We start from the raw sequence: 72089 nt of genomic DNA on the forward strand, positions 1-72089 counted from the left end.
TAGCGATTCTCCGACCTTTCATGGAAATGTGTGGTGGTGATTTATTTATTGAAAGTTGGTTTTGTTTCTTATTTTCTTTCAGAGTGACGGCATGTTATTAGGATTGTTTACATATTACCCAGAATTCAAAATGGACGCAACGATGGTCGCCATTGTAGTTTTGCTACATATGCAAAGCAGAAGCCTGTATTTGTACTGACAAAAAAAGCCAAACAATTCATTCAATGCCAAATGTTTAATATAGCATAGGAATAGAACTAAATGTCAGTGATCTGGTCAGTGAAAGCTTCACACTCCTAAAATATTTGATGAAATAAAATTATCCAAATGTGTTAGAAAACTATGCTTCATCTGAGTCTGGATAGATATTCTGACGCCTGACGTAATTTCCATAGACTTGCATGTTAATTTAGGGGTGCAGGCTAAAACGTCACCACAGCAAAACGGCACCTTTAGCATAGCATAAATAATTTTCATGACATTAATTTTCAAAAGATCGATGTCTAATTTTGCATATTTGTAAGGAAGTATCTTATACCTACAATCACATATAATTTCTGTTTAATTTTCCTTTGCATATTTATCGAATGGCAAGAAGTTAATCAATTTAACCAGGGAGACTATACAGAGATTAGAAATAGAGATAAAGTAGATTTTCAAAATAGGACAGCTGATGTTAACACGTGTTCTTGCGATGCTTCGATCTGCATTCATGTTTTGGAAGGGAAAGCGGCGCGGTGTATCATTCATTCATTCATTCATTCACATATTTACTTCTTTCTTTTCTGTCACTCCTCCTGGAGTGTGTTACTGGTTACGTAACGACCCGAGACGTACGTTCAGCGGCTTTTCAAGGAGTTTCTTCTCCCCCTCTAGATAGGCTCCCTGATTACTCGCAAGATTTCCACATAAGTTTCCGTATCTGTGGATTCCTAGCTTAACATGGCATTGTTGAACCATGCATAATTACGTTGCTAAAAGTGGACCGAGCCTGTATGTCTTGTTACTCTGTCACGGAAAACATGCTGCTCTGCGAACACTGACAGCGTAAAGGGAAACAGCCTATAAATAGAACGGGTTTTTCCAACTTTCACTTTGTTGCGAGGCTGTAAAATGGCAGGTGAGTGGAACGCTCCGTTGATCTTTGGTATGATGATAAAATTGCCATGCTCCTTTGTGGAGTGAGAATGTTATCTCTGATTATGATTCATTTTAGGAACTGAGATATTTCCACACTGTCCATATAATTGTCCAATCTCGAATATTACATACTTATTTCACTCAGATCTATATATATACTTGGAGGTATACTGTTACTGGTGTCACAGGGGCTTGTAACGCTTGTACAAGCCCCTGTCACTAGTGTTAGTTCGTAATGTCTGCACAAGCACTCGTGACGCAGTCTACGACCTGAAGGGAGAATGGAATATTCCGTAAATAGAACATGAGTCGCGTCTCTTAGAATTTTGTTTGTCTTTTTGACAATTTGTAACTCATAATAATAGCCGTTTGTCATAGGTAGACCAATTATTTTTGATGAAGCATTAACAATTTTGAGCAATTTGTTTTGTTATGAACAGACAGGTTCCCATACCAGCAGATACCATATGGTCACTGGTTAGAACAGACTGGATAGAACTTCTATAGAAGAGCACCATAATGGTTTGGTCTAACTTGAACTGTTTTAATCTCCACAGAAAATGTAACTGCTGCTTACAGGGGCGGATCCAGGATTTGGGATGCCCCACTCCCTCTGTTGATCCCCCCCATGCTACATGTTGTATCAGAACATATTGTATTCCAACCAGGGAGTATGTTTAACATATTTCAAGGCTGTATACTGTCGAAGCAGTAATGTAAAACTAAACATCCCTGCTGATATATCAACGATATAGTTCAAATCCCATCAGAACATGTGTCACTGGTAGAAATTAGAAAAGCAAGTCTGATGAACATATGGAACATACCTGTTCCTCTGTGGACTCTACTCTGTGTGTGGCTAGTTCCCATACTGCCTACAGTTCTGGGCCCCGTTTCACAAAACTCTTGTAAGCCTAAGATCTCGTAAGTTTTCTCGTAGCCATTGTGCCTCCTATACTGAAACACAGGAGCTACGGATGCTACGAGAAAACTTACGAGATCTTAGGCTACGAGCGTTTTGTGAAACGGGCCCCTGGACTGCCAACAAAAGTATTGCATTTAGGTAGCGTGGGAAATGACTTTTGCCCAGTAGAAGATGGAACAGCCCAGTTATCAGTGAAGAAGGGTTGCGTGGTGTGGAGTAATGGGAGTAAATGGAGTAAAAGATTACAAGACAAAGATATTGTTCTATTTGTCCTTTGAAGCAGTTAACATGTTTACATTGGAATCACCAAAGCAGGATTAGCTTAATAATATTTAATCAAACTGGGTTGGCTTGCTTTTACTATGTCATTACCTGAGCAACAGGGAGAGTTCTAAATGTCATGAAAAGAAGTCATGTTTTTACATGCTTATGTCTTAAAACATGGTGAGAACTAAAGATTGTCATCTTCTCTAATAATTTCGAAGGGGCATCCATCACACAGTGAAAGAACGATAGTGTAATACCAAATATAACATATGTTACATTTTACCACCTTTTAAATGGCATTGTGTAATTACAGCATGTTGAATTCTCATTGGGAGGATGGCAAGTTTTCTTTGCTGCCCGATACCGACATCACAACACACTGTATTAGTGTGTACATTCTTCATGCATAGGCCGCTGCTATACAACTGGAGACTTTGTGAAATCAACATCACACATACATGTCCCAGTGGAATCTAAAGATGAGGTTTGACTCCTTAGCAGACAGGAGGACATTACATCCATTCAGCAGCTGTACAAAGAACAGTTGTCTGTGGCTGCCGACCCAGAGTCAGTACAATCGTTTTTGAGAATACAGACCTCCCTCTACCTCCACAGAGGCAAAGTCCTACCAAACCTACCCAAGTCTCTAGCTAACGTTCAACTCGAAGGAGCCTGGACACGGACAAATGATGGACAGCAATTCCTGTGCATTGATGATAGTGACGACAACATACTAGCTGAGGATAAAGACTTTTATGGATGGAGTCACCACATGTGCATTGAATGTGGCAGACAATGTCAATGAAAGTTCTTCTTCGTTACTTGTGGCTGGTGGCCAGTATTAGTTAACAACCAGACAAAGACATGACATATGGATGGTTCTATTCCAGAACTCACAAGGCACCCAAGGTAATTTAGTATTTGAAAAATTATATTGTTTTTGTGGCTGGTTTACCGTTGGCTTGTAGGATATGCAGGACTGATGTGCCTCTCTAGAAAACAACATCTTTGTTGGCTTCCTTCTGAATTAGTCTGTAGATGTGGTGGCTGCCAGTACTGACATATGGTATGCTGGTGATGAATCGGGCTGATTGTTGACAAGGTAATTTTTCCTTTGGGTTCGGGGTGCTTGATTGTTCTGTTGACAAGTTAGTTGGGTACTGACTAAGATTCATGAAGACATGACAAAGGTGTTTTAACTCGATTTCAAAGGCTGGGGTTGTGGAGCTGATGTTCTTTAATGGCTAGGGTGGCGATTATGCCTCTCTTCACCTGTACATTGAATATGAAAGAATAACTATTGCAAAATAACTAAACAGAACCTTAACAATGCAGAAAAGAGAACATTGAAAAATCTACAATCCGATCCAGTAATCACCATAGCCCCAGCAGATGGAGGCAGAGCTACCGTCACCATAGACACCACTTATTTCACCACCCTCACTGACATCATCACCAGCATACCATATGTCATGTCTTTGTCTGGTTGTTTACTAACACTGGCCACCATCTTGGTTTTTCTAATTTTCCTCTTCTTTTCTGAATTGGGAACACCCCAGTTCTTTTCAGTTCTTCTTTTTTATCAGCATAGTTACTTCCCTTTTATTTACCTGCCACTGATTGGTTTCATAATACCAAACAGTTGTATTCCTGTCTGTGATTGGCCCTTGGGTCCTTCCATACTTTTCTTGTTGCTCACCTGTACATTATCTCCCACTGTGTACCTGTCCCTCACTGGGACTCATTCTCTTTCTTTGCAGGTACATGCCTTTCATTACCCTCCATTCAATAGATTTATTAAACTCTTAGTTTTTGATGACCTTTCTGGCATCATACAGGAACCGAATTCTCTCTACCCTGGGTCACATGGATGCTTCTTCCACTTCACTTGTGGTGTGTGGCGAAGTGTGGCTGAGAAAGGACTGACAAATGACTACAAGGATGTCCCATGTCCCATGTCAGGAGTGCAGCTGCCTATCCACTACATCCATGGACATGGTGCAGGACACTTGGATCACTGCCACTGATGAAGGCCAGAATGTCAGGAACTTCAATGACTACGTCATTAGTACATGGATGGACTATGAAGCACATTTTCCAATACAGATCTGGATGCAGTATGGAAACAATTTGGAGTGTGGACTAATAACCACCTCAAATGGTGGCACCAGAAGCTGAAAAACCTTATTGCCAAAGCAAACCTAAACATCTACCTCTTTATCTCCAACATAAAAAAAATCACAAGCCATAGACAAAGCTAAACATGCTCAGTTCAAGTGTGGTGCCCACCCCAAGTGGGCGAAAACATGTTTACAGAGACCTTGATGCCAGACATCTGAGACTGAAGGAGCACCTCCAGAGTATCCAACACTTGTGACTTTTTAAAACTTCTGTAGGCCGACACCCCAGAACAGGTCAATTCGTTAACTTCACTTCCTGATCTCTGGACCGTATCATGTTGTTTTAACTTGCAGGCAGTATGGGGATACACCCCATCTGTGTGACAGACAAGTGCCACAGAGGGAAGTTACATTGGGTCGTATTTTGGTCCAAAGAATTTAGTTAGATGATACTTCCTTTTAAAGTATCTTAATAATCCAAACCATGGAGTGTATCAGTCTGAAGTACAGAATGTGGGAAAAAACACTTGGTTAAAATCTACTTCTGACAAAAATATATGCCTGCCTAGAGTAAATTCTTTGTTAAGGGACTATCTGAAATAGATAAATGCAGGCATTTATTGAAGGATACGGCAGGTATTTGACCGAGTCTGCCTCACAGTCGCTTAACCACATATTTTCCATAATGCCTTGCTCTCTCTGCAATGCTAAAGCCTTAAATAAGATTTTTGTTAGATTTTCCCAGGTTCAGGGTATCCTTTTCAGCTTAAATGGGTTTGTTTGTTACTGTCATAATTACATACATTCAGGGACCAAGCATTAGAGTGGTATTGACCATGCAGTGCACTGATACATGGAACACACATGTTCAGGCAGTCGGGAAAGTGAAGATGGGTAAGATGGCTGCCTGTTTTTGTATTTGAGCAAAATTATTTCCCTGGGTCTATGGTGCCCATGTTGGCATGATCAGCAGAGGAGTATTGTGACATTACCACTTTTACTCCTGGGAATCTGGGAATCCATTATTTTTTAACCAGCACTAACATTTTGAGAGGTTTTGAAGTGATGTTTCGATACATCTTCTTGTATCGTCGTCAAGCAAGTATGATACTTGCTTGACAACGATACAAGAAGCTGTATCAAAACGTCACTTCACACTATTAAAGAAGTTGCTCATCCATAAAATTTGTCCTTATCTGATTCACCAACTTCTATTAATATGTCACTCAAAGAAGGTTTTGAAGGTTCAGCATCTGAAATAGAAAGAACAGTAAGTTCTGTCAAGAATGTGAAATGAATGCACAAGATGTGCTATTGACTCATAAAATAATGTTAATTCCTTTAAACATGTACACTCAAATGACCATTGTGCAAATTTCATGATCCAGACAATCCATACGGTGATGGAGGAACCAATGAATGGGACAACAGTCACCGTGGTGACTCGAGGTCAAGGGTTGTCTACTCAAGGATGAGGGTTAATAACACAGAGGCTTGCAATAATGCCATTGACCAGTTGGAGAAGATGGGTAAGTTTACTTACTAGACTTAGTCATTGATACACAGTCTGCAGATTATCAAAGGGCTGTTTGAAGTGATGGTGCAAGAGGGTACTCAGTCTGTACAAGGGGCATCAGGCTTGTAACAAAAAAGTCATCAGAGCCACGATGCCACGATTTGGAGAAAGCTCATGCTTGATGTTCCAGATTTACACATAATTTTCTGATAGCAAAGAGACAAAAAAGAGGTAATCTAGTCTAATGGGGTCTGACTAATACAGGTTCACTGTTCCTTCTCTGTTAAATGATCATCAGCAAAGGAAAATTTGGCTGTTCTTCCGTAACCATGTTTTGTGCTCAGTCACAGACCAAGGGAGGCAACTCCATGACATGGTTGCCAAGTTGAGAACGGCGTTACAAGAGAAGGATGAAAAGATCCAGATGAAGGATGAAGAGATCCAGCAACTAAGAGGTAGGACACCCAAACTACATGTAGCTTTCTTTTAGTATGATTATTTATGAGGAATGTTGGAAATATTGATTTTTGCCAAGTTGTCATCTTCCTTATTATAGGGAACAAGAATGTTAACAAATGTATGACTGTAATGTTGTGAGTGTCCATTCACCGACTGATCTTGTGAGGCTTGTTACTAGTCACTTGCCTAAGGAAACATGACCGTCAACTGGACCAAAGATAAGTCTTTCAACACAGTTGCTCAGTTTGGTTGTGATCATGGGAATGCTACCTCCAATCCCTGTAACAAAGAGAGTGAGGTCCCAGGTGTCACAGAGAGTGAGGTCCCAGGTGTCACAGAGAGTGAGGTCCCAGGTGTCACAGAGAGTGAGGTCCCAGGTGTCACAGAGAGTGAGTGAGTGAGTTTGGCTTTATGCCACTTCTAGTAACATTCCTGCAATGTCATTGTTGTAGCAAGAGTATGTATTTCCGTCTGTCATCGTTGTAGCTTTCCATTAAGTACATACGTTCAATTGTTGTGTGCAGAACTGTTGGCAAGAGGTCATAGACTAACAACTAGTCTCTGAAAAGACCATATTTTAATGAAAAAACGTTCATATTGAAAAAAAATAATATAATGAAATGGAGCCCTGAGACTTTAGACTTGCCACATTTTCTAGACTTGCATGGGCTTTCTTGGATATATATACTTCAGGATCTGTACGACAGACAAAAGAGGTCAGTAAAACTACAAAAGAGAAACACAATGCTTGTAGAGTAAGCAATACAAACCTGAACTTAATAAAGTGTACAGATCTTCAAACTCCACATTTTCTAAATAAGCAGTTAGTTAAATGAAATATGTTTTCTCGTAATTAGTTTGGACATAGAAACAACATAAAGTCAAGAAATAACTCACATCTGTCTTCTGCCTTAACTCAGCATGTGTTGTTTTCAACATGGAGGTCTTCTGTCTGACTGATCCCATGTGCTTCTGTTCATGTGATAAGATTGCTGGGATGTGAATTATGTTATAGACTTGGGTTTGGACATGTATGTTAGATACATATGTGGGAGACTCCTCTAGCCTCATATGACGGCAGCGGCGAGCCGATTGGAGTTGCATCCAATCCCCTCTTATGTGTAAATGCTAAGATATCAAAATTAACTTTATTTTAAATTAAACTGAGAGGCTAAACAGTGTGCTGCACGTATAGTCACAGTGAGGGACACCTTAAATGGGCTTCACACATTGTACATATGTGGGGAATCAATCATTGTCTTTGGCGTGACCAGTGGACGCTATAACCACTAGACTACCTCACCGCACCCTGTGAGTAAGGAGCCAGGTTTGAGAGAGTATGGAACCAGGTTTGAGAGAGTAAGGAGCGAGATTTGAGAGAGTGAGGATTATGTTATATATGAGACAGGAATGAGGTATCAGTGAATGAGGGACCAGAATCAAAAGTTAAGATTACTTTTTCTGTGTTGAAATCATCATGGTGAAGATATAGAGCCAGATTGATGGCCGATACATATCCTTGCCACACAGCTATGTTAGCCATGAATGAGTTGACCAAACAGGTAAAACTGTACATGTATGATGAGGGGATTGCGTTTTGCTGATAGTTAAATGTATCTGTTTGATTGTTATTTGTGGAAACTATCTGTTTTGATCCAGATGAGCTGGCATTAATGAAGAAGAATTTTGATGAAGTCAGCAGCAGCAGAAAGCTCATGGGAACTCTTGGCGCCAGTAGTCCAGTGGTTCCCAGCCCTGCCAGGGTGGTATGTTATGACAGGAGATAGGGGTCTTTTACTAGACAGAAATACTGCTGTAGTACTAGGGATATCTGTGATAACAAGGAACAAACTGGTACTTAGGTGTTAAGTATAAGCTGTAGGAAGAACTTGCCATACCCAGCGACTATGCATGCCGTAAGAGGCGACTAACAGGATTGGGTGACCAGGAGCCCTGTTTTCCATGCTGCAGTGTCACTTCTGTGAAGCATGATGACAGATTACACACAAGCCTTTTGCTAGCTTACTACAAATATTTTCATTACAAGTCGCACATGAACTTTAGACTATGAACAGGCTTTTGCACTTGCACAAGGCATGGAGTTTACAGAGAAGAATGTAAAGGCTATGAAGTGTGATGCCACATTGACACAAGTTCATCATGTCAATTCCCCCAGCTGTCAACCTTCTCGCAATACTTTCATCAGAGAGTCAAGTACCCACAAGAAACCCCATTACAACCCCTTGTGGTCATTGTGGCGTACCATGTCATCATGACATCAGACTGTTGGCATAAGGCAGCTGACTGTCACTCATGTAATAAACCAAGGCACTTGGCACATGTGTGTCGCGGTTCTGAGGCAAGTTCACAGCGTGATGGACATACAGCTTTTACTTCTCGCTATAGACTTTTCAGCCAAGGAGAGAGGAGAAACCAAGCAACGAATCAGCTGTCAGTTGAGGAATCACAGTCTCATGACTATTATTCAGAGCACGATGCAGACTTGTTCAAGGTTAGGACAAGTTCGGTGAAAGTAGTTCCATACATGGTGAACATTTCAATCAATGGTAGCAGTTTGAACATGGAGATCGATACAGGAGGAGCAACATCAGTAATCAGTGAAGATATGTACCTAAAACTGATGAACAACCCACCACCATTAACCCCAGCGAATGTGGTCCACCTATACAGGTGAAAGAATTCCATTTCTTGGATCGGCTAATACCACTATTCAGAATGAGAAGCCAAAATTTGATATGTCACTAACTGTAGTGAAAGGGAAAACCCCAAGCTTGATTGACCGAGACTGGTTGCAGCATATAAACTTAGATTGGGGATCGGTATTCAGAGTAGAGAGCACTGAACTACAGGATGTTCTTACCACTTACTCTGATGTTTTCAGTGTGATGAAAGAAGTGAAAGTTTCAATAGACATATCACCACCACGGAAAACCATGTTTTTTCCAACATAGGAATTTGGCTTACTTACTTCTTGGAAAGGTGGAGAAGGAACTGGATAGACTTGAACAGTTGGGAGTCATCAAAAGTGTTAAACATTCAGACTGGGCAGCACCAATTGTGCCTGTGGTGAAGACTGATCAATCGGTTCACATTTGCGAAGCTTGACCTCAGCAATGCATACCAGCAATTGGTTCTGAAAGAAGAACGACGAGAGAACTCACTACAATGAACACATCGAGGACTCTATCAATATTGTCATCTCCCTTTTGGTATGTCAGCTGCCCGAGCTAATTTCCAACGGACCATAGAGTGTCTCCTTCAAGACTTGCCATTTGTGTGTGTCTGTGTGGATGGCATTTTGATTACTGGGTTGAATGAAGAGAAACACTTGGCAAATCTTTGCAAAGTTTTGTCCAGACTAAGCAAAGCAGGCTTGAGACTCAAAGCTTGCATGTGTCAGTTTCACATGGTTGCTGTTGAATACCTAGGGCATCAGATAGATAATGATGGGCTGCACCCCTTGGATACCAAGGTGAGGGCTATTGTGTCTGCACCTGTTCACACTAATGTGAGTGAGCTCAAGTCATTTCAATATTACCAAAGGTTTTTGCCTAGTTTATCGACAACCCTGGCCCTTCTTCATAATCTTCTGTTCACTGGTTATGGACAAAGTGACAACATGAATCCTTTGAGACTGTTAAGCATCACATTGCATCATGCAAATTACTTGTACATTATGATCCAAATTTACCTCTGGCCCTAAGTTATGATGCCTCATCATATGGGGTGGGAGCCGTTCTCTCACACATCACTTAGGAAGGGTTTGAAAAGCCAGTTGCATATGTATCACATTCTCTAACCTCAGCAGAGCGAAACTACTTGCAGCTTGATAAAGAAGCTTTGGCTATTGTCACCGGAGTCAAACGATTCCATCAGTATCTCTTTGTCAGGAACTTCCAGATCTTATCGGATCACAAACCTCTGGTGAGTTTGTTACACGCACTGCCTATGGCTTCCTCTAGACTGATGAGATGGACTCTGACCTTATCAGGTTATGGCTATACAGTTACCTACCACCCAGACTCAAAATTAGCTAATGCTGATTGTTTCAGCAGGTTGCCTTTGCCTGAGAGTGGTCCAAATCCACCAGTGCCTGGCAACATTATTCTGTTACTAGAGAACTTGGAAGCATTCCCAGTGACCATGTCTCAGATCAAACTGTGGACTCAAGGAGAGGAAACTTGTAAAAACAAGATTCTCCGAGGGAATGAGAAGTGATGATGCCTTGAAGCCCTATCAACAAAAACAATATGAATTATGTGTCCAAGATGGTATCTTATGATGGTTAAGCACGGTAGTTGTACCTCCTCAAGGTTGCACAAGAGTTATGGATGAACTGCATGAAGCCCACCCTGGCATGAAGACATTGAGAAAAAGGTTCAGACCTGTTCTCGTATTTGTCAGAAAAGTCATACAGTACCAGCAGAGGCAATGCTACACCCATGGGAGTGGCCTGAGAAGCCATGGTCAAGATTACATCTGGACTAAGCAGGTCCGATGTTGGAAAAGATGTTCCTGAACCTGACTGATGCCTATTCAAAGTGGATGGATGTGTTTGTTGTTCCAAGTGCTACTACTAGTGCAACACTCGAGTGTCTGCGAAGTACATTTGCTATATTTGGACTTCCTGAGATCATTGTTACTGACAATGGTTCCTGTTTCACATGTGAAGAATTTGCCCAGGCAATGAGAAAAAATGGTATTGACATGTTTGTGTGGCGTCATATCACCCTGCATCAGGGTTGGCTGAAAGAGCCATACAGAAATGTAAATCTGGATTCAAGAGAATGACTGAAGGTAGAGTGTCCGACGTTTGTCCCATGATGTATTGTGTCATTTCTTAATAATTAAAGGGTTTCTGTAAGAAGATAGTGTTCATTACACTCGGACACCACAGAGATGCTATTATTATCACTAAACTCCAATGGGTGCCAATAACATGAACTATCTCTGTACAGTCAGGATTCAATTTATTGCTTTTTAACTAGTACTGGTGTAACCCAATATTTAAAAATTCAACACAGTTATTAGTCTGACTTGCACCTTATGCACCTTGTAAACTTTTGAATAAAAAATCTAAATAATTCAAATGCACATTTCTTTCATCACACATTGCAGTAAAAGCAGTGCATCTGGAATTTGTCTGGTGCAAGTAAGTATTTATCTTAGATTGCACCTAGTGCAAGTAGGTTAAGATCTCTAATATCGAACCCTGGTAGCATTTAAATTTGTGTGTGCTAATTATCAAGACCAAACATTACACAACAGACTGAATGTTCTTGTGTACATTACAGATATACTGTGCAGAGGCAGTCTAGAAGGATATATGACTGCCGAGTAGCTTTGATTGTTCAAGTTTTCAGTTTCTCTGTCATTGAAATGTTTTTGAAGCTGTCTGACCTCTTGTCAGCAGTTTTGAATTGAATACTTTGGAGAAGCTCACAAGCTGGGTATAGTGTAGCAGGAAGCACTACAGGAGCAAACCAGCTGTCCAACCCTGGCCCTTATTCTAGAAACATTTGTAGCCCTAAGAATTCTTGACTTTGATCATAGTTGGCATGGGCTACTGGTGGTTTTAGTAGTGCTTACATATTGCACATACACGTTACATGTTACAGACACCGTCACGACCTCGTTCCAAGGCCCTCCTCATACCAGGGATGCAGATGGGTGAAACACTTTACAAGTTTATTGATCGGGAACTCCGCCCCAACCAAAAATTTAATTCACGGTGTCTACAAATAATCGACAAACTTGTTCGATCTCTACAGGCTAGAACAAGCCCTTTCAGAATAAAGCGAATAGTGAAGGTACTGTACTATATCTTGCACAAAGTTTCATCACTTTGAGATATGATTGGGATTGTAAATAAATATGTAATATATAATTTTGTATATATACTACATAATTGCTGAAAAGTGAGTACAAATATCAAGCATGTGAACAGTTTTGTTTTGGTGTGAAGTATTGTTAAGAATTAACCAGCTGTCACTGATTTCCATCATTTATTGTACTCATGACAATAATCTTTTCAACTTTGCGAATTTGTTTTACAATATGTCAGTTCGTGTGTAAACATTATAGAATATTTTGGAAATTCTAGTTTAGAACAGTTGCCTGAAGTAAGTGGCTGCTTTTACACTAGTGAGTCTAAACATTGAAGGGCAGTATATCAATCAGTAGTTGTGTTCCAGTGATTGAAAATAATGGAAAATTGGTCGAAAATGGATTAGAATTGGAAAAAAAAATTTTTTTTGTAAACCATATTTGTTGTTTTAGTCTGAAAGACTTGAATGAAGTATACTAACCATTAACTAAGTAATGTTCATGAACAAACATGCGCTCACCAGTGTATTCCTACACTCATTGTAAAACCACTGTCACTGTTTATTACAATGCCATTAAAAATGTGTTTCTGCCATGTATGCAATTCATTGCATGATGTACAACATTAAAAAACATGCAGAAAACCCATAAAATTGTTGATTACATTAAAAATGTATATATTTTGATTATAAGCATTGACCACAAGTCCTTCAATACGTGATAGTGGATTTCGTTTCTTATTCCCAACGCCAGCTATCAGTCATTGTTGTCATGTTGTCTGTCAGAGTGTTTATCAGTAAATGTACAGGTATTACCGACTGACACAAACCAGGAGTACAGTAAATGATGAAGATGTGTATTGATGAAGAATTAACCTCACCGCTTGTCTGGTGACCATAGATAATGAACATACTTGCAAATCATTTTGTAGATGTGCCAGATAAATATCTGTTGTGCCAAAATACATCTGACTTGAATATTGTCCAAGTGTAATCTTTGTCATATTTCTCTCAGATAAGTTTGAAATGTCTACTTCAGGATATAACACACTTAATTCAAACCATTATCATTAGGACTATTTTTTCAGGGTGGCTCATTGGGCAAGGGTACTTCTGTGAAAGATAGGTCTGACATTGACCTGATAATCTTCTTCAATGGCTACAGCACAGTTCAGGAGCTTCAGGAGGACAAGGATAGGTTGCTGCAGGAGTTGGAAAACTATGTCAAGGCCGAATGGTCCAATCATCTTCTGTTCAAAGAGAAGACGCCATATTCTGTTCAGTTCTATCTTAAGATGGAGAATGATGACAAGGAACATGAGGTGGACCTTCTTCCTGCACTTGACATCACCCAGAGTGGACGTATGTGTCGCTTCTGGTGCATGAATTTACTTTCATTCCTAAGTAACATGCACCAATTCAGAAAAGCGTGGCTCCTATGAACCTGAGGAAAGAGTCTTAAATATCTATCATTGCTGAACATCTACTTGATAAATGTAGTGTGACAATCCTAGATGTAGGTTGACATTCCTGGATGCAGCGTGACATCCCTAGATATAGTGTGACATCCCTAGATATATCGTGACATCCCTAGATATAGTATGACAGTCCTCGATGTAGCATGACATCCTGGGATGTAGCATGACATCCCTAGATATAGTGTGACAACCCTGGATGTAATGTGACATCCCTAGATGTAGTGTGACATCCCTAGATGTAGTGTGACAACCCTAGATGTAGTGTGACATCCTTGGATGCAGTGTGACATCCCTAGATGTAGTGTGACATCCCTAGATGTAGTGTGACAACCCTAGATGTAGTGTGACATCCCTGGATGTAGTGTGACATCCCTAGATGCAGTGTGACAACCCTGGATGCAGTGTGACATCCCTAGATGTAGTGTGACATCCCTGGATGTAGTGTGACATCCCTAGATGTAGTGTGACATCCCTAGATGTAGTGTGACAACCCTAGATGTAGTGTGACATCCCTGGATGTAATGTGACATCCCTAGATGTAGTGTGACATCCCTAGATGTAGTGTGACAACCCTGGATGCAGTGTGACATCCCTAGATGTAGTGTGACATCCCTAGATGTAGTGTGACAACCCTAGATGTAGTGTGACATCCCTAGATGTAGTGTGACAACCCTAGATGTAGTGTGACATCCCTAGATGTAGTGTGACATCCCTAGATGTAGTGTGACAACCCTAGATGTAGTGTGACATCCCTAGATGTAGTGTGACATCCCTAGATGTAGTGTGCCAGCCGTGGATGTAGTGTGACAACCCTGGATGTAGTGTGCCAACACTAGATGTTGTGTGACAACCCTAGATGTAGTGTGGCATCGCTGGATGTAGTTTGATACCCCCAGATATAGTGTTACGCCTCTAGATGTAGTGTGAGAGGCCTAGATGTAGTGTGACAACCCTAGACGTAGTGTGACATCCTTGGATGTAGTTTGATACCCCCAGATATAGTGTTGCGCCCCTAGATATAGTGTGACAGGCCTAGATGTAGTGTGACAACCCTATATGTAGTGTGACAGCCCTAGATATATCGTGACATCCCTAGATATAGTATGACAGTCCTCGATGTAGCGTGACATCCTGGGATGTAGCATGACATCCCTAGATGTAGTGTGACAACCCTGGATGTAATGTGACATTCCTGGATGCAGTGTGACATCTCTAGATGTTGTGTGACATCCCTGGATATAGTGTGCCAGCCCTAGATGTAGTGTGACATCCCTGGATATAGTGTGACAACCCTAGATGTAGTGTGACATCCCTAGATGTAGTGTGACATCCCTAGATGTAGTGTGACAACCCTAGATGTAGTGTGACATCCCTAGATGTAGTGTGACAACCCTAGATGTAGTGTGACATCCCTAGATGTAGTGTGACATCCCTAGATGTAGTGTGACATCCCTAGATGCAGTGTGACATCCCTAGATGTAGTGTGACAACCCTAGATGTAGTGTGACATCCCTAGATGTAGTGTGACAACCCTAGATGCAGTGTGACAACCCTAGATGTAGTGTGACAACCCTAGATGTAGTGTGACATCCCTAGATGTAGTGTGACATCCCTAGATATAGTGTGCCAGCCGTGGATGTAGTGTGACAACCCTGGATGTAGTGTGCCGACACTAGATGTTGTGTGACAACCCTAGATGTAGTGTGGCATCGCTGGATGTAGTTTGATACCCCCAGATATAGTGTTGCGCCTCTAGATGTAGTGTGAGAGGCCTAGATGTAGTGTGACAACCCTAGACGTAGTGTGACATCCTTGGATGTAGTTTGATACCCCCAGATATAGTGTTGCGCCCCTAGATATAGTGTGACAGGCCTAGATGTAGTGTGACATCCCTATATGTAGTGTGACAGCCCTAGATATATCGTGACATCCCTAGATATAGTATGACAGTCCTCGATGTAGCGTGACATCCTGGGATGTAGCATGACATCCCTAGATGTAGTGTGACAACCCTGGATGTAATGTGACATTCCTGGATGCAGTGTGACATCTCTAGATGTTGTGTGACATCCCTGGATATAGTGTGCCAGCCCTAGATGTAGTGTGACATCCCTGGATATAGTGTGCCAGCCCTGGATGTAGTGTGGCATTGCTGGATGTAGTTTGATACCCCCAGATATAGTGTTACGCCCCTAGATATAGTGTGACAGGCCTAGATGTAGTGTGATAACCCTAGATGTAGTGTGACAGGACTAGATGTAGTGTGACATACTTGGATGTAGTTTGATACCCCCAGATATAGTGTTACGCCCCTAGATGTAGTGTCACAGGCCTAGATGTAGTGTGACAGCCCTAGATGTAGTTTGACATCCTTGGATGTAGTGTGACATGCTCGGATATAGTGTGACATGGTTGGATGTAGTTTGATACCCCCAGATATAGTGTTACGCCGCTAGATATAGTGTGACAACCCTAGATGTAGTGTGACAGGCCTAGATGTAGTGTGACAGCCCTAGATGTAGTGTGACATCTTTGGATGTAATTTGATTCCCCCAGATATGGTGTTACGCCCCTAGATGTAGTGATACGCCCCTAGATGTAGTGTGACAGGCCTAGATGTAGTGTGACAGCCCTAGATGTAGTTTGACATCCTTGGATGTAGTGTGACATGCTCGGATATAGTGTGACATGGTTGGATGTAGTTTGATATCCCCAGATATAGTGATGCGCCCCTAGATGTAGTGTGACAGCCCTAGATGTAATGTGAGATCCTTGGATGTAGTGTGACATCCTTGGATGTAGTTTGATACCCCCAGATATAGTGTTATGCCGCTAGATGTAGTATGACAGCCCTAGATGTAGTATGACAGCCCTAGATGTAGTGTGACATCCTTGGATGTAGTTTGATACCCCCAGATATAGTGTTTCGCCCCTAGATGTAGTGTGACAGGCTTGGATGTAGTGTGACATCCCGGGATATAGTGTGCCAGCCCTGGATGTAATGTGCCGACCCTAGATGTTGTGTGAGAGCCCTAGATGTAGTGTGGCATCCCTAGATGTAGTGTGACATCCTTGGATGTAGTTTGATACCCCCAGATATAGTGTTACGCCCCTAGATGTAGTGTGACAGCCCTAGACGTAGTGTGACATCCCTAGATGTAGTGTGAGATCCCTAGATTTCGTGTGACATCCTTGGATGTAGTTTGATACCCCCAGATATAGTGTTACGCCCCTAGATGTAGTGTGACAGGCCTAGATGTAGTGTGACAGCCCTAGATGTAGTGTGACATCCTTGGATGTAGTTTGATACCCCAGATATAGTGATACGCCCCTAAATATAGTGTGACAGGACTAAATGTAGTGTGACAGCCCAAGATGTAGTGTGACATCCTTGGATGTAGTGTGACATCCCTAGATGTAGTGTGGCATCCCTAGATGTAGTGTGGCATCCCTAGATATAATGTGACATCCTTGGATGTAGTGTGACATCCTTGGATGTAGTTTGATACCCCCAGATATAGTGATATGCTCGTAATTGTAGTGTGACAGGCCTAGATGTAGTGTGACAGCCCTAGATGTAGTGTGACATCCTTGGATGTAGTTTGATACCCCATATATGGTGTTACGCCCCTAGATGTAGTGTGACAGCGCTAGATGTAGTGTGACATCCTTGGATGTAGTTTGATACCCCCAGATATAATGTTACGCCCCTAGATGTAATGATACGCCCCTAGGTGTAGTGTGAGAGCCCTAGATGTAGTTTGATATCCCCAGATATGGTGTTACGCCCCTAGATGTTGTGTGACAGGCCTAGATGTAGTGTGACATCCTTGGATGTAGTGTGACATCCTTGGATGTTGTTTGATACCCCCAGATATAGTGTTACGCCACTAGATGTAGTGTGACAACCCTAGGTGTAGTGTGACATCCCTAGATGTAATGTGACATCCTTGGATGTAGTGTGGCATCCCTAGATGTAGTGTGACATCCTTGGATGTAGTTTGATACCCCCAGATATAGTGTTACGCGCCTATATGTAGTGTGACAGGCCTAGATGTAGTGTGACAGCCCTAGATGTAATGTGAGATCCTTGGATGTAGTGTGACATCCTTGGATGTAGTTTGATACCCCCAGATATAGTGTTATGCCCCTAGATGTAGTGTGACATCCCTAGATGTAGTATGACAGCCCTAGATGTAGTGTGACATCCTTGGATGTGGTTTGATACCCCCAGATATAGTGTTACGCCCCTAGATGTAGTGTGACAGGCCTAGATGTAGTGTGACAGCCCTAGATGTAGTGTGACATCCTTGGATGTAGTTTAATACCTCCAGATATAGTGTTATGCACCAATATGTAGTGTGACAGGCCTAGATGTAGTGTGACAACCCTACATGTAATGTGACATCCTTGGATGTAGTTTGATACCCCCAGATATAGTGTTATGCCCCTAGATATAGTGTGACAGGCCTAGATGTAGTGTGACAGGCCTGGATGTAGTGTGACAGCCCTAGATGTAGTGTGACATACTTGGATGTAGTTTGATACCCCCAGATATAGTGTTACGCCCCTAAATGTAGTGTGACAACCCTAGGTGTAGTGTGACATCCCTAGATGTAGTTTGGCATCCCTAGATGTAATGTGACATCCTTGGATGTAGTTTGATACCCCCAGATATAGTGATATGCCCCTAAATGTAGTGTGACAGGCCTAGATGTAGTGTGACAGGCCTAGATGTAGTGTGACATCCTTGGATGTAGTTTGATACCCCAGATATGGTGTTACGCCGCTAGATGTAGTGTGACAGGCCTAGATGTAGTGTGACAGCCCTAGATGTAGTGTGACATCTTTGTATGTAATTTGATTGCCCCAGATATGGTGTTACGCCCCTAGATGTAGTGATGCGCCCCTAGATGTAGTGTGACAGCCCGAGATGTAGTTTGATATCCCCAGACATGGTGTTACGCCCCTAGATGTAGTGTGACAGGCCTAGATGTAGTGTGACAGCCCTAGATGTAGTTTGACATCCTTGGATGTAGTGTGACATGCTCGGATATAGTGTGACATGGTTGGATGTAGTTTGATATCCCCAGATATAGTGATGCGCCCCTAGATGTAGTGTGACAGCCCTAGATGTATTCTGAGATCCTTGGATGTAGTGTGACATCCTTGGATGTAGTTTGATACCCCCAGATATAGTGTTATGCCGCTAGATGTAGTATGACAGCCCTAGATGTAGTATGACAGCCCTAGATGTAGTGTGACATCCTTGGATGTAGTTTGATACCCCCAGATATAGTGTTTCGCCCCTAGATGTAGTGTGACAGGCTTGGATGTAGTGTGACATCCCGGGATATAGTGTGCCAGCCCTGGATGTAATGTGCCGACCCTAGATGTTGTGTGAGAGCCCTAGATGTAGTGTGGCATCCCTAGATGTAGTGTGACATCCTTGGATGTAGTTTGATACCCCCAGATATAGTGTTACGCCCCTAGATGTAGTGTGACAGCCCAAGATGTAGTGTGAGATCCCTAGATTTAGTGTGACATCCTTGGATGTAGTTTGATACCCCCAGATATAGTGTTACGCCCCTAGATGTAGTGTGACAGGCCTAGATGTAGTGTGACAGCCCTAGATGTAGTGTGACATCCTTGGATGTAGTTTGATACCCCAGATATAGTGATACGCCCCTAAATGTAGTGTGACAGGACTAAATGTAGTGTGACAGCCCTAGATGTAGTGTGACATCCTTGGATGTAGTGTGACATCCTTGGATGTAGTTTGATTCCCCCAGATATAGTGTTATGCCCCTAGATGTAGTGTGACAGGCCTGGATGTAGTGTGACATCCTTGGATGTAGTTTGATACCCCCAGATATAGTGTTATGCCCCTATATATAGTGTGACATCCCTAGATGTAGTGTGACAGCCCTAGATGTAGTGTGACATCCTTGGATGTAGTTTGATACCCCCAAATATAGTGTTACGCCCCTAGATGTAGTGTGACAGGCTTGGATGTAGTGTGACATCCGTAGATGTACTAGTTGTAAGTTTTTAGTTGTAAGTTCCATCATGTCATGATCAAGAAGCAGATTGATATTGCATGAATACCTTACTGGGTTGTTTCTGTCAGTAGTATACACACTGGGGAGAAAAACCGGTAGCGAGTACACTTTGCTCAGAAGCTTCTGAGTATAGCTAATTCTGCTACCAGCATATATATTCAACAAGACCCTTCGATAAGACCACTTTTCGGCTGCTCCCAATTATAGTGTATTCCCAATTAGAGCTATGCGGGTACATAGACATAGAAATATGCCAGGAACCAAGCTCTCGCGAGAAGCATATACCGAGATCCGATCGGGTCGTTTGTCCATTCGGGAAGCGAAGAGGAAGTATCACATATCGCAAGCTCGATACACACGAATCCGAGGTGGTATAGACAAGCCCACAACTCCCGATATATCCGAAGACTTGGAGGCCCTGCTGCAGAAGTGTCGCCCCATGTTGCTTTCCGACCGAGAGAAACAAATCCTGGAGCAATCGGGACACACCTTCTACGAACACTACCAGATCCCCAAACAGTTTCTCGAACTCTACTTGCTGTGCTTTCGTCCACTAGTAGAAGCCGGCAAAATAGTTGATTTCGTCTACATCTACCCACCCAACCAATTTCGACCCTCGGCGGGCAAACTCCGAATCATTCTCGCTGATAACTGCTATCCGGGCCCCAAGGACAGACACAACCGATGCACCGACTGCCTAGCCACTCTATCGGAACTGCCTGCTCTCTTCGGACCCGACAACTCTACGTGCAAGTGTGGTGCCACCGACCACTGCGTCGACAGCAAGAAATGCATTCTCTGGGAACAGAAAGCGATAGACTACACACCCCAGGAGCGACTTCCACTCGAGGTTCCAGAAGAGATCGAGGTTGGCAGCTGTTGTGTGAATATAGAGAACCTATACGACAACGCCTGCCTTTTCTGGAGCATACAATACGCACTCCTCATCAACAAATTGATGGACTGTTGTACGTGTAAGGAGAAAGAGTCTTGTATCTTCCGGCGGTTATCGGAGAAAGCAGAGGTACCACAGGGGCGGGGTAATATTTGGCATACCCCATTACCCGACTATGGTGGACCCAAGCATATGGAAGTAGCACCCCCTCCATGCAGCGAACACAAAAAAGCTGCGAACGTCCCAGAAGGAGTCTACTTATGCAAAAAGTTTGCTGTAGCGGGACACGAAGGGAAGAACCGGCTGTTATTGCTACTCGATCCCCCGACTGGGGAAACGATTCCAGTCTATGGCTACAAGATACGAGAAACGATTCGGGCTGCCGGGGGAATAGAACGCCTACGGTTAGTGCGGGAACCGTTTCTATGCAAGCTCGGTAAAATCTGCTACTCACCTATATCAGAAAAGAAAGACGATAGAGAAATCGAATTACTGCTTCCAGACATTGGACGAGAATAGGTCCGGCAGCTCGCCTAGTATTTTGGTAGATGCAGTCGTGGGCTTACAAAGGACGAATACTTATCTAGGCTAGTTTTTCGTATTCCAACTGCTTTTCGTGGTACCCTACTACTTTTTTTCCCTCAAAAACAACACTCTACTGCATAATGAAGGGATCCCCACGTTTCGTCTTGGGTGTTTCTACCTTCTCGGTCGGTGTGTGCACTGGTTTGCTGTGCTTCCAGGTCTTGTAGACGACCTTCCAGAGAAAAACAGCGGCTAGCGAAAGGTAGGTCCACCTTTGGGCTGTTTCTAGTATCTGCCGCACCTTCTGGATATCCAGATGGGTCTCTTCTTGTTCCTCCTCAACGTTTTCTATTTCCTCTTCCTCATTGTCCTTATCCAGCATCGACAAGATGTCGACCAACAAATTCGTGGTTTGCTCCATATGAGCCGGCAACGTATTCGTGGTTTGTTCCAAACGAGCCGACATCGCTGCAGTTTGCTTCACACTAGCCTCTAGCCTCCCCAAGCGGTTGTAGAAGTCCTGGATGGTGGGCACAGTCGGCTCTGCAGCAGGCAATACGCTCTCGCTAGGGGGTAAGATGGCCGCAGGCAATACGCTGCCGGCAGACGTCTCACTAGCGAGAGCAGGCAATACGCTCTCGCTAGGGGGTAAGATGGCCGCAGGCAATACGCTGCCGGCAGACGTCTCACTAGCGGGAGCAGGCAATGCGTCTGTGCTGGTCGGTGGTTCTACAGCAGGCTCTCGCCATATGTCGTAGAGTCTTGTGGATCCAATACCGAAGCGCTTTTTGACCTCGCTTGCTGGGAGCACCCCTCGAAGGAAGCGTATTTCTTGGACCTTTTCCGAAGACAAATCTCTTCTTGGTGGCATGGGGTGTTTTTTTTTTTTCCTGGGAATATATATTTATATACCATACTTCCTACTTGTCTATATAGGAACCAATCCTCTCCCAGGAAACTTCTAATAATGCTTAGCAATGCTTAGTAATGCTTAGCAAATGCTTAGCAAATGCTTAATACTAAGCATTTTTTGCTAAGCTTAATTTGCTAAGCATTTGCTAAGCATTACTAAGCATTGCTAAGCATTATTAGAAGTTTCCTGGGAGAGGATTGGTTCCTATATAGACAAGTAGGAAGTATGGTATATAAATATATATTCCCAGGAAAAAAAAAAAACACCCCATGCCACCAAGAAGAGATTTGTCTTCGGAAAAGGTCCAAGAAATACGCTCCCTTCGAGGGGTGCTCCCAGCAAGCGAGGTCAAAAAGCGCTTCGGTATTGGATCCACAAGACTCTACGACATATGGCGAGAGCCTGCTGTAGAACCACCGACCAGCACAGACGCATTGCCTGCTCCCGCTAGTGAGACGTCTGCCGGCAGCGTATTGCCTGCGGCCATCTTACCCCCTAGCGAGAGCGTATTGCCTGCTCTCGCTAGTGAGACGTCTGCCGGCAGCGTATTGCCTGCGGCCATCTTACCCCCTAGCGAGAGCGTATTGCCTGCTGCAGAGCCGACTGTGCCCACCATCCAGGACTTCTACAACCGCTTGGGGAGGCTAGAGGCTAGTGTGAAGCAAACTGCAGCGATGTCGGCTCGTTTGGAACAAACCACGAATACGTTGCCGGCTCATATGGAGCAAACCACGAATTTGTTGGTCGACATCTTGTCGATGCTGGATAAGGACAATGAGGAAGAGGAAATAGAAAACGTTGAGGAGGAACAAGAAGAGACCCATCTGGATATCCAGAAGGTGCGGCAGATACTAGAAACAGCCCAAAGGTGGACCTACCTTTCGCTAGCCGCTGTTTTTCTCTGGAAGGTCGTCTACAAGACCTGGAAGCACAGCAAACCAGTGCACACACCGACCGAGAAGGTAGAAACACCCAAGACGAAACGTGGGGATCCCTTCATTATGCAGTAGAGTGTTGTTTTTGAGGGAAAAAAAGTAGTAGGGTACCACGAAAAGCAGTTGGAATACGAAAAACTAGCCTAGATAAGTATTCGTCCTTTGTAAGCCCACGACTGCATCTACCAAAATACTAGGCGAGCTGCCGGACCTATTCTCGTCCAATGTCTGGAAGCAGTAATTCGATTTCTCTATCGTCTTTCTTTTCTGATATAGGTGAGTAGCAGATTTTACCGAGCTTGCATAGAAACGGTTCCCGCACTAACCGTAGGCGTTCTATTCCCCCGGCAGCCCGAATCGTTTCTCGTATCTTGTAGCCATAGACTGGAATCGTTTCCCCAGTCGGGGGATCGAGTAGCAATAACAGCCGGTTCTTCCCTTCGTGTCCCGCTACAGCAAACTTTTTGCATAAGTAGACTCCTTCTGGGACGTTCGCAGCTTTTTTGTGTTCGCTGCATGGAGGGGGTGCTACTTCCATATGCTTGGGTCCACCATAGTCGGGTAATGGGGTATGCCAAATATTACCCCGCCCCTGTGGTACCTCTGCTTTCTCCGATAACCGCCGGAAGATACAAGACTCTTTCTCCTTACACGTACAACAGTCCATCAATTTGTTGATGAGGAGTGCGTATTGTATGCTCCAGAAAAGGCAGGCGTTGTCGTATAGGTTCTCTATATTCACACAACAGCTGCCAACCTCGATCTCTTCTGGAACCTCGAGTGGAAGTCGCTCCTGGGGTGTGTAGTCTATCGCTTTCTGTTCCCAGAGAATGCATTTCTTGCTGTCGACGCAGTGGTCGGTGGCACCACACTTGCACGTAGAGTTGTCGGGTCCGAAGAGAGCAGGCAGTTCCGATAGAGTGGCTAGGCAGTCGGTGCATCGGTTGTGTCTGTCCTTGGGGCCCGGATAGCAGTTATCAGCGAGAATGATTCGGAGTTTGCCCGCCGAGGGTCGAAATTGGTTGGGTGGGTAGATGTAGACGAAATCAACTATTTTGCCGGCTTCTACTAGTGGACGAAAGCACAGCAAGTAGAGTTCGAGAAACTGTTTGGGGATCTGGTAGTGTTCGTAGAAGGTGTGTCCCGATTGCTCCAGGATTTGTTTCTCTCGGTCGGAAAGCAACATGGGGCGACACTTCTGCAGCAGGGCCTCCAAGTCTTCGGATATATCGGGAGTTGTGGGCTTGTCTATACCACCTCGGATTCGTGTGTATCGAGCTTGCGATATGTGATACTTCCTCTTCGCTTCCCGAATGGACAAACGACCCGATCGGATCTCGGTATATGCTTCTCGCGAGAGCTTGGTTCCTGGCATATTTCTATGTCTATGTACCCGCATAGCTCTAATTGGGAATACACTATAATTGGGAGCAGCCGAAAAGTGGTCTTATCGAAGGGTCTTGTTGAATATATATGCTGGTAGCAGAATTAGCTATACTCAGAAGCTTCTGAGCAAAGTGTACTCGCTACCGGTTTTTCTCCCCAGTGTGTATACTACTCTGTCAATGATAATAGATATCAATGCACCACTGGTGATCAGTTATCAAACAAAATTGCAGGTCAGTTGTCTGAAATCTACAGTGAGATGGAACAACTGTCAGGACCAGACAGAGACCCGTATTCATGCTGTTTTGCACCTCTTCAGTTGGATTTTGTCACAGCCACTAAGCGTGTGTCAACCCCTGGCAAGGTCAAGGACTTGATCAGACTCCTCAAGTACTGGATCAAGGTAGCTGGCATGTGCAGTAGAGTTCATGATTTAATCAGCATGTTAAGTTTGCAAAGTACAAAATGGAATAAGAAACAAACACATAATAAAATACTTTTGATACCTCCAGCCTGGACCATACTCTGATGCAGTATTGTTTCTTTGTGATGTTTAGGACATCCCCTCTGCTATAGTGTTTCTTTGTAGGGTTGAGGATGTCCCATTGATATAGCGTTGTTTCTGTATAAGCTAGAGGATGCCGCTTCTGATGTGGGGTTGTTTCTGTTTAAGGTTCAGGACATCCCATTGATATGTTGTGTCTGTGTTAGGTAGAGGACATCACTTGTGACATAGTGTTGTTCCTGTGTAAGGCTGAGGATGTCCCTCTGATATGGTGTTCTTTCTGTGTAAGCAGAGACCATATAATATTATATGGTCTCTGGTGTAAGGTAGAGGACATTACTCTGATATGGTGTTGTTTTTGTGTAAGGTAGAGGATGTCCCACTGAGATCCTACTTCCTGGAGCTCCTGGTTGTTCGACAGTGGAGGGAGGCAAATACTCCACAGGACATCAACCTTGAGGACTATTTGAAGAACATCATTAATCAGTTGACAGAATGTAAAACCATGGCCATCGCTTTCACTGACAACTATGATTACAAAGAGTACAGGAAGAGCCTGTAAGTAATATGAGTAACATCCAGATGTGATGTTATGGTGGGAATGATGGCATATGATGTCAGTGTTGAAACTTTACTGGCTGCTATATTAAGTTTCCATGACAAAAGAACATTTGCTGTCTCAGATGCCTCTGACGTCTTTCATGGCTACACTGTCATGACTTCCTGTGTATCTATTCAGATTTGTCCATCTGCCATATTGGTGTGTGCCCAGGATGTGTAATAAACCTTTTCCCTATTTGTATATTAATGAGATTGCAGCTAAAAATCCCCCAAATAATGATAATGGTATACAGTTCCATCATGAAGGTGCAAGTAATGTTACTATATGTAGATGATGTTTTAAAGTTCTCTAAATACATTGTAGTGTTCAAACTTTGATACCTCAGCTTGTGCGATATGTGGAAACATGTTTATTTATATAATTAATAAAAAAGTGATACTTTCAGGCATTCACTTCAAACTGTAATGTCATATAAATATCTTGGTGTGAGCTGTGGCCCTTCAGCTATATGTGAATAAAATGATTACGTCTCCATGGAAATCAGATTATCAGTTGTGTCACTACAGCCATATGCAAATAAAATGTCTCCATGGAGATCAGCTGCTGGTTTCTCTGGCCCGGTTTTAGTATACAACTTTTGTATTGCTGGCCTTGGCATATAACAACAAACATTTCTTTTTATCACTTATGAGTGGTAGCTTGTCCTAGTAGGTAGAGCATTGGCTTGTCACTGTGAAGGTTTCAGTCTGATACCTCACATGGGTACAGTGCGAGTAGCACGTTTGTTGTTCCTTGCAAGATAGCATGATTCATACTATTCATACTTAATCCATTACTCTTGTTGGCTTAACCTCTTGCTCTTTTTTTTTCCATTCCACCAAACTGTAACTGCATTAAAAGTCTCCAGCTCCTGACTTTTCCCTTCTAGAAAGCCTCCCTTCTTGCTGGACCCAGCTAACCCATTCCGGAATGTGGCACCAGTCAGCAAACGGGAGATTGACATGACTGAAAGTAAAGCAGCGAATTTGCTCAAGAGATGGGAGGAGGCTTGAGGCTGTCTGACAGTGAATGCATCTTACTCACAACAACCATGATCTCTCATATGTGATTGTTTTAAATTTTAGCATGTACAAGTCATGCCATGTCACCTAGAGAACACAATGCTATTTGAGACATGACAGCTTCTTTGTTGCAATCCTTACTGCTGACACAGTTATGGAAAGTGCAGAAACTTTACGATGAACCAGCGTGTATCGGTGATTCCCCACATCTACAATGATAGTGTATCTGGTAAAAGGAATATTAAATTTATTGGTTGTGGATTATTATATTGAACCAGCTTGGAGGGACAGTTCCCTTCATCCAGAATGATTGTGTATCTGGAAAAAGGAATATTAAATTAATTTGTTGTGGTTTATCTGTCTGTATGATGTTTATTATCTTATCTCACACATAAATGTTGTTTTCTGATTGGCTATGCGTACTTCTATTATTTCCAATGCTGTACCCGATGTTGTGCAAGCGAATAACATTTCTATGAACCCTGTTGGGAATGCTGAACTCATTTGGTACTTTGTGGTTATATTTCTGTATCTTGACAATGAATCACGTATGATGTGTGGAAATTACAGATGTTTGCGAATGCAAATCGCTGGAAGGGAGATAACTCTAAATCTGTTACTAGTATTTTTGTGGTCTCTTAAAGGGGCACTGATGCGGAGCATTTTCCGTGGACTGGTGTAAACTTTTGTTATTGTTTTTCTCCCGTGAGTACCCGGATGATATCCCAGAATTCGTGACTGGTTCGTGACCTCTGCTGCGCAGTCCGTAAGCGCAATTGATAGTTTAATTATAGACAGATCAACTGAGGTGAAGTCAATTGTACTTCATTACAAATGTATTATGAAAACAAATGAAACACTTTGAAGGTTAATCATCTGCCAGTGGTAGAAATGGTAAAAAACTATTAGGACGGAAAAATAACGAAGCCAATGTACGTCTCTATATTTTGTCTCATAACCCTAATTAGTTTATTGTCATATTTGTATGATTCTGAAAATTAATAAAAGAACACACGATTTGCTTATACTCATAGTAAATTTCTAACATAACAGCAACATTTATACATTGTATAGATTGCCAATGTGGATCCTATTTCACATACATACGCGACATTATGACATTTTCTGTCATACAGATTCTGCTGAATGCTACAACAAATAAATTAAAACAAAATGCAAACAATGAACGTAAAACAGACTAATTTTATAGCAACAGTGTCAGGCTACTACCTTGTTTAGGAATGTATCCATTAATATCCACGTAAAAGAAATCGTATTCCATTCATCTGCAGCTGGTAAATAATCCTGCTCTGTGTCGCGTGTCTTACAACTGTCTCATTTGCGAAAAAGTAACACATCGTTTCACGTCTTTCGTTGGTGAAAACTAGATAAACCTCTCATTGGTCTCCCAAGATAGCACACCTGGCAACTAATTGTATGATGTCCACTATTCTAAGTAATTTAGTTGACCAATATTGAGCAATCAATCAATCAACGCAAGGGTGGTTAATTCTTTGAAGGGAGGATGTTGTTTTTGCACTCACACTTTACGACAGGGTGTAGTCATCTACACACACTGCCTTTTGACAAATCCGCTAGAAGAACAAAAGTAATTAATCAATCAGTGTGTAATCGGTTAATCCTTCGATCGATGTTTTTGTAACTCAGGTGATAAACCCTCTTGCATCACTTACATGCACATATTACATAACATACAATACATTTGCCATTACAGACCTTAATTTATACTGTTGAGTATTTACTCCAGACAGGAGAAATGCCAAATGGGAACCTTTGTTGAGTAACCGAAGTGGTGTTGCTACTAATTATACCTGTTATAAATTCATGAATTGACCATCAAGAGAATGATGACAAATAACACGTGTAGGTTTACACCATCAAACGCGAGTTACAGCAAGGAAGATGTAATCTCTGTGTCGCATGCAGCCTGAAAACACTTATCGGCCGAAACTGTTTTGAGGATACCAACGGAATTTCGTTACATAAGGAATACACACAGGCATTTGCTGTGTACTTTGGTAAATAAGTGAAATAAGTTTTTTTTACGTAAGACAATTTTCAGATTTCTCTACCAAAGCCAAGGTCATCGTTTTTTTTGTTTACGAATTCAAATAAATCAACTGTGTGTTTTATTATCATAAATAATAAACCATTGTAGCTACCATAGCTACCAAAATTTACGTATGCTATTTGCTATCACAGCTCAACCAACACTCAAAACTACCTAAATATAAAGCTTTGCAATCTTCCGTACTGAAACAAATGGGTTGCTACGTGCCTGTAGACATCATATTTTCATGTAACATGATTAAATATCGAGGTTAAAAACATAGAAATAGGATCAAATTGGATCAGTAAGTATACCATCCAAGCTTCCGAAAAGAACTACACTGCTGGGATATATGGTTACGATCAGACAAGGAATACCATGGATATTTTTAAACAAATGGCATGTGATGGGCATCCGGCCTCCTGACTGTTTAAGTGAAGAAATTTTGCTAATATGGACAGGAGCCCAGTTCCTTTGTCCGTCACGGTCGAAGGAGTGGGCGCTGACCAAATTGCGGTTTGGTTTCGTAATTAGACCGTTGGCGAGAAGCATTATTCGCTCCGCATCAGTGCCCCTTTAAATCGAGCAATGACTTCAAAACGTTTTATACCCATGTTTCAAACAATTCAAATGTACCATTGAGGTGTTATAAATAGGCTTTTCCTCGGGGAATATAGTTGATGTACCCTTAATGTTTATGTTTTGCCCTTGGACTCAGGCCTGTACATAATGAGAAAGTGTTATCCCAAATATATGTGTGACATTGACTTTTTAAATGGCATTGTGTATTCACATACACAATTCTTGTTTCCATTCAAAGAGAAACGGGACAAAGTCTTCCACTTTTGCAAACTCCACATGGGAGTAATGATAATGATCATAATAATGAATTTATATAGCGCCTGCTTCTAAAAAGTATTTGCGCAACGGCACTGAAGGAGAGAGTAAGAAAACTGTATGAGAGGGATAATGTGAAGAGATACGAGGGGCTTGTAGGTTTCTAGGGCTTTTCCCTGCCAATAACCTCACCTAGCTAGGCCCAGGGATAAACTGTATATATTCTCCCTGCTTGGTTTAATCCTTATCCATACACCTTCTACCCTGTCACGTCAATGAGCTTAAAAATGCCGATGGATATCTGTCGTGTTGTTAATACACGTTCAGCCAATCAACAGGAGAGCCAGATGCCGAACCGGTGTACTGTTCAAATAGTAAATTTGTTGTTGCGGAAATGATTGACGCTGGAGTAGAGAATGCCTACATATGTGTATATTCTGTTGGGACGAAATTCTAATGAGTGCATGCCTAAATAGCAATAGGCACCACTTTGGTGTCTGCCACACATATCTACCAAGTTTTACTAACTGATATTAAGGATTTTGTAAGTCCTGCTCTGGAAACGAAACACACTTCTCACTTTTGAGACTAAGTCAAAAACGTTTCCACGGAAACCAAGAATATAATAAATCAATAATGGTGGGAGACATAAAAAATATCATTCATTTGTACACTCAAGAAATAATGCAACTGTGGCCCTGAAGGCAACTGATGATATGAATATATACAAAACCTATCAAATGACTTAAAACTAAATATGTATATTATTGTATAATACAGTATAATGTATCTGTGTTAGGAATTCACCGAATTTGGATTTAAAGAGCATGCACAAGGTAGTATTGTCGTGCTAGTATGAAGAAAGTGTGTGGTGCTTGATTTAATGCTGGTCTACAGGATATGGTTGTCATTCTGTTTGCTTTTTGCCCATCCCCATGACTGTGAACGGTCTTTGTTTCGATTCAAGGAATCAGTATATTTGTACTGGTGTAGAATCAATGACACACCTCACAAATCGTATGAAAATAGATGTTGCCTTTTCATGGCTGTAAACAGTTTTCGTTTCAAGTCCAGGAATCAGTACTTCGTATTGTTTGAGAATCAATAACACATGTCACCAAACGGATGAAAATAGATTTTGCCTTTCATCCGTGGGTGTGTACAGTTTTCGTTTCGATTCAAGACTCAGTACACTTCTATTTTTTTAAAATCACTAACATATTTTACACAATGGATTAAAATATACACCTGGAAATTAATCAAGCAACACCCCAATTTTTTCTATTGGAGCAACTTTGAAGTGTTCTGACAATCAAAATATGCCGGGTTGATATAGTTTGACACTTTTTTATTCAACAGACGATCTCTGACAAACAACTTAAAGGGAAAAAGTATCAAGACTTTGCTTTATTGCAACGAAATCCAAATTCTTAAAACTGTCTTAAATTCATGAAAAAATGGACACAATTTACTATTCATCCACAGACGTTGTTGTCAGGTGTATTAACACAAATGTCACATGGAAAGAAAGAACAGTCATCTGAGAGTCTGCACACCGACTTTCATCAATATCTAGTGTGTCCTCCCTGCGCACGCACCACCGATTCCAGACGCCTCCTCATTCCTTGGATGAGTCTCCGGATCTGATTCTGGGGGATCCTGTTCCACTCCTCATGCAGGGCAGCCGTCAATTCGTTGAGATTATGGACTGGTGGGTCTCTCTGCCTCACACGACGGCCAATAAAGTCCCACAAATGTTCAATGGGGTTGAGGTCAGGGCTCATGGCAGGCCATGGAATTCTGTCAATTGCATTTTGCCGCAAAAAATCATTTACAGCATGCGCCCTGTGAGGTCTAGCATTGTCGTCCATAAATATGGGTCTCGTTGCCAGAGGATGGTTCTCAAAATGAGGTACCACAGCCCTGTCAAGAACCTCCTGTTGGTAACGAACACCGTTAAGGTTGCCACGGATGGTAATGATATCCAACTTGCAGTTCATGGAAATGCACCCCCATACCATAACGGAACCTCCCCCAAAGGCCACAGTCTCCTGGATGTTCCGTGGAGCCATTGCTGTGTTCCTCTGCCTCCAGACCCGAGTACGACCGTCCACCATGTGCAGCAAGAACCGGCTCTCATCTGAGAAATGGACCTTCCTCCAAGAGGCAATGTTCCAGTGCAAACGGTCATTACACCAGGCCAGTCGGGCTGCCTTATGGGCTGGAGACAGTCTGGGTCGCTTGATTGGCCTCCTTGCCCGGTATCCTGCAGCTTTCAGACGATTCCGAACAGTCCTGTTCGAGATGGGTCTCCCTGGAAGCCACTCCTGTCTCAACCGAGAGCTCGAGTCGAAGGACCTGCGCCGTACAAGTCTCAGTAAAGCTCTGTCCTCCCGGACTGTGGTCTTCCTGGGTCTTCCTGGTCTAGGCAGGTCTTTAACTTCATTAGTGGCCCGGTATTTTTTCAAAAGTTTTGAAATTATGGAATGATGTCGTCCGATTTGAGTCCCGATTTGTCTTAGAGACATACCAGCATTCCTCATGCCGATTATTTGCCAACGAGTGGCCTCTGATAATTTCCTACGTGCCATGACATTGAAATGAATGAAAAACCGAATGCAATCGACAACCTGCGCTTGTAAACACCCCAGGGAAAAAGTGCATTTTTCGAAAGTTGAGGTTAAAGCAATGCACGTGCGCTGTGCAAGCTTCACGCGCGTCATATCAACCCATGAAAAGCTCATGCTGTATGTCAATACATCAAAATTGAATAATCAATCATCAAAATTACTTCGTTAAACTTTGTTACGTTTTTATGTGTCTTTGAATTTGGTGTTGCTTAATTAATTTCCATATGTATAGATCGTAACGCATGCTTGCGCGGGAAAGCCCTTAGTTCTCTTGCCTACACCTCAGATGTTTTAACAGATACACGTCATGATAATTTGTTTGTCACGGGATAACAATGGTCTAAAGGCGTGGTATTTAGTGTAAGGTCAGTTGGACCTCTCGGGAACTTTTACCAGTCAATAAAATAACAACATTTTTCTCGATTATTACAAGCTGGACTCTCCCATTCCAGCCTGTAATTAAAAAAATATTTTGTGTCAATTCTCCTCTGAAAATGTGAATTTGATCATAGCTAATATATGGCTGACATGGCACAGCAGCTGTTCCCATGGACAATGGAAAGCCTCATTTGTTTCGGACGTTCATGCAAATGACGCGCGAGATCGGCGATGATATTGAGGAAATCAGTGGTACAGCCCGTAACTGTCCATCAGAATACATATTGTTAATCATATGGAGGTTTCATGATTAGAAATCACATTCCGACTGACATATTCCCAGTCCTGTAACCGTTGCTCTGACTCGTTGGATGAAGCGTTTTCCAACTGTCATTGATGGAATGACCTCGGATTTTGGTTCAACGGTTGCAAGAATTAAGGTCTGATTTAAGTGTGACTGACCACTCTAGTGGCCTCTGACAACAAGTGACTCTTGTACCCATGAAACTCCAGGGTAGAAAAGGTCTTCAACAACCCACACGTGGCACTAAAGGCGACATATCGAAACATGAGTCTCGTTAAGCTATTCAGACAAAGACCGATTCAGCAGATCCGAATTTTCTCGTGTGAAAGTGGAAATAGTCGATGCAAACAACTCTGGTTACACTGAATTTTCACTGAATTCCTTGTTTCATAAGAAAATGGTATTTACAAATGAATTTTAACTGTTAACTTTAATAACACCATATTTCTATATTGTGTGTCGAGGTTTAGTCAGCACACCTTCACTAAGGAATCAAGACTACCCCTGTTTGATGAGGTCGTAAAACGATGCACAATGTATCTGACTCAATGGTTACACCTCTTATTTGTTTTGGCGCTTATTCAGTGTAGTTCTGTAACGCACAGTGAGATTGATAGTAATATCATTTCCGTAAAAGACCGCCAAACTTTTCTAGCGGCAGAGCCTCGTTTTGAGATTTTCAAGATTTCCATTTCCATTTTTCAGAGGTTGCTGTATGACAGAGCATGTTTTACGACGTGTTTGCTAGGATTAGAAGGAGCATAGTGTTGCAATATACACATGCTTAGACGTATCAAATCATACTGATTCATATTTATGTATCCAATTAATTGAATTAGTCCCATAATTCCGGACTAGTTTTTGCACTAACTTGCGCAGTAGAACGGAACCCAGTAACCAGGAAACGAAACTGTATTGCAGTCAAATGTTTTGACTTGTATGCTTGTCGTAAGAGGGACAATTGGTGTCGGGTGGTCAGGCTCGCTGACTAGGTTGACGCATGTTCATGCTTTCGATCACTGGATTTGTGTGGTGTAGACTCGAATATTTACCTTTCCCCGCCATACAGCTGGAATATTGTCGTTGTCGAGTGAGTAAACCTAAACGCACTCACTAGTAACCCAAGAGGAACGTACCCAATTCCGTTCGCAATAGCATGGATGATCAACGCTTTGCGGGGTCACCAAGAGCCTGCTCAGGAATAGAGGCACTGATGTACACAATTAGGGAGAGGGTTGATTCTGTCACAAGGATTGGGTTGGGGTCACGACTGAGACCCCGGTAGCCACAGTGTGTGTCTTGCTCACGAGCTGGATCACAAGCATGATCACTCCATATACACGACACGCCGAAGAGTAAGACCACTGTCTTCAGATTCCCTACAACTATATTGTATTGGACATCCGTGTTAAACACTGCCTGATCTGCCTACAACATTTCATTTAAAAGTAACATAAACCGTTTTCATAGTCACCGCCTTTCGCAATGAGTCTGACGTTTCGGTCGTGCCGTTGACGGTGTTAGTATCTACATTGAAACGTTGTACCCATTGCAATAAAGAAGCTGACTATCCATAGAACGTGGTTGTCCTTCAAAACTTGAGTTGGAAATGTGAACTTTTCCACACATTTTTCAGTTAGTGCACACAGTGAACTGAAGTGTTTATTTTCAAGAACTGGTGACGTAAATTATTTTTGTATAGGGTTATGGCCGCGTTTATGAATGAAAGTGTGCTTGCTCATTGAAGAGATAAATGATCAATTATCGATTTCCATATTCAACGAACTGCTGACGTGTAAACACTTTCAGTTTTGATTTCATTTTCTGCTTGTCGAAAAGGGTGCTGACATCATGTACTGTTTGGCAGTCAGGGCAGTTCCGTTAACTTCTACTTTCGTTTTAGATCGGATAAATATGCATTGACAGCGCAACATGTTCACTCCGCTGACTGGGATTGATGTTTAGAACGAGTGACTGCAGAAAGTGAACGCATCACGATACTCCAACGACTATGGCGATAAGCGCCTGTAACCTGCTGTTCATGTCCGCAGCTCTACTGTTGTTTCTTTCCATACGGGCAGGTACGTCCATCTTTTGCAGTGACCACATAATCTTTAAACAGGAGAACTGCGCCGCGTGTTGAAGAGTAGCGTTTGGAAAGCCGACGGTACATAGGAACCGAAGCTATATGATGAAAATAATCAATTTCATTGTAACTACGTTTGGACTGCTTCACAAAGTATAGTCGGTATTTCGTAAATTCAGTCTGAAGATGGGTATATGTCATCACCTTTAAGTCAGAGGTTCAGCATGTCTGTGTTATTTTACGATGGACTTTCTGTCTTTTTAGTTATCTTTACATCGGTAAGAATGAACGTTACCTGAAAATTTAATTTTTGTTGAAGTGCAGTCTAACCTAACTTTGTCATATCTACATTAATAAAGGGATGTTCACCCATGTTGTTTCATTATATTGTTTTCTAGATGCTAAAAGGCGGTCCAGCAGCGTCGGAAGTGGGAGCCAGGTAAGTTTAGAAAACGTGCAGACGCCTACAGCCATAGGTCTTCAGGGTACATGCAGGCTGACTCACTGGTTCAGTTCAGCAATGGAACTCTGAAGCACCTGAGTGTCCTGCCCTCATTACTACCATCTAGAATCAGTGACGACACTCCAACAGAATGACGACCATACTGACTGATTCACGACTGCCCTTACATAATTACCACTGCCCTGACTGAATCACGACCTCCGTGCAGAATCACGACCTCTCTGTCTGAACCACGACCTCCTTGCAGAATAATCACGACCACCCTGACTGAATCACGACCTCCGTGCAGAATCACGACCACCCTGACTGAACCACGATCTCCTTGCAGAATAATCACGACCACCCAGACTGAATCACGACCTCCATGCAGAATCACGACCATCCTGTTTGAATCACGACCATCCTGACTGAATCACGACCACCATGACAGAATCACGACTGCCTGACAGAACCACGACCACCCTGACTGAACCACAATCTCCTTGCAGAATCACGACCACCCTGACTGAATCACGACTTCCCTGACTGAACCACGATCTCCTTGCAAAATCACAACCACCCTGACTGAACCACGATCTCCTTGCAGAATCACGACCACCCTGACTGAACCACGACTGCCTGACAGAATCACGACCATCCTAACTGAACCACGACCTCCGTGCAGAATCACAACCACCCTGACAGAATCACGACCAACCTGACTGAACCACGACCTCCGTGCAAAATCATGACTGTCTGTCAGAATCACGACCACCCTGACTGAACCACGACTGTCTGACAGAATCACGACCACCCTGACTGAATCACGACCACCCCGACAGAATCACGACTGCCCTGACTGAACCACGATCTCCTTGCAGAATAACGACCACCCTGACTGAATGAATCACGACCACCCTGACTGAACCACGACCACCCTGACTGAACCACGATCTCCTTGCAGAATCACACCCACCCTGACTGAACCACGATCTCCGTGCAGAATCATTACCACCCTGACTGAATCACGACCATCCTGACTGAACCACGACCACCCTGACTGAACCACGACCACGTTGACTGAACCACGACCGCCGTGACTGAAAAACGATCTCCTTCCAGAATCACGACCAGCCTGACAGAATCACGTCCACCCCGACTGCTACCACGACCTCCGTGCAGAATAATCACGATTGCCTGACAGAATCACAACCACCCTGACGGAATCACGACCACCCTGACTGAACCACGACTGCCTGACAGAATCACGACCTCCGTGCAGAATCACGACTCGCATGACTGAATCACGACGAGCTTGACGGAATCACGATCTCTTGGAGAGAATCTCGACCACCTGGACAGAATCTCGACCACCTGGACAGAATCTCGACCACCTGGACTAAATCTCGACTGTCCGGACACAGTCACAACATCCTCCTGGGATGTTTGTTGTTGATGTGTTTGCTTGTTGATGGAGAATTATTTCTGTATTTGGATCACAATGTTCACAGTTTATTTGGGTACCGCTCCGATCGTTACAACTCAAGGGATATCACTCCCATCTTAGTACCAATCGGATCGGGTCGTCACTGACTTTGTTAACAGCTGTCTTCCTATTCAAGTTAGGGGGAAACTCATGCTGTTGATCACTGTATTGTCTTGTCCATACTCGATTATTTACATAACGCCGCCATGTAGCTGGAATATTGCTGAGTGAGGCGTAAAACCAAACTCCCTCACTCACTCCTAACGACCGACACCACCCTCCCAGCCAGTATCACGGGTTATGGGATTTTTCACACCTGCCTTGTGCAATCATGGCAGCCTGTCCAGACCCCGTGCTGTCGAACCAGCCAGGCCGTCAGTATGACCGCTCCTTGAAGCAATCTTTTGTTGCAGGAACCGCCCAGCAGACTGGACACCGACAATCCCCTTCTACTAGGCATGAACCATGGAGAGACGCTCACCAAATTTATAGACAGAACATTGCGACCAACCACAAGCTTTAACAAGCGATGTTCCGAGATAATCGACAAGCTTGTCCGTACACTACAATCAAAGTCAAGTCCCTTCAACATAAAGGGGATTGTGAAGGTACACACTCACTCACACATTGGCAACAATAGTCAAGCTTCACATGTTGTAGACATGAAACGCTGTTATACGAAACTAATCCTGCCACAGCTGTTTGCTTTCATTGATAGAATCTCAGGACATGAAGTTAAAAATACACAATCTCAATATGCACTGACAGTAGGCTGTTGAGTAAATTGTGCTTTACTATAAGGCTGTACAAGGTATCTAAATCCTGTAACAGTTGTTGATGAAACGTTATGTCATACCAAGAGTGTGAGAGGAACTAAATAGTCGGTCACCACCTGGATGATCACTCGTCAATAATATGTTTAAACACACCATGGAAGTATGAGAAGACTTTTATTGTCGTGCTTATTAATCTTTGAATCTTTCACATCTTTGAATATGCTTTTATACATGTTTATATATGCGTGTCAAGGGCATCTTGGGTGACTGAATACCGGCCATCAACTTAAACAAACATAAGTAACAACACAACAAAACACTTCACCTGAACCTATACTTCTGTAAGTGAATGGGTCAGCTTAAAAGTAGGATGAAGGGTGATGTAAATTATGGAATGTGTTCTTCAAGCCCATAGCTTTGAGCTTTGGTTAAAACATACATGTAATTCTATGTCCTTGCATGATCATGATGTAAACACCCCTCACGATTCGCAGCTAGCGTCAGTAGTCTTACTTTGCTTTCGGTCCTCAAGAGCTCCAGAGTAGCGTCACGTGTGCAGTTGACGCTCGGATGTTTGTTTTCAGGGTGGTTCACTGGGCAAGGGCACATCCGTAAGGGACAAGTCTGACATCGACCTCATCATCTTTTTCAACGGCTACAACACCGTTAAGGGTCTACTAAAGTACAAGGACAAACTGCTGCAGCAGCTGAAGACCTTTGTTCAAGACGAGTGGCCGGACCATTTCATCTACAAAGAAATAACGCCGTCTTCTGTCCAGTTCTATTTGAAGATTGACGATGAGGATACCGAGCACGAGGTGGACCTGCTACCGGCTCTTGACGTAACTAAGAGCGGACGTACGTAGAACTTTACGTATTCGTAGAGCATACCACGATATACAATGAGTAAACATACGCACCGTAGATGAAGCATGAAGTAAACGTATAGCAGATATGTGAATCAAACGTTTAGTTGATGTAGAATGAAGCACACGAATACTTGATGTTTTATGAATCAAACGTACAGTTGATGTAGAGTGAAGCATGCACACAGTTTATGTCATATGAAATGTTATATGTCTAATTATCCCACGCAACGACAACGTCGATGGGTATAGTGTATCGATTTTCGTACGTCCATCCGTCCTTGCGTCCGCCATCCTGTCCGAAGCATATCTTCTAGTAAAACTATTCGTGATAGCTTCATCAAACTTGGTACTTATGTTAAACATGATCCCTTGGGGGATTAGAGGCAGATATGAGTTTTATTTTAGCGTTTTCCATGGAAACATGACTTAGGCTGTGACTTTGTGGATGTTATTTGTCCAGAGCAGATCTCCTAAACCATACAGGCTAGCGTCATCAAACTTGGTACACACATCAATCATGATCCCTAGATCTGCCTTTGGGCATTATGCCTAGATTTTTTATTTTTTGCGGTTTCCATTGAAACATGACTTAGGCTGTGTTGTCATCTTGTTCGGAGCAGATCTCCTAAAGTTGAGCTTTTCAAACTTCGTACACGTGTTTGTCATGTTCACCATGATCCCTAGATGTGCATTTTGTTTTCCTTTTTTATTTGGTTTCCATGTTAAGTTTGACTTAGACTGAAATTGGTTGTCGTGCTCTTTGCCGGAGCAGAACAAATCCGTTCACTATATCTTCACCAAACGTGGCACGTATATAGGTCTGGTGTTATACATGTGTCATTTAGAAGGTTTGGATTTCTGAATAAAATATTTTTTGCGTTTCTGTGGCAACATGTTTGACCTCGACTGAATTTGGTGGTAGTGTTCTTTTCCGGAGCAGAACTATAAAGCCTTGCAACACTCTCCTTCCACTCTGTCGTATGCACACCAAAACATTGACACACTGTAATGATATTTAGTAGACATGTTGAGGAAGAGTATTTTGTTGTTGCGGGGGATATTGATGGCTTTGTTACATATGTAATATGTCATGTACGATAGTTGATTTATTCATGCATTCACATAAGAGGTTACTGTTCTCTTCCAGTCGTCTTTTAGGTATTTGGAGGAAAATGCAAACTGAAAAGGATATTTGTTAATACAAGCACATGGATCATGTTGACAGATTCATTTATGTGTGTTCAAACTTAAGGAGTCGGCCATGAATGTGGCATGAGCACGGCGGATGGAATGAAATTCATATTTATATACTATTTGGTTTCATTATCTATGCACCTAATCTATTGGTGAGCAATCTTTTGACATGATGTGTTGAATAAAGGAATTGTGCAATATTCGATCATTTTTTTTCTACCCGCTATAGACAAGACATACCTATGTCTCGAATACATCGATAAGTCAAATTTAGTACTTTGGTCTCCAGCTATTCGACTCGGGATTTGACTGTATATTGAAAAAATACTGAATTTGGCGTAGCTCCCTTCAGCAAATGTTTATCTGTGAACTGCAGGGGACTGTTCGTACTGACGTCTCTCTGGAGCCCAACTGTGTTTGCAGGTAAGCTGTCGGAAATTTATGAAGAGATGCAGGACCAGAAGCCCAAGGTGAGGGACCACTATTCCAGCTGCCTGAGCCCCCTGCAACTCGAGTTCGTCACCCACACAGACAGAATGGCAACCCCAGGGAAGGTGAAGGACTTCATGCGGCTTCTAAAATACTGGGCGAAGGTATGGATCTCTACTCACGATCGACATCCTTACATGAAAAGAAAGAATATTGAATGTTTTCGATTCCGTTTGCAGTCTCAGTCCCGTAGTTTAAACTAGTTGGCAGGTTGGTGGTTGGGAGGATTAAAGCAATAGCCAGTGAGCACACAACCACCCATCAATGCTCCCTCACACATGCCCTAATTACATGTACTAGTTTCCCCAAAAAGAAGGCCAAAATGAAAACATTTTTCAGACCTGGTCAAAGGGAGGTAATTCCCCAAGAGGTGTTCAATGGACATATTAAGGGGAGATAACTTCATGTGGACTGACCCATCCATTTTGTGTATGTGAATAGCCATATCATATATTGGCGTTGTTTAGGCTATTGGCTGTTTTGAATGAGTTTTTGTCAAGTTCACGATGTAAACTTGACCGTGTTATCCCGAAGTCGTTTGTTTTACTGTAATCAACTTTGGTACCCATGGCTACATCTGTAAATCTATAAAATAGGTTTAAACAGATTCTGACTGTTGAATTATTGTGAGAAACGTAATGACCAATAGCATTGCTTTTGTTTAAGGTGTAGATCATCCACAGATAGGGTCTTGGTTTTGTTTAAGGTGTAGTTTATACCCAGATAGGGTCTTGGTTTTGTTTAAGGTGTAGTTTATACCCAGATAGGGTCTTGGTTTTGTTTAAGGTGTAGATCATCATCAGATAGGATCTTGCTTTCATTTAAGGTGTAGATCATCCCCAGATAGGGTCTTGCTTCTGTTTAAGGTGTAGAGCGTCCCCTGATAGGGGGTTGCTTCTGTTTCAGGTAGAGAACATCTCCTGATTAGGTCTTAGTTTTTGTTAAAGGTGGAGAACATCTCTTGATAGGGTCTTTCTTCTGTTTGAGGTAGACAACATCTCCTGATTGGGTCCTGTTGTTGTTTAGGGTGTAGATCGTTCCCTATTAGGGTGTTGTTGTTTTTTAAGGTAAAGAAAATCGCCTGATAGGGTCATGCTTTTGTTTAAGGTTAAGAGCATCTGCCGATAGGGTCTTTCTTTGATCTACGGTAGAGAACATCTCTTGATAGGGTCTTTCATTTGTTTAAGGTAAAGAACGTCTAGTGATAGGGTCATGCTTTTGTTTAAGGCTTAGGACATTCCACTGATAAGGTCACACTGACGACGTTCTCTGATCGTCATTACTGTTCTGCGTAAGGCACGTCCAGTTGACAGTCTAGTTAGGAAAGGAGGAATTGTGTCAGTGATTGCTGTCTCAGATTGATAGATTACTACTTAGCGAGTAAAGTCTATATACATCGCCAGGTGGAGGACGTCCCGCTGAGGTCCTACTTCCTGGAGCTGCTGGTTGTCCGGCAGTGGAGGGAGGATGACAAGCCCAAGGACATCGACATGGAGACCTACCTGTACCGGTCCCTCAAACAACTGACTCAGCTTAGAGACATGGCTATCGCCTTCAGCGACAACTACAACTTCGAGAACTACGTGCCCAACATGTAAGTAACTGAACAATATACTAGATATTCGTGCCTAAAGAAATGTAACAAGTTCACACATTTTCGCTCATTTGGATCCACTGAACACAAGACCCCAATCACTGGCAATTCTCTTGTTGAGTTTTGATCGATTGCAGACAATGGTGTGAGTGAGTGAGTTTTGTTTTACGTCACATTCAGCAATATTCCAGCTATATGGCGGCGGTTTGTAAGTAATCGAGTCTGAACCAGACAATCCATTGATCAACAGCATGAGCATCGATCTGCGCAATCGCGATCACATCTGTCAACCAAGCCCTCAGCAAAACCACTCTATCCCATTAGTCCTACAACATTGCATGAGTTACTGAAGATCAATTCTAAGCTCAGTGGAAGTCACAATTGTACTGACATCATACTGCTGCACTGCCACTACTTCTCTCCTGGCTGAGTTATTTTCATACCAGTAAATGTTTTGTCAGTATCGATAGTTCATGTCCGCCCGATGTGATAGGAAGGCACAGTTAGATTGCAGTGTAGGTTCACAAACCTTTGCCATGCTGTGGCGCTGACAAATCACGTGACAAATAATCAGTGGATCCTGTCGCAGTTCAGTGACGCCCATACAGATGTAGCCAGCAATGACTTGACCGCTTATATTACCTATGATGGAACTCTCTGCATCAAGGCAGTGTTCAGTAATGTGCTTGTGTTTTACCAGTGAGAAGCCGTTCCTACTAGATCCCGCCAACCCGTTCAAGAACGTGGCACCGTCCTCCAAACGGGATATCAACACAGTTGTGAAGAAGTCGCAGGTCCTCTTGGAGAGAGGGTGGCCAGAGTCGTCCCGTCTGTCAGACGAACTGTGACACCGCTAGCGCGTGAACCTGACCTTTGTGTCCATCTGAGGTGTGCATCCGTGGCTTAATTCCACTAATGGCTCCTTTGATGTACCAGTTCAATGCCAGTTATGTAAATATATGCCAGTAGCTTGGTGGAAGGGCTCAGCAGGGTACAAAACAGTATTAACGCTAAGATTACATTATCCCCGTGTGAGTGTGAGTGCGTGCGTGTACGTGCGTGTACGTGCGTGCATAGTCGTAACAGCTGATTGGTGATATGCGGCCTTTGTCTTAAGAATATTGGATATGTTTTGTGAACACTGATGACTTGTATTTCTTGTAGCAGAACATAGGTCTCAAAGGTCTAAATCATATCACTCAGCATCGCTTTACAAGTTCAAATTTTGGTAAAATGAAATAAAGGTTAACGATTACTCAGCCATAAGGTTGTGACTCCTCAAACATTGTGTATCATTGTGTTGGGTTGATCTAGCCATGGATGATTAGACAGAGCAAACAAAATGAATATTGTATTCAAGAATTCCAATACGATAAGGTACAAAGATCTCTTGAATTGTATAATATTTATGTTAACATTCTAAAGTACACAGCGACTTAATCCGCAGTGTCGTAAATGCTAATCACCCACGCTCATTTAGCTTCAATCACCTGTGCTACCGTTATATCTAGCAAGGAGGTTGTGAGATTGTGAGGTTGTGAGGTTGCTACTCGCGTCATGATGTGACATCTCACCTAGTGCACTGTACACAGTAGTGATGCGGGAAGCTACTCGCGTCATGATGTGACATCTCACCTAGTGCACTGTACACAGTAGTGATGCGGGAAGCTACTCGCGTCATGATGTGACATCTCACCTAGTGTACTGTACACAGTAGTGATGCGGGAAGCTACTCGCGTCATGATGTGACATCTCACCTAGTGTACTGTACACAGTAGTGATGCGGGAAGCTACTCGCGTCATGATGTGACATCTCACCTAGTGCACTGTACACAGTAGTGATGCGGGAAGCTACTCGCGTCATGATGTGACATCTCACCTAGTGTACTGTACACAGTAGTGATGCGGGAAGCTACTCGCGTCATGATGTGACATCTCACCTAGTGTACTGTACACAGTAGTGATGCGGGAAGCTACTCGCGTCATGATGTGACATCTCACCTAGTATACTGTACACAGTAGTGATGCGGGAAGGCCCAGAGGGCGAAGATACCGACCTGTGAATAGTGAAACTAGAAACTAAACCTATGGCAGCGATTTCATCCCATAACTTGTTGTTTCGAATGTAATTATATGTAAAAAAGGGGAATTCCACCAGGTTTCATTGTCAAATTATGATCGATTCATGTCTACAACTGCACCAATACGCACAGTACTGTCATGTAGAGGGAACAATGACATGGTGTAGTTTTGTTGTTAATGCGTTATCTATTGACCATTTCACGTCAACTGCAGGTCTCACGGAAGTGAGATTTATGTGTTGCACGTTATGTTTCGTGTCGGGTAAAACACTATTTCACTGCGCAAAGACAGTGAAATATGAAGTGTGTTAAATATGCTGTTACGACTTTCTCCAGAGTATTGGAGGCGGTGAGGTAGCCCGGTGGTTAAAGCATTCCTTCGTCGCGTCGAAGACCTTGGTTCGATTCTCCACATGGGTAAAATGTCTGAGACCCATTTCTGATGTGCCCCGCCGTGATATTGATGGAATACCGTCAAAGGCGGTATAAACTAACTCTCTATGCTATTGTATTATAATAGAAATAGAAATACAACCTTTTTTATCCGATATTGTGTTTTGTTATTTGTTGTCACGTTGAACATCCGGGTTCAATTTGCCATGTGGGTACATTGTATGAAGCCCTTTTCTGGCGTCATTTGCCATGATATTGCGGGAATATTAAATTGCTGAAAGCGGCTTAAAATATATTCTCTCACTCACCCACTCACAATGCATCACAAAACGTCAAGAAACTCAAGTGTCCCTGGCATATGTTACATACATATATCAGTTTAATGCATCGTGGAATATCTACCACACATATCTCACGTTACAGTCGTGTGGAATATCCAGCATACATACCATGTCATTACTCCCTTTACATGATAGTACTGTGCGTATTGGCCTAAGATAGCACACATATCTCTGTTTGCAACCTTGTCTAATATCTGGCACACACATCTCGGTTTACAACCATGTGGAATATCTACCACACATATCGCACTTTATAACCTTGTGAAATATCTGGCACACACATCTCACTTTACAACCTTGTGGGATATCTGGCACACATATCTCAGTTTGCAGCCTTGTGGAATATCTGGCACACATATCTCACTTTATAACCTTGTGGAATATCTACCACACATATCTCAGTATATAACCTTGTGGAATATCTGGCACACACATCTCAGTTTATAGCCTTGAGGAATATCTGGCACACATATCTCAGTTTATAACCTTGTGGAATATCTGGCACACATATCTCAGTTTATAACCTTGTGGAATATCTTGCACACACATCTCACTTTATAACCTTGTGGAATATCTTACACACATATCTCAGTTTATAACCTTGTGGAATATCTAGCATACATATCTCAGTTCACAGTCTTGTGGAATATGTAGCATATATATCTCAGCCTATAGCCTGGCTGAATACCTAGCAAACATCTCAGATTACAGCCTCGTGGAATATCTAGCATACACATCTTTGTCTATAGCTTAGTGGAATATCCAGCATATATATCTCAGTTTATAGAATAGGGGAATATCTACCATATACATCGGAGGTTGTAGCCTTGTGTTAATCTAACGTTATCACCATACTAATGTGTGTCCACCTGCCTTGTGTTTTATCATCAGACACATTTTGAAATCACGTTACCAGAACTCACGTTTATTGACGTTGTATGCTGGCGGAACAAAGCCCACGTATACACAGTCACTGGACAGGAAACAACAGTCATCGTTATTAAGTATACTGTTCAGTTACCAGCGGAAACCACCTGTATTGTCAGATGGCGTAACATGATGTAATAGTTTCCAGGGTAACGTGCCTTGTCGGTAGATAGTAGAGTTTGTCATCATAAACCCGATCTACACAGTGCACTCCCAACACGACCCGGTGCATTATATCTCAGAGGTCATGTTCGTTATTCTAATTTGTTATAACCTGAAAAGGAGATGGCGAAATAAACACCCAACTCGTTACATGTACAACGTTAAAAACACCCAAACGACCCCGTCCCAACCCTCTCCACAGTCAGGAGAAATCTCTAAAAAAATTGAGTCCATAGTATTCAGAATATTTTACGAGCATGTGTATATAAATCACTACCAAACAGCAGTGACACCGAGTGTTCAGCAAACTGTAAGCAATACGCGGGAACATAAAGTACAATTTGTAAAATTTGGCATCAAGGGAAGATGATGAGACAATGTTTAGGGTGAGGACGTTCCCCTCATGGGGAGAGGCTTCACCCCCCACAGTTTACTGTCCCCGTAGTAAATGTAGCGAGTTACCTCCCCTATAGTCGTGTTCATATACTTGATGTTTTCTGGGGTCAGGGCTTCGTAGCCGGCGTGTGTATAAGCGAGGATGTAGAGGTGTATGACGTAGTTGTCCCTTCTCCAGTTCCACAACATACCATCTTCGAACAGATACTGGCGTGTCTTGTAGTTGGGTTTACACAAAGACGTCTCCTCAATGTGGACGAGGTTCGGTCTGCGGAGCGAGATGATGTTCGGAATGATGTTGGAGTGAGTCTGGAAGTCGTTGTTGAAGGTGGAGTAGCGAGGGTACCAAACACGGAAGAAGTCCGACCACGGCTTGCAGAACATCATGCCATTAGCCAGAATGTACCACTCCTCGTGGCCCATCACAACGTCATACTTCAACAAAGGGTCGACTGGATTCACCACCACAGAGTCGAAGTCAAAATACATACCACCATATTCCATCAAAGCTTCCATACGAATTATGTCTGAAACATGAATTCCTCTCAAGATCTCACGGCCGTATATGTTAGTGACACGCCTCCTGTACACAAAATACAAGTTGCGGATTGTTGTGATAGCCTGGTGCCAGTAATGACCTTGAGGGAGGTTGTTGTGCCAAAAGTATATCCGCAATGGCCGGATGTGACGTTGAATAGCCATCATCGTAAGCAACTGGAAAAATTGAAATTCTACGCCTTTTTCATTAACCCACACTAGATGAACTATTCTGGGAACGACGTCGTGGTCGTTGGTAATGTTGACGTTGTAGTTGACGCGTTGGTTGAGCTGGTGATAGAAGTCATAATGTCGCGTGTAGTTATAGATCACGTGACCGTCTTGGATGGCCATGGGGCAGATGTTTCTCTCGAGGCAGTCTACAGGTAGCTCACCTGCAGGTGTGTGGTGCGGATCTGACCGACCAATCATCACGTGTGGCTGCAGAATGTCTACAAGCAATTTCACGATCGCTATGACACAGATGCTAACTCCCACTTGGAAGCAAAACCTTTTTCTCAGCAGCATCTTTATGAGAGGCTGAAAGTATGAAAGTACATAATATTAGTTGCCATTGTTTTATAATGTGGTACTATTACGAGAGTGTATTTTCTGTAAATTGTATTATTAATTAAGTAATAATTATTATTGGGTCACAACGCTTAGTGGTTTAAGTGATAATTAATATGGGTCACATTTTGTATCATAAATGTTCAGTGCTTTTAGTATTTTGGCTGCAGGCCTTTAAGGAAGCGCTTTAGAGTTGCTTCCCTTGATTAATTGTTTACTAGAGAATTCTACGTTGATGGCGATGGTCATATGTGCTCGAACATTCGGGAATCGGTGACTGTATATATATAGGCTGGTTGACATGTTGACGACGGACACACCCAGATTAACTGGAGTATATATATCTGCCTGCCTCCGTCAACGCTTGACCTATATAACCGGTGCTTGACCGCTCGCTGTGTTACATTCAGTAAAACTGTTTCTCACTCTCACACCAAGACGCCAAAAATATTTTATTCAGAATTCCAAACCTATCAAAAGGCATCAGTACACCACTAGACCAATCTATGTGTCAGTTTTGGTCCAGAATGCAGAATCGACTGGGAGTTGTCGCAACTTTCGTGGCAGCACATAGTGTTCAATACTGGGTGTGGTATAAGCCCGGGAATGATGCAGGCCTGATGTCGGCGTCGAAATGAGTAGATAAGTCTTGATTAGGAAGTACGACAACATCTGCCAAAGTGTTCCTCGTCAATGGCTGATTTTGGCGTTTTCGAATACGACGTCCCAGTTGGTGCCATAGTGCCGATTTCGTCACCAAAGAGTACTCTGCAGCTGCTGCCAGAGTGGTACAGTCCTGGTCCATCTCAGTCTGACATCTCTGTGTTAACATGTCAACATCGTGCTCTTGGAAAGTCGATAGGTACGGAGGCCATTAATGCGGAGTCGTCTGGTCACAGTCTGTCTGCTGACTGGATGTCCAAGGCTGTCGGCGCTTGGTGACGTTTCAGTGACGTATCAGTTCCTAGGGTGAAACACTCTTAAACCGGTCTTCTCGTTTGGTAGTGACCTTCGGTCTACCACTCTTTCTGTAGATCTACCAGTCTGTTGTAAACGTGTGACAAGTCTGACGATGGTGGTTATACAGCGTCCCATGGTCCTAGCCACATGCCCTAGTGTTTCTCCCACATGTAGCATGCCGATTGCTCTCTCCCTCTACTCTGCTGTTAAAAACGAGGCATGATCCTGGTTGCCAATCGATTAACATGATGTAAGAAAATAAACCTAGTCGGCGTTTATACCCTAGTTTGATACTGGTAACAGTTTCCATTCTATACATATAAATTCGTTTTTTCACAAAATACGAACTGCAAGTGCTAGTGTTCACAGGGAATAGACATGCTGTGTTCGAGAGATGTGTTTTAGCCATTTTCAAACTGACTGACAATTATTTTGACTACATGTATTTACAAACATTATTATTTCGGTGGCGTTTCTTTTGGACGCTAGTTATCTTAACAGCGACAACTCTACTGTATAGTTATAAATGTGTCATTGTGACCTTGTATGCCAGTTAAATCTGTAACAGTGACAAATAAGCACATTGAGAATGCATCCCAAACAATGTCTAGCACCAAACCGTTTCTTTGGGATCGTTGTTGTTGTCCATAAGTGTATACTTATATGACCCATACTAAAGCTGAGATTTCACAATGATGATACAATGCGAGCGGCTGTATGTAAGACTCAGACATGGCGTTGATAAATGGCGTTGGTCATTTCTTTCTTATGACTAAACAAGTAAGCCAAAGACGCATTGGGGAGAAATAAAATGGCCGAATATTACAACTGTGCAAACATAAGCGTTTTATGTACGTTTGCTTGATCTGCCACGCGTTTACACGACTTACCTTGTTTTCCAGGAGTCGACGTCAAGGAACTATCCACCCTGTACAGACCACGACGCCAGGCGTCACAGCTGCGCGCGCATGGTGTCTGATTAATTCGCCTATGAACAGTTTAATGAGAACATTTAATCAAAGGCCGGGAGATGATAATCGTCCCATATCCACACCCAGTCCAAATTGTACACGGTTCTGACAACGTGAAGACAACAGGTGGCCTGTTCACGAAACTGTCTGAGCTAAGACAAGTGACTGACATCGTTGAGTGGCCACATATCCACACGCTATAACAGTACTAATGGTGCAACATCCAGAAACATCATACACAATATCAGCTGAATGATTTCATTAGCTGTAGACTAAATTAGATATTAATGAAGCTGAACTTTGGGTTTTTTATCGTAAAGCAAAGCAGTGCACGGCTATAATCCAACCTTAATTTATACATAATTTCAGGAGCAGGTGAAAGGGACAAATGAAAGTAAAATTTGATACCCCGCATACATGTCAACAATACGGCATATGTACTGTGACTGTCACTTTCGAGTCCTGGTAAAGAACACCAGCGTTCTGCGTTTTGGATCAGTGCTGCATACTTCATCACAATTCTTATCCCAGACTTGTTTTCCTTTAAAATCATCTCTTCGAATTCTTTATATCCTTTCTATTTTCTGTCAACTCACATTGCACAAACATCCTAAAATTGTAAATATGATATAGCGTCGTCTCTTTGGCGTTTAGTGTATGTCGCTGGCAAACTATGTATGTGATAAGTGAAAGAAATGCTGGTCCTAGTGTGGCGTGTATTTAACGACATATATGGTTAACGGAGTTTAAAGCATAACAACAAATGACACGAATACCTTATATTGAGTCACGAAATGCTTTCGTCTATTTATTTTCTTTTTTTTATAGGCGCGATAGGACACAGTTTCGTCCCTTAGTTCATCGAACTCCACCGTGATCAGGATTTTACAGGCTCTTCGTATAACCCTCGCTCGGTACGAGTCACTTCTGATTTCAGTATATACTCCTCGATTCGATTTGGGATCATAAAAATGACAAGTAAGATTATGCGCCTCAGTTGCAAAAGATATTTTGCACGGAGACATTATTAATGGCAATACAAAATGTGATTGATGAAATACGTGAATAAAAGTGACTATGAGATGAAATCTTGGTCTTGTGTATTGTATTGTAAATATGTGCAGTAACTGAGAGAACCGCGCGATACAGCAGTGTTCAGTTCTAGTCGCTGGTAACCTTGTCAGCCCTACAATCCGGAAACCCGGCCAAACCGGATTGTTTCTTCAGTCCCGACCAGTGTCGGTTTAGTCAGCTTCTGTTGTATTTGGCTGTCTCGTGCCACATAATGCAAGTCAACATCACAACACACAGGCAGCTCAGCCGTCTACCCAAAGCTGAAATGTCATGGGGACAAAAGAAAGAAGAAAAAACGCACGCATTAATTCTCTGAATATGAGGGCATGCAAGTAGGCATAAACTACAATTAGATCGTTCGTTAGCGTCCATCACGACGGCGTTCAGTCCAGACTGCCGTCTCTGTCATCGTGCCCAGCTGTTGGACATTCGGGTCACGTCAGCTCTTCTGATGCCATCCCGAGTAATGACTGAACAGTCTTGGTAGCGGTTATGTTCGGCTAGCGTATAACAGAATCTGTACTTCATTGAGGATGTGTAATCTCATGTATAGACATAGTACATCTGACCACATCCTGGTCGACGTGAAGTATTTGTGCTAATAAGAACTTAGTAAATACATGTTGTAATGGAGATCTGGAGTAGTTCTATCACCAGCATAGTACGTGTGTCAGATGTGCAGCTGTGTTACGGTGAAATGGGTGTGGAAATCTTCCTGCCTCACAACAGAGTATCGAGGTCTTGTAGTAGAATGTCCTGCTTCCGTGTTACAGAGTTTGTGCATGCGTGCATAAGTGCTCTGGATATATACACCTAATGTCTCATTTTGTTCAGTACAAAAGAACTTGCACTCATTTTAACTTGAGGCATGACCCATGTTGCACAATATATAATCATATCCAATGCTTGAGATTTAGCAATGATAATTTAGAACGTCACTATAACAGATCACTGCCTTTATTCAGTCAATAGAATTTATATTAACATGCACTGTTGGTATGTGTAGCAATGAATCTACAGGTTCAGATTTCACCATTATAAATTCTAAATGCTCAAGTTAAATCTTGATTTGTAGTTGCACACTTTCGCAGGTACCTTTGTAGAATGTCGGAAATTATAAATTACATCTGCGAAGGTAACAGGACATGTGTCACATTTATAGACAAAATCCAAATCACAGAGACATAGTGAACCCTTCTGAGAGCTCAGACCTTCACTCATATCAGGGGCAATGTTGTCCGAAACATGGGCACTTATGAGGGATAGCCTACATCATTCCACCGACGGTCGCCGACTAAAGTTCTGGGTCAGCCTGACCCGTTGGCCTCGCATCTTTCCTCCTCCAAACCCTCTTCGACTACATAAAGCCGTTGGTACATTGGAGTGTTTAATGTTGTTGAAAATCGATATCTTCAACAACACAGCTTTTGTTGTCGGGGACGTTTCTTTTCGGAGTCTATGGAGGTAACTCCGACATTCCCGTGGATATGTCAGCGGGCTTGATCTCTGCGTCCGTCCCACCTATTGTTCTCTAAATGACAGTCAAACAACCGACAAAGCTTAGCGCAAGTTGACCTGATCCCTACACCAGAAATAGACACGACCACATTAAGAAGAACACGTGTCCACGCGGAAATAGTTAGATGTATTTAAGGAACGCAGCATTACTCGACCCTTTTAGAAATAATTACTCCCGCACGTGACGTTAATGAGTTTGTTGACGAGGTGGACGGGCGGAAGACGACCCCAAGGAGAGTTTTATTGTAAAGTACGTCTAGTTAGAGTAAAACCCGTTAATAAGTCGCCTCACAATGTTTCAAGATGTATCATCAAAAGATAAATAGAAGTGCAACAAACCCGTGCATCCTGTTTGGGTCAGTTATGAAAGCCATTGTAAACAAGTGCTTGACGTCATAAATATGTTCTTTGTGATTGGCATTTTTGAAGTTGATGAGCAAGAACAATATTCATAAAGTATGATACCTTCCTTAATTCAGTTATGCCCACCACAAGAGGTTCCAGCATTATAACACGTTCTTTTCATTGGTGCTGTCTGAAACATCGTGATTCCATGTTTTCTACGTCAGTGCAATCAGAAACATCGTGATTCCATGTTTTCTACGTCAGTGCTATCTGAAACATCGTGATTACATGTTTTCTACGTCAGTGCTGTCTGAAACATCGTGATTACATGCTTTGTACATCAGTGCAATCTGAAACATCGTGATTACATGTTCATTACGTCAAAGCTGTCTGAAATATCGTGATTACATGCAGTATACGTCAGTGCTATCTGAAATATCTTGATTACATGCTTTGTACGTCAGTGCTATCTGAAATATCTTGATTACATGCAGTATACGTCAGTGGTATCTGAAATATCGTGATCACATGCTCTGTACGTCAGTGCTATCTGAAACATCGTGATTACATGTTCATTATGTCAAAGCTGTCTGAAATATCGTGATTACATGCAGCATACGTCAGTGCTATCTGAAATATCTTGATTACATGTTTTGTACGTCAGTGATATCTGAAATATCGTGATTAAATGCTCTATACGTCAGTGCTATCTGAAACATCGTGATTACATGTTCATTACGTCATTGCTATCTGAAACATCGTGATTATATGCTTTGTACATCAGTGCTATCTGAAACGTTGTGATTACATGCTTTGTACATCAGTGCTTTCTAAAACATCGTCATTACATGTTCTATGCGTCAAAGGTGTCTGAAACATCGTGACTATATGTTCTATACGTCAACGTTGTCTGTAACACCGTGATTACATGTTCTATACGTCAGAGCTGTTTGAAATATCGTGATTAAATGCTCATTTATGATCAGCCCATTTCTTGTGTCCCCAGCCTTTCCATTGAAGGAATATTGCTATACGTGGTGTAAAACCACTCACCCTGAAACATCGCGATTACATGCTATATATGTCAATGGTATCTGACAAATTGCACATGTCATATGCGCTAATACCTTGACCAGTTTGACCTTTGGTAGACAGAGACTCACATCTCTTTACGCGTCACAAGCAACTGCAGTGTGGATTGGTTGTAACCATGTGTTATCGGATGGAAAGACTCACATTTCTTTATGTGTCACAAACAGCTGCAGTGTGGATTGGTTGTAACCATGTGTTATCGGATGGAAAGACTCACATTCTTTATGTGTCACAAACAGCTGCAGTGTGGATTGGTTGTAACCATGTGTTATCGGATGGAAAGACTCACATTTCTTTATGTGTCACAAGCAACTGCAGTGTGGATTGGTTGTAACCATGTGTTATCGGATGGAAAGACTCACATTTCTTTATGTGTCACAAACAACTGCAGTGTGGATTGGTTGTAACCATGTGTTATCGGATGGAAAGACTCACATTCTTTATGTGTCACAAGCAACTGCAGTGTGGATTGGTTGTAACCATGTGTTATCGGATGGAAAGACTCACATTTCTTTATGTGTCACAAGCAACTGCAGTGTGGATTGCTTGTAACCATGTGTTATCGGATGGAAAGACTCACATTTCTTTATGTGTCACAAGCAACTGCAGTGTGGATTGGTTGTAACCATGTGTTATTGGATGGAAAGACTCACATTTCTTTATGTGTCACAAACAACTGCAGTGTGGATTGGTTGTAACCATGTGTTATCGGATGGAAAGACTCACATTCTTTATGTGTCACAAGCAACTGCAGTGTGGATTGGTTGTAACCATGTGTTATCGGATGGAAAGACTCACATTTCTTTATGTGTCACAAGCAACTGCAGTGTGGATTGCTTGTAACCATGTGTTATCGGATGGAAAGACTCACATTTCTTTATGTGTCACAAACAGCTGCAGTGTGGATTGGTTGTAACAATGCAGTTCCCGGTAGACAGAGACTGACAACCTTTTACGTGTCACATCCAACTGCAGTGTGAGATGGGGGAGCCTACATGTCCACGGATTAGTGTTCAATATACCTCATGTTATATGGATCCTTTATGTTATAAAATTAAGTATTTGCCGTAATCTTCAGAATGACAGATCTGTAGCAGGTGCTACAGATGTTCTTCTTAAATGACAGGACACTGTGGTTGTGATATTTTACATAATGGCGACGAAAGAACATTTCACTGTACATGCTACAAATGTCAAGCCGTGTAGAACTTACAAACCTTGCAAACTTACAAATAGAAGTTTTAATTTTTTTACGCGTCATGTTGACTTGTTAAGCATGGCTAGAGAACACAAGTTTGACTGGGGGAATCCATTTCGTTAACTTTTAACTCACATTCAAACTTGTGTGACGAGTTTGAGGACTAAGCCCTTTCACATTTACGCTCCTGAACCACCTGAAAAAAATGCCCTACCAAAATAACGTTCCAACAGACCCGCATACAACAAATGTATTCCTCCAGGCGGGGCGGGCGCGGCCCTGTGTACTGTAAGCAACGAGTCAAACTTGTTTGTTCGGCGGCCGGCAGATATATGAGATATGCGTGACACACTTGTCGGGGTGTGTATGACAGGGTGGTGGGCGTTCTGTCATCCTCATACCTGGCAGGTTAGCGGTGAGCCATCCATCGGGGTGACCTGAAGACATGTGATAAGCTGACACAGCAAGCCTCCACACAAGCTGCAGCTGGGCCGTCATCACACGTGACATATAAACACTATATAGTGGAGGCGGGCGTGGCAGTCAGGGTCCTCTGTTCCCAATTAAAGACAATGCAAGATGTATTTGACTTTACTGAAATGCGTTTGCTGCGTTGTTGATATCTTGGAACAAGTGACGTCACTTTTATACCATCCTCGGTGTCCCAGTATATTTTGTATCCACTTTACCATGGTAACAACCCTGAACCCTGTCGTACCGCGTTTGGGTGTGTGACGTCATGATCCCCGTTTCCGATGTGTGTATATCGCACATCGATGATAAATTACCGAATGTGGTTCAACAATGTGAAATTTGAATCGTACCTATGACAACCATTGTTTATAGGGGTTTTACAACAAAATGACATAAATCAAGGATGTTCCCTTGCATAAGTTTAGCAACATGTTTATCATGCCTTCTCGGTGTTTGGAACCAGTGTTACATGCAAAGGACCTGTTACGTTTATTCCGGGAGTAAAACCTCGACGATTATGAAACATTGCGGGAATATTCAGCTATAGCCGTAGTTGCCGACACACAGACGCCGCTTGTTTCTGTGTGCTACCAGGAACATTTCAAAATGAATGTTTCATAATTTGAGTTTCAGTATTGATTTTCTGTGATATTTCCTTTTATGTATGTTTAGGAATACATGAGTGTATATGACTCATCAGTACAGTTGTGACTAACCGATGGCTGCTGTGTCGACAAGGCTTGGGTGATGGGACCCAAACCTACTTCGGTCCCCTCCCAGCTGGGGGGAATGATAATAGTGAATAGACCCTATCTATCCTTGTACCACTCCTGGTCTGCTGACTCTGCCGTGAGAGAGAGGTATTTCCTCAATAGGGAGCCAAGGGGTGAGGAGGAGAGGTATTTCCTCTGTAGGGCTCTATGGGGTGAGGAGGAGAGGTATTTCTGTGACAGACGAGCTATACCTCTTGACCAGAAATGGTCGTCACATTCCTCTCACCTGTATAACGCAGGTAGAAATTAATTTGTGAAGGAACTGATGGATTAATACGACCCCTGCACATTATTGAGGTGTTGCCTGAAGGCAGATTGATGATTATCGTGGTTCGCAGCTATGTGAACTATTTCCTTCACATGGAGGACAGCGTGACTATCACCGCTATACATTTAGGTATGACGAGTACCTGTATGTGGAGCGGTGGAAGGTGCCACACACCTACATAGGCTGTGTCTCTCAGGTTTGAGGGACAAGCAACTAACGCTAGGGTATGTAGTGGGTCATGGCTGCTGCGTCATACCACGATCGAGGTGGATGCATCTCCATGTTCCCGATAGCTAAGTACTATAAAGAGTGTTGTACCTCTACACCATGTACTACAACAGGTATCTCTACAGCAGGTACCATGTACTACAACAGGTACCACTACAGCAGGTACCATGTACTACAACAGGTACCTCTATAGCAGGTACCATGTACTACAACAGGTAATTCTACAGCAGGTACCATGTACTACAACAGGTATCTCTACAGCATGTACCATGTACTACAACAGGTACCTCTACAGCAGGTACCATGTACTACAACAGGCACCTCTACAGCAGCTATCTCTACAAAGGTTACCCCTACAACTGATACATCTATAACGGGTATCATTACAACGGGTACCACCATAACAGGTACAACTATAGCGGGTACCACTAAAATGCATGGGCATCACTACAACTGGTACCACTGCAAGGGTTGCCTCTACAGCAAACAAACTGCTACGTATGAGATACCATGACAACTCATACATCTAAAACGCTTACACGCTAATGTTATTATGGAAGTATCTGGAGGAAATAGGAGTTGAAGGTCACGTGTAGGGAGTGGTTCATTGTGACTGGTCATAAAACAAGTGAACGTATTTGTCCAACATCTGACAGACATGTCGTGGCTGTCATTTACAGGGTAAATTGTGGTAATACCCCTGCTTTTTAAGAACCCGCCCACAGTACATCACAGCCCGTGGCACTATGTGTCTGCGACCCTGATGTAACCTGTCCTTGGAGCGTTTAACTAAAGAAATATAGGAACAAAAGCAGCGTTAATCAGTCGTTTAGTTTTTCATGAGGCTTAAACTATGATCGTCGATGTATAAATGCTGGGCTCTGTACAAGGCCGGGTCTGTACCCTGATCTGGTTACCTGCCTCATGCCAGTGGCTCTCAAAGGGAGGAATGCATTGTCACGGTATAATGAGATAACGGCTATTTGTCGTGCGAGTGTGCAAGTTCCAGTTATTATGAGCAAAGCAAGCACAGATACAAAACACGTCCGTGGTAGAACTGTTTGTCTGACACGACCCGGGACACGCATGTCATCACAGTGGTCGGCATATTCCCGGCACGAGGACACATAAACGACATGAAACTGAAAAGCAGCTGACAGAGACCAGTTGATTATTTCAATTATGTCCTCCTTCAGAACGTGATGACACGTCCAGTTTCTGAAATACTTCCATCAGTGACAAGACCCCGGACTTAAAACTCACTAGAACCGCCGACCAAGTCACAAAGAGTTTGTCATTAGCAGGCCATACGTAGCCGCTGACTTGTCCATACACGCTGTGTTAAGTAGGAGCTATTACTAGTATTGTGATAGAGACAGAAGGCCATGGGTATAGGCGCATCGTTTTACTTTGCCGTCAATGTAATCCGGGTCAGAACTGGTCTTCAGCAACCCATGCTTGTCCCAAGAGGCGACTAACGGGATCACATTGTAGATCGAATCTCATAGTGTCAATCACTGGATTGTGTGTATTAGATTCGATGATGTACAGGCCGCGACATACCAATGAAAAATTGCTGATTGCGGCGTATAACACGAGACAGCCAGCTTGGAGTATTTGTGGTAAGCTGCCGCCACACAAAACCCCATGTTGCCAAGGTTAGAGCAAACAGCTATGCACACACGCGCGCTTTCTGGAAATTTTCTGATCTGGACCAGACAATACAGTGAACAGGGAGCTAGCAAATTTGAAGGTGATTGGTGAGTGCACACCTATTACCTTGTGAGGCGGAGCTAACACGGTAGTTTATACTCTGTGGTAATGGGTTCAAATCCCATATGATATATATTCGTGCCCAGGGATTTCACCCAAAGTCTCAACACCAACGCGGTTTTACCAGTTCCAGAACACCCTGTCTAAGATGCTGTCTAATATGGTTTAGGAACAAACAACGAGTGAAAGACCTGTCAAATCCTCGTTACTCAATGAGAGACTTGGACTCGTATTAAACAGAGGTCACATGCACGGGTATGCGTCCGACAATAACCGTAAGCACAGTAAAAGACGCCAGGCAATAAACGCCCTGTTATGGGTGGGCACACACACCTGATGACCTTGAAATGACCTCTTCTTTTTGCGGCCGCTACACGGGTGTCACAAAAACAGAGAAAGAAATTCGGACAATTATTGGGATGATATATACCTGGTACCTCGGGACAAAGGATCTCATGAAGGAGTGCTTTCTGCTGGGGTTATGAGGATCACATACAAATGAATTAATGGCACGTACATTGCTGTCTCCCTAGGTCAGCATTATGCTCGGCTCTGTGACGCTCTGTTGGGTCTGGTGGACTCCTGGCTGTGTTCTGGCTTTCTTTCTTAACTACCAACCCCAACGCTTGTGTGGAGTTACGGGGCAGATACGATACCACCATATCAAAATACAGATATGCTTAATGCAAACTCACACAAACGCCGGTATTCACTTCTGGAACAGTACCCAGACAGTAGCACGCCATCATGCTCCAGTCATGTCCTGTGTGGTTCTTTAGGGAACCCGTCGCCGGGTCTTGTCGGGCAGGCAACCCCTGTCTTGTAGGTATGGGGCAACCTACCAGACATCAGGTGTATCGATTAGGTGTATCGATCTGGATCCCATACCGTGTGGGGAGTATTCCAGACTCGGCATCACATCGATCAGTTGTAAACATGATATGGACTTCCAGGAACCCTGGCGCACTGCACTGTGCTACTTTTATACCACAATAGACTTTTCAAACAGACAGGAGTTGCTAAAGACCAGTTCTAATCCGGATACTGTATGTCTGTGTAGTAATACAATTAGTGTATGCGGAGTTTTGCGAGTATCTTTAAAATCTACACAATCTTTCAACATTCACAAATTACACTGAACTTTAACTGACCAAACGGCCGTATATCACACTCTATAAATTGTATAAAACGCAAAATAGAACTGGAAACTATGAAACCATATTTTAAGTGTGCTGTTATCAGAACCATAACATGTATTTTAGGGCCGTGGTATGCTGAGAACAGGGCCTACTCGTACAATCACTCACTGCCAAGCTCTGTGGCACCCAGTATATGGTAATACCGGTACCTGACAGAATACTGCTGTAACACCTGTTTGCCAATACACAGTCTTCCTTTTGTAGAACTTATGATGCACATTTGATCAGGGTAGTACCTACACAGATGGCCTTGTTATAATGAGGACATCTGACCTTTTTACACAGATGACCTAGGTATGGGCTACACAGTTGAACGTGATAGGGGGTACACAACTGACTTTGGCATAAAATCTACGGTTGGCGGTGAACTGAGGTACACAGCTGACAATATCGACAGGGTATACAATCGCCCATTATAAGAGGGTACAGTTGACAGTGGAGGAAGGTACACAGCTGATTGTAGTACAAGGTGCACAGCTGACAATATCGACAGTACGAGGGCCTCGGTCCCATATACAGTGCAAATAAATACAGTCTTATTTGCAACAAGTTGCAATATTGCCGCAGTAAACAAGGCATGACACTACACACATAAAGGTGAACCAGTATTGTGTTTATATCTGACTATCATCTCAGCTTAATCAAATATTATCTCTTAATGCATGCCGTTAGAATTTACCTAAGTTTTTTTAAACCTATCCGTTGATAGAATAGAAATACATATCCGGATTTTGGCGATATAGATATGGTAAATATTTAATCTGTAAAGTGCCGTGAAATGGTGTACAAATGAATACAAAATTGTACGCGTCTCCAGTACCAGCATTACAATATGGACATGTGGTTGCCGTGTATCTGTTCCTCACGATCTCCCCTTCACTATATTTTTATCTTCATAAAGCACAACTGAACTTAACAAATCATGTTAAAGTCGTTTGTCAATAATACAATCTAAACACTTGTCAGAAGCTAAACGCTTTGATATTCACAAAAAACACAACATTTGGAGCAAGGACAGATTGCAAGATTGGATCTGGATTCTGGCTTGTGGACTTGACAAAATCCACTAGGGTATGCAGTTGGCGATGGTATAAGAGCACAGCTGGCACCATGGACGTGGTTGTTTAGTTGCCAGTCGTACAGGGGACAGGGTTGTATCTGGCCTCGATACTGGGCTCACAGTTTACAGATGACCAGGACAGGGGATACAGCGCTGACCACAATTATAAAACACAGTTAGCATCAGGGGTGGTGTTTATCTTGTCACAGGGGCTAGTGATATTCCTTGCTATTAAACCTCTCTCATCGCCTATATTTCGAAAGTGTTTATTTTCACGATGTAGAATGTCTCATGAGCTCTATATCCGGGTGCCAGCCTGTAGCCAGCTCAAAGACAAGGTTAGGGTGCTGGTGGCACAGATTCTATATATGGTCACAAAGACTCGAAAGACGATCAGGGAAGAGATGCGTGTCCTACATGAAGATATCAAACACCACCAACGCGGAAGTACCTCGCCCCAGTGACATGTGCAGACTTAACAATACATGTGTGTCGATGTCGTTAAGCATACAATGACGACAATTGGATCACTAAGCGGCTAAACATGTCTATACACCTATCATGACGCCTATTAAGGGTTCACACAAACATGTCCATATACCTTTTGTACATCGGCATCGCACGTATAGTCTGAACATATAACATCCGTACTTCATCTTTTAACGTATACTCTACACAAGAACTGACGATGTGGATCAGCGAGAGCTCTGACGGTGTGGATCAGGGAGAGCTCTGGCGGTGGGGATCATTGAGAGCTCTGACGATGTGGATCAGGGAGAGCTCTGACGATGTGGATCAGCGAGAGCTCTGACGGTGTGGATCAGTGAGAGATTTGATTTGTTTACCGCGCACTGACATCGCAAACAACTTCAATAAAGAAAAGAAAACCAGTTATCGGCCAACCGTGCCTACTTGGAACACAGTGATGGCGGAGACTTTCCTCAGTATATATGCATAGAACAACACGAAATATCGTGTCGAAGAGTCGTTCGATAGCTATTACATAACGTTAGCATAAAGTTCACTTATGTTGTAGTCAGATCTGCAATGTACAACCCCGATCAATTACTGACGTAATATGTGACGACGGACGGTTACACAATAGTCCCTCTCATCATGTATCCCCGGGGCGGTCGTGACATAACAACGTGTATGCCGATAATAGATGTCACTGTAAGGTTGATACACAACCATATTCCATGCTGCCAGCTGCCTATACGCTGACGTCTGACGTCATCGACACTACATGCAACTTCCTAGTGACCGTTATGATATAGTATTCCCCTCTCAGTATGGATATTGCACTTAATTTACGAGGCTTACATTAGTCAAGAAAAACAGATTCTGAATCAGCATTATCTAATCGACAAGTACATGAATTAACAGAGCCAACCCCTGTACCCACTGAAACTATGTCCCCTGTTTACTGTCATCAGTGATATACTACATTCCAACTGCCCACTCTACAACAGATACATGCCGACTTATTTCACTTCATCATCTAGAACATGCAGCACTGTCAACACAGTATATAGGATAGACATGGACTGGTGGAACTATTTAAAGGTAGTTGCATTACAACAGCTTCCAGTTGCCAGAAATAAAACTCTCAAAAATTGTGATGTCTCAATTTGAACATGAATACTTTTACACGTTTTACCATAACATTGCATTTCTAAGTGATATGATAGTAACTTGATCATTAAAACATTCAGAGTGATATACATTCAGAACCCTGCGTGGCTGGCTGGTGGTTGTCTACACGCACTGGTATACAAAACATATCCATGTACAGCAGAAAACAAGCTGATCAATCAGTATATGTAACTGCTGTATGTAATTGCTCGCTCGCTGCTTCCCGGTGGGATCTCCCGCTGTTGGATAGGAACTGACATGTAGCTTGAGACCCGGCCAGCGCCGGGCTGGTCAGTCATGCAGGCATTGACAGTTATGAACAGACTAATGCCGCCGCGAATTATATTAAACTTCAAATAAAAAAACAAAACAAACAAAACAGGCGGATATATATTCTATCCAAAGCTCGCTTTAGTGAAATTTCAATACACGTTTATATATGACGCACGTAAGGAGAAAAAGCGTGCAAAAGTATGTAAGTGTGTTTTGAAATCTGCCACGTGGTACGACAGGTACATCTGCACACGACACCACACTTGTAGACAAATATCGTCCTTATTATGCTGAATGGTCCTGTTCACTGCTACAGTATTATAATTACATGAGAACATGAAGTACAATTTGGTTCATGGTTTGTGTGACTGATGTGTTTGTGAACCAACCCAGCTCTGTGCGAACCCATTGTCTATATGGGCCTGTGCGACAGATGGCACAGGTTGCCATGGAAACGTGCAATACACAGGTATGAAATTGGTATTTCACAACGTATAGCGTTTTGATCTCACTATCACATCCCCAGTCCAGTGAAAGATGCTGTTGACAGGAAATAAAATTATGAAATGAATGTTTGAAAACAATTTTGTTACCGTGTCAAACCTTAAACTGTGGAAGATAAATATCCTTCGCATAAATTGTCCAAATATTAGTTTGTGAACTAACGAGGGACCCAATCCTTGAATATATTTGCAAAGTGCGCACTTCAGACCCCATCGTCTGGCACGCCCTTTGTTAATCTTGTGTGACTCACGTTATCGATTGACGACCCAGTAATTCGGAGATCGATATTACAAATCTTGTCTCGGCGGTCAACACACATATTTCTGCTAATGAAAAACAGAATGAGAACAATGCATTCATGGCGACAGTGCCCAAATTGGATGAAGAAGAAAACGTGTCCTCCACGCACCACGGAACACGTAACAATACTTGCTGAATACGGCCTGACCGTCGTCGCTTACAGCAAGGGCCACTCAATCACAATGGGCGAGCTTCATTGTAGCGTGGATTGCCATATATGGTGACATGAAACTTCCTTATATGGCAATCTCAACGGCTCTTTCCGAGAACCCATGGTCGGGTCGTATAAATAGACAAGCAACTAAGCAAAATTATTCACTCACGACCGGCTTTCAGTCAGGAGCATATCACTTCTTGTAAACCCTAACACTAAAAACCGACCATGGATGATGATGTTGCTGCATTAGTTATTGACAACGGCTCCGGCATGTGCAAAGCCGGTTTCGCCGGTGACGACGCTCCCAGAGCCGTTTTCCCTTCCATCGTCGGCCGTCCCAGACATCAGGTAACTTTCATTGATTGATTTTAAAACGTTATATCTTTAAAATGATTATACAATTTCTATATGCCGCCGTGCACTGAGCTATCAATCCACCGGCACGATTACATTTCTTGGTCACTCGGTCTATCTATTCTGAAAGTGCTAAGCTACTGTCTAATATTTTTCAAATCTAATGACTGAGTTTAATGTTTGCAAAGTCGTCGTTCCTATGAGAGTTGTAAAGTATACTTTGAGAAAAAAATCACGATCAATTAAATTATCGCGATCGGGTGAAATGTGAAATTAAAGAAAACTCCCAGTCTTGTCCTTCGTAGATTTTGTGTGCCCGCTTAACTCGGGTTTTCAAATTATGCGTCGCGAGGTTACCTGCACGGGACACACGTTGTCCCGCGTCCTACCGGCAACTCGACACACTTAACTACGCCGGTAGGTCACGTGACACTCTAGGGCCCGGTGTGGCGTGATTCAGCTGTTGTCCCTGCTCCCGAACTGATTTTGTGTTTAGGGTGTGGAGAGATGTTTCACTGATACAATACGAGTAAAACAATATAACTAAACTAGTTACTTATTCTTAGTGGTAATATTTGTATCGATAATACCCGAGCAATGGTGGCCTTGGTGTACAATGCACTAAGCGCGCATGTTTCTTGCTGCCATAATGTTGGTAGTTATAGTTTTGTAAAATATGTCACCATGTTAGGCTGTATGTAATCGATGTAACATTACAATTATTTATCTGTGATCTAATTGACCTGATATTGTGTTAAAAAACGATTCAGTGTATGTTATCGTCTTATCTTCTAGGGCGTGATGGTCGGTATGGGTCAGAAAGACAGCTACGTGGGTGACGAGGCTCAGTCCAAGAGAGGTATCCTCACACTCAAGTACCCCATCGAGCACGGTATCGTCACCAACTGGGACGACATGGAGAAGATCTGGCATCACACCTTCTACAACGAGCTCCGTGTTGCACCCGAGGAGCACCCTGTCCTCCTGACAGAGGCTCCCCTCAACCCCAAGGCCAACCGTGAAAAGATGACCCAGATCATGTTCGAGACCTTCAACTCCCCAGCTATGTATGTGGCCATCCAGGCTGTTCTCTCTCTGTATGCTTCTGGTCGTACCACAGGTATTGTTTTGGACTCTGGTGATGGTGTCACCCACACTGTACCCATCTATGAAGGTTACGCCCTTCCCCATGCTATTCTCAGGTTGGATCTTGCCGGTCGCGATCTCACTGATTACATGATGAAGATCCTCACTGAGCGTGGTTACTCCTTCACCACCACCGCTGAGAGAGAAATCGTCAGAGACATTAAGGAGAAACTCAGTTACGTTGCTCTTGACTTTGAACAAGAAATGCAGACCGCTGCCTCTTCCTCCTCCCTGGAGAAGAGCTACGAGTTGCCCGACGGTCAAGTCATCACCATCGGTAACGAGAGGTTCCGTTGTCCAGAGGCCCTCTTCCAGCCATCCTTCTTGGGTATGGAATCTGCTGGTATCCACGAAACAACATACAACTCCATCATGAAGTGCGATGTTGATATCCGTAAAGACTTGTACGCAAACACTGTTCTCTCAGGAGGTACCACTATGTTCCCTGGTATCGCCGACAGAATGCAGAAGGAGATCACAGCCCTTGCCCCAAGCACAATGAAGATCAAGATCATCGCTCCCCCAGAGAGGAAATACTCCGTCTGGATCGGTGGCTCCATCCTTGCCTCTCTGTCCACCTTCCAGCAGATGTGGATCAGCAAGCAGGAGTACGATGAGTCCGGCCCATCCATTGTGCACAGGAAGTGCTTCTAAGCTACTGACTCCATCGATTATGAGACGTGATCTGCTCCATCTGTATTACGGTCGTAGGGAGCCCCCTGCTGTGTGAACTCACCTTCGAGACACCCCCTGCTGGGTTCCCTACGGCTGTTGGACATAATGAACGGCAATTTATTTTATTGTTTCACGAACTTTTGTTATATTTTTTAAAAGAAAAAAAAAACAAATAAAAAAAACCAATTTTTCACCGTTGACTCTCTCGTTATTCTGTATGCAAATATGAAACAATATTGTGTTTGACGAGGACACGGTTCAACACTGTTCTGTGCATACGAAATCTGTCACCACCACGCAACATAACATTAAACGTCAAACTTTTCAGACACGGCGGAAGAACATGTATTCCACTACATAAACTCGGTTGAATAGGGGTATGTTACTCTGATGTTAGATTTAACTATTCACAGTGAGTGAATGGTGTACGTTGTCTGCTTGGAAATGTAAGACGGTCCGTTAGTTGTTAATGTTTATCACTCATGATCTCTGGGTTGGTGTGATTCGCCTGTCATTCAGTGGCGAGGCTGCTGTCACTGGCTTTTGGTGACGGGTACGTCCCTCTGTACTTACATGCAGCCACCACGATAATGCAGAACTATGGATGAACGCGGCAGTACACAACATTCACTCACACCTATACGTCAAGTATATTCAAGCAATACATATTGCACGGGGGTATAGTGCGTCTGACACAAAAGCGGACCGGAAGGGACAGCCAGGTGTTCGAGAAGCACGTGCGCAAAGTTTTTGATTCATTAACTTGTGCTGTCCCTTTCTCTTCACTCCTCCCTCGGAACAAACAATGAATTGTGTCAGTATTGTGATGATAGTTTGTTAAACAAGGTTTTTATTTTTAGGATAAAATTTCTGCAAAAACCTCAGAGTTGGTATGGTGTTTTAAATATGATCAGCTTTTCATTGAGTATCTTATGTTTATTAGTTTTCGAGTTCGACTGCAATTCATCGTTCCGCTTTTGAGCCAAACGGACTATTGTGCGGTAGCCTACTAGTTGAGGCCCTCGCTCTTCACGCCGAATACCCGGGTTCGAATCCCCACATGGGTATAATGTGTGAGGCCCATTTTTGGTGTGCCATATTGATATGTTGCTGGAATACTAAAACCGGCGTAAAACTAAACGCATTCACATCAGTGCACGCATTTTCACCACACCCTTCTAGTTATTCGTAAAGTAAACAGAAGCACACCAGGTGCGGCCATCCATCTAGACCACAGTGTACCTAAATGTAATCATAAATCTATACACGCACACACGCACTAAGGGCGGTGGGGTAGCCTAGTGGTTAAAGCGCTCGCTCGTCACGCCGAAGACCCAGGTTCGATTCCCCACATGGGTACTCACGCACTATACTTCACACACGCACATGCGCCAAACACCAGTGCTAGGAAGGCTGTGCATGTTCCAGGCATGCATACATACATACATGCCGGTAGTTACCATTGCGTTTCAATGTTAATTATCGGGTGTGCTATATTTAGCTCAATGCTGGATGTCGACAATCACCGCGTGTGTGTATGGCCTCGGGTATGGTTCTGAGAGGACATCATAGGAACAGTTAATCAAGGAAGCTTCATGAACGCCCAATACGGCAGATTGATGGAGTGTTATTCTACACCTCTTTTAGCGTTATTCCAGCAATATCATGACGGGGGACACTAGAAATGGGCTTCACACTATGTGCCCACGTGGGGATTCGAACCCTGGTCTTCTACGTGACGAGCGGACGTTTTAGCCACAAGGCTGCCTCACCCCCTTCAACAGGCCAGTTTCATTGACGCTCACAGAGGGAGAAATCACGGCGGTGAAACTGAGTGGTTGACAAACAAAACATCAGCCTACTATTTAGCTGATTGTACTCAGTCCATGTTTATTACACTGCTGGAACAACGTAACTGCATTATTTGATGTTAATCACTTGTAAAGGATAATATTGAAATCTGTTTGATTTGACCCTAGGCATTATGACGCCCCAGAGGCAATGTGGAGTCAAAAGTCACCTGACAATTTCAGTATCGTAATGTGCCCTCAGTATGTGTCCGTGCAAAGGAAAATCCCATTTAACAACGTGGACGTCTGCTATATACACCTACGAGGGGCGGTCAAACAGTATGTGGATTAACCAAGAAAACAATACAAATGCAGTTATTTTTATGTTGTATTTTTCTTGTTTGACCTTTTATCTTGGTACCTTCAAAAAGGCAAAATCTACAATAAATGCATCACAATATTTTGTGTGATTGAGATTGGTAGCAGTCCGCTAGAATCACACTTAAATATTAAAGGTCATAATTTGAAATTACAATCGCTTATTAAAGTGACTCCCCCTTCATGATGCCCGAAAGAGTTTGTATTTGGAGACGCTACCCACCCCCTTCCAGATGATGTCACCGTAAGGACATAACGTATTGTAAAGTTTTCACATATCCGTACGTGATGACAAGGGTTCACACTAATCACTGAAGGGTCACACAAGTAAACAGTACCCTGTTGAATATGTCGACACAACGTTTAGGTAGACAGAAATAAGGGCGTCCTTAAAAACAGTCCTCAGTTAAAGATAAATTTACCAATTCAAACCTGACAGTTCATTATGAGGGGAAGTTATCCAATACGTAGTGAACATGTTTTATGTGATATACTCTGAGTGCATACCATTATCTAAGACGTACCAAATGACAGATCGTTTTTCATTTCATACCACAATGTATTGTGGTGACAAATATCTCGTTAACCACATTACCCACAGATGTGAAGTTTGGGATATGACTTTACTTAAGACGCCTTCAAAATAGAATGGAAGCTTTTCAAACATTGGACATCGAGAATACAGTTAGTCCATGTACTCCTTGATCTACCCTCGCAACAGAGATTGTATTACTCATTGCCAGAGTATTTAGATTTTGGGGAACCCGGTATTATAAACTAGGCAATTTGTTGAATGAGTATTTATTGTATACTTAAAAGACGGTAAAGAACATTATATCATATGACTTCTCACTAATCTAGTGTCTGTCTGTCTGTCGCTGTCCCACTTTGCTAGATAGCACGTTAGTCCCAAACATGATAACAAAATGATAACAAGACGGTCCTTTTCCGAAGCAGGAATAGCTTACCCCTACCCCGATGACCCTTCAGCTCGTGCATGCATATTCAGAGATGTCGAAGATAAAAGGTTAGTGTGTATGAAGCTGGGTGGTGTAAGGGCGACAACTCTGCCAGTACGACATTCGTCATGACGTGCCCCTTTCCGTAAACTCCAAGTCGGCTTGTCCCGGAATGACATGAGTTGGTCACCAATGCCAATACTACTACACCACTTCTCCGACGTATCTTTTCTTCCGTGAGCTTACCTGCTTCGTAAAACGGCTTCATATGTGTTAGGTGGCCCTGTTTCAGACCACCAAAAGGCATACAACGTGTTTAAATACTGTATTATTCTCAACACCGAACAAGATAACTTGACTAAACCGCACAAAACAGAATTTCGAAGCGAACACCCGAGAGTACATGGAAAGGCGTTGAACTCAAGCATAACATGACTGGGCAAATCTACAGACTTGTGCTGGTCATATTCGGACGACTCGACTTGAGTTTGTTTACATTTCAACTCTATTTTCAAAAGATTTAAGTATAAATGAAAACAAGATTCACCAACCCAAGTACTTCGTTAGATGCCCTGTGCCGTTTCACAACCAGAACTTTACTTTGATTCATAGAGTCAACGAATAATGTCTTACTTGAATTTTTGCCAGATGAATCGCGTTTTGAACTGTTTTCTGTAATTGTGTCTTCAGGGGGTTTATCACCGGTGTTGGACAATACTGTTGGCACTGTGAATTGGGAGGCATACTGATTGGCCACAAATTATCGTCAGTGACATCTATGTATTTCCGAGCATGATTATTGACATCAACAAATTCCTACAGACCAATGGGGGTGGGTGGAGGGGATAGCCTAGTGGCTAAAGCCATGGCTCGTCACGCCGAAGTCCCGTGTTCGAATCCCCATATGTGTACAAAGTGTGGAGCCAGTATCTGGTGTTCCCCGTTGTTGCATGTCTGTGTAGTGTTGCGGGAATATTGCTAAGGGCTGTGTAAACCAAACTCGGTCAGTCTAAAGTATCAACAACATCGAAACTGATGATACGGTAGACCATCACACTTAACTTCAAGGTTTTAGGAGGTCACACGCTCTTTAACCTGTGTGCTTCGTTACCATGAAGAAAGTTGCAAACAAACACGCGATTCTTATCAGTAAAAAATGCTATCTTCCAGAAACTATTTACAATTCGATTCCTCGTTTACACAAGGTGTTCCATCACCTCTTCGCCGACCTTTATTATTTGGTAATGCGTCTGTAAACTCCATCACGGTACAATGAATTGTCATGACTGATCCCTCCCTGAACTCAGTTACAAAAGTTGTCTTTCTGTTGGTTTCTAAACTAACCTGAACAAGTAGGTAAGTTCCCAGCCTGTCAACGATTTCTTCTGGTTGAACGATTTCAACCGAAACTATGCGATGAAATCTTTACCTCATGAGAGAGCGTAAATACATGAAGGAATTCTGTGCCAAACCAACACTGGAATCGCGAAAAGCGTCTTGTGACCTACTCTCGCAGTGGTTAAAGGGGAGTAACTCTATCAGCTTTGTTCGAGTCGGTTCCTGCACCAACACGCACAGGCAACAAAGTGGTGCTCAAGACAATATGGCTCCAGCACAATAATGGGCTCAATTTGAACGACACACAGCGTGTGCTTGAATATATGTTATACGTCTGTTACGTTTCAGCCAGTGTTAGGTACGAAGAAGCCGCCTTTGACAACGTTGTACCAATGACAGTCATATTCTATTAATAACAGTGACAAATCGTCATGCCTTCAGTATATGTCCGTATTAGGGAATGTAATCGAGGTGAATATGTGCTAAATACACCTAACAGGGCCTGTATTGCGCATTACCATAAACTATATAGATTATGGTTAGCCTATTTTGTGTTGGACATATATACATGTATGTGAATATTTCAGTATACCAAGTAAATGTGAATGTAAAATATTTTAAGCAATATAAAAGGCATACTAGTCAAAGTGCCTAACATGTTCCCCTCACATAGTGTAGTGCCCACTAGACGTGACATCTCAGTTACAGGTGTTTGTATGACATGGCGGATTGGTTGCTTCTCATACGTCCAGTATGAGCACCGTGAAATGAAACCTTAGAATATTCTGTGTGTGTATAGTAAACTGCTCTGCTGAACCGCCAGTCCCCGATAAATTTGCCTTGTATGAAATTCCCCCAGGACACCTGTTCAGGTGTCCTGCATCGGGGCTCAAAACGTTACTTTCCCGGCCCTGACTAGTTTTATAGCAGGTATCATGTTTGAAGGAGTTTATAAACCCTCACTGAGTGATACAGTCAGTTTGTAGGTCGATGATATACAGCACCGGCACAACACATTTATCTGTCCAGCGTACTTTCACTCCAACAGCTATACATGGATATACCAATGTTGATTCAAGGACTTATATGGACTCATAATGCTGCCATATATGGGCACTGAGAGCGGAGACAAGGTACCCGGCGGCCTATTTAAGACAGACAGTGAAGATTTGTTGCAGAGCACAGGCCTGCAACACGGGAGTAACATATCAACACAAGTCTATTATTTGATTTTTCATCTGACTACCAACCACCGACCATGGATGATGATGTTGCTGCATTAGTTATTGACAACGGCTCCGGCATGTGCAAAGCCGGTTTCGCCGGTGACGACGCTCCCAGAGCTGTCTTCCCCTCCATCGTCGGCCGTCCCAGACATCAGGTAAACTTCCACCACCCTATGTGGTGATATGTGATAAATTAGAGCAACATAAATGTTCTATTTTTCTAACGTAATTTAGGGCAGCTTAATCGTGACTTTTATTTTGGTATTTGAGAGAGTCTGCATTATACAGCAAGCTATAATACAAAAATGAACAATTTTGCTAGGACTATGGATTATGGAGAAAGCCGGTTTACAGATTCCACTGTACTTTTTGGCTGTCTTTTAATACCTAACACTAAAGGCAGAAGATGTAATGTCCGCTAACTAAACCTTGTGTTAAAGGCCCAACAGTCCCCGCACATACCACGGTGACATCACCTGAAATATTTCGTATTGGGTCGACAAAATGCGTTCAGTGTCATACCGTGGTCGTGCGCTAGTTAAGACAGTCAAGGGGACTGGAGATGAGTCAAGGTGATGAACAGCAGCAACTGAAATATGCTACTTGTGATACACGTTTCATCGTGATACTTTAAGTCGACTGAACGTCGTTTTCAGCTTAAGTGAGTTTGTTTGCTGTGAAATATGACATTTTCGTTCCATCGATACTTGATTGAGGTTTTTTCTTTGTCAGGGCGTGATGGTCGGTATGGGTCAGAAAGACAGCTATGTTGGAGATGAGGCTCAGTCCAAGAGAGGTATCCTCACACTCAAGTACCCCATCGAGCACGGCATTGTAAGCAACTGGGACGACATGGAGAAGATCTGGCATCACACCTTCTACAACGAGCTCCGTGTTGCACCCGAGGAGCACCCCGTCCTCCTGACAGAGGCTCCCCTTAACCCCAAGGCCAACCGTGAAAAGATGACCCAGATCATGTTCGAGACCTTCAACTCTCCAGCTATGTATGTTTCTATACAGGCCGTCCTCTCTTTGTACGCTTCTGGTCGTACCACAGGTATCGTTATGGACTCTGGTGATGGTGTCAGCCATACTGTACCCATCTATGAAGGTTACGCTCTTCCCCACGCCATCATGAGGTTGGATCTTGCTGGTCGTGACCTGACAGATTACATGATGAAGATCCTCACTGAACGTGGTTACTCCTTCACCACCACCGCTGAGAGAGAAATCGTCAGAGACATCAAAGAGAAACTGGCCTAC

The 72089-nt window shown here is 42.9% G+C and overlaps 3 protein-coding genes across 5 annotated transcripts in view; all 3 read left to right on the top strand.

The window, feature by feature from the left end:
• The first annotated feature begins 1083 nt into the window (after positions 1-1083).
• LOC137290532 (2'-5'-oligoadenylate synthase 1-like) lies at positions 1084-26949 on the top strand. Of its 2 annotated transcripts, none has more exons than XM_067821549.1 (9): positions 1084-1120; positions 5841-5981; positions 6313-6423; positions 8087-8193; positions 12067-12258; positions 13362-13635; positions 24701-24870; positions 25340-25530; positions 26463-26949. In XM_067821549.1, exons 1-9 carry the CDS (start codon positions 1114-1116, stop codon positions 26584-26586), a joined length of 1317 nt encoding a protein of 438 aa, XP_067677650.1. In that variant the 5' UTR covers positions 1084-1113; the 3' UTR covers positions 26587-26949. The 2 variants fall into 2 exon arrangements, with proteins under 2 accessions (XP_067677650.1, XP_067677649.1); XM_067821548.1 differs by having other exon boundaries at positions 1112-1147.
• Positions 26950-34670: 7721 nt separating this feature from the next.
• Positions 34671-44380, top strand: LOC137290533 (2'-5'-oligoadenylate synthase 1-like). Of its 2 annotated transcripts, XM_067821551.1 has the most exons (8): positions 34722-34896; positions 35300-35340; positions 37243-37437; positions 38190-38463; positions 40092-40261; positions 41561-41751; positions 42452-42639; positions 44169-44380. In XM_067821551.1, the coding sequence occupies exons 1-7, from the start codon at positions 34827-34829 to the stop codon at positions 42597-42599; spliced, it is 1089 nt and encodes a 362-aa protein (XP_067677652.1). In that variant the 5' UTR covers positions 34722-34826; the 3' UTR covers positions 42600-42639; positions 44169-44380. The 2 variants fall into 2 exon arrangements, with proteins under 2 accessions (XP_067677651.1, XP_067677652.1); XM_067821550.1 differs by having other exon boundaries at positions 34671-34896; positions 42452-44380.
• An 18723-nt stretch (positions 44381-63103) lies between these two features.
• The window catches only part of LOC137292122 (uncharacterized), a 9500-nt gene continuing 514 nt past the window's right edge, over positions 63104-72089 (top strand). Inside the window, exons 1-4 of the mRNA XM_067823662.1 lie at positions 63104-63308; positions 64110-65113; positions 70819-70981; positions 71559-72089. The exon at positions 71559-72089 is cut by the window's right edge and continues 514 nt beyond it. Coding sequence (XP_067679763.1) covers positions 63186-63308; positions 64110-65113; positions 70819-70981; positions 71559-72089 — 1821 coding nt within the window. The 5' untranslated portion in view covers positions 63104-63185. The remainder of the gene's footprint in view (positions 63309-64109; positions 65114-70818; positions 70982-71558) is intronic.

The sequence above is a fragment of the Haliotis asinina genome, chromosome 7 (genome assembly GCF_037392515.1).
Source record: "Haliotis asinina isolate JCU_RB_2024 chromosome 7, JCU_Hal_asi_v2, whole genome shotgun sequence".
Lineage (NCBI taxonomy): Eukaryota > Metazoa > Mollusca > Gastropoda > Lepetellida > Haliotidae > Haliotis > Haliotis asinina.

Bases quoted from the DNA above. Each gene is read 5' to 3' on its own strand.
- LOC137290532 (XM_067821548.1), top strand. From the start codon at position 1,114: ATGGCAGGTGAGTGGAACGCTCCGTTGATCTTTG. The intron at 8,194-12,066 runs GTATGTTATGAC...TACATGTTACAG, and splicing joins TTCCCAGCCCTGCCAGGGTG to ACACCGTCACGACCTCGTTC. The intron at 13,636-24,700 runs GTATGTGTCGCT...ACAAAATTGCAG, and splicing joins TGACATCACCCAGAGTGGAC to GTCAGTTGTCTGAAATCTAC.
- LOC137290533 (XM_067821550.1), top strand. From the start codon at position 34,827: ATGGCGATAAGCGCCTGTAACCTGCTGTTCATGTCCGCAGCTCTACTG. The intron at 37,438-38,189 runs GTACACACTCAC...GTTTGTTTTCAG, and splicing joins ACATAAAGGGGATTGTGAAG to GGTGGTTCACTGGGCAAGGG. The intron at 40,262-41,560 runs GTATGGATCTCT...ATACATCGCCAG, and splicing joins TTCTAAAATACTGGGCGAAG to GTGGAGGACGTCCCGCTGAG.